Genomic DNA, 72,089 nt, shown 5'->3' with positions numbered 1-72,089 from the left:
ATAATTAATAAACAGCATGCAGTGTCGATCTTTTTTGATCTAGAAAAAGCATATGACACCACTTGGAAACATGGGATTTTAAAAGATTTACATGACTTCGGATTGCGAGGCCGATTGCCTCAATTTATAGCCAACTTTTTAAATGATAGACAATTTCAAGTCCGTGTGGGTTCTACCCTGTCTGATCATTACAGTCAGGATCAGGGTGTACCACAAGGCAGTATTTTGTCTGTTACACTTTTTAGCATCAAGATAAACAGTTTATCAAAGGTTTTAAACGATTCAATTGATGGATCACTTTTTGTGGATGATTTTAACATTTCATGTCGAGGTAAAAACATGCATACTATTGAACGGCAAATGCAGTTGTGTCTGAACAAGATAAATAAATGGTGTTTGGAAAACGGCTTTAAATTTTCTAAGTCAAAAACTAACTGTATACATTTCTGCCGTAAATACAAACCACATAAGGACCCAGAACTGTATCTAAACGGCACACCTATTAAAGTTGGTAAAGAGGCCAAGTTTCTGGGTCTTATATTTGACTCCCACTTGACGTTCTTGCCACATATTAAATCCCTTAAAGTTAAATGTTTGAAGGCACTCGACTTGTTAAAAGTTGTTTCCAATTGAAAATGGGGAGGCGATCAAACCACCCTACTTCACTTATACAGATCACTCATTCGCTCCAAACTTGACTATGGTTCCATTGTATATGGTGGAGCCTGTAAAAGCAGTCTCAAAATGTTAGATTCTATCCATCATCAAGGTCTAAGATTATGTCTTGGATCTTTTCGAACTTCTCCCGTTGACAGTCTCTATGTCGAGGCAGATGAGCCATCTCTCACTCAGCGACGTATAAAATTATCTTTACAATATGCTCCAAAACTATACTCTAACAAATCTAACCCGGCATATAACTGTGTTTTCAATCCTCTCTACGAGGATTTATACAACAAAAAGTGTTCTCTTGTTCCACCTCTCGGACACAGAATTAAACCCTTTCTTTCTTCGGCCGGCATTGAGCTGGAAAACATAGCTCCTTCCCGTCTTCTTTCTTCTCCTCCTTGGCAATTGGTTAGGCCACAAGTTGACCTAACATTAAGTACATTTAAAAAATCAGAAACTAATGAACTACAATACAAACAAGAATATAATCAGTTGAAACATAAATATTGCGGTTATAAATCCTTATTTACAGATGGGTCTAAGGACGGTGGCGCAGTGGCTTGTGCTACTGTCATTGGATCCAGAACAATATCTTCTAGATTACCAGACAATAGTTCTATTTTTACAGCTGAAGCTAACGCCATATTAACAGCCCTTAAATATATTCAAAGACATCCTAAACATAAACAATATATAATCTATTCAGACTCTCTTTCTTGCCTTCAGGCGATTAAAAATCTTTCTTGTAAACATCCACTTTTAATTGAAATTATTGAATTGTATGATACTCTTGCTACTGGCCAATACGACATCGTCTTCTGTTGGTTACCCAGCCATGTTGGAATCTCTGGTAACACATTGGCTGACCTTGCTGCTAAAGCAGCGCTCAACAAATCTGTATCACCACTTCTTATTCCTTACAGTGATTATAAAGCCACCATTAGATCTTACATTCGTGATCTCATGCAGAAGAAGTGGGACACCCAAGTAGGTATCAATAAATTACATGCAATAAAACCATTTGTTGGTTACACCTACTTGGGATGTCGGTCCAGATTTGAAGAGGTCATTATACGACGATGTCGTATTGGCCACACTAGGTATACGCATGAATATCTTTTGAAAGGTGAGGATCCTCCGTTCTGCGTCCCTTGTGATGAAATAATCACGATCAAGCATGTCTTGCTTGACTGTGTTGAATATTCCATCACAAGGGACAATTATTTTAAATCAAGAACTATGAAGGACCTTTTTAGTAATGTAAGTTCTCATTTAATTATTGCATTTTTAAAAGAATTGAATTTATTGACTGACATGTAAATAAATAAGTATTTTATGATTGGAAGTTGAATTAGCAACTGAGATTGTTAGTGGCTGTATCCTCGAAGGGGGTTGAAGTACCGTAAAATTATTGTCCTCCTGAGAGGGTACGTAAGTCCCAAAACGATTTAAGTCAGATTCAATCTTTCACTTTTTTAATCGTAGAATATGTGTCATTTTAATTTGTGGCTAATCTAGCATACAGTCGCCAACAGCTGAGGGGATGGTGTAAATCCAGCCAGGGACCATGCAGGTAGCAGAGGTACTGTAAGTCCCCATGGTCCCTGGTATGGTGATCTACCCTCTGTTGTTGGCGATCTATGGCCTGTTTTTATATTGTATTGTCCAAATAATGCTACTGTTATATTTTTATAAGTTTCCACACTAGTTTTAATATTAACTGTGATAGTCTAGTGGTTTTACTGTCCTTCGTAGACAGGGTGTTCATAATATGCATATATATTCTTTTTTGTCATGTATGTTCTCGTCACGATATGGCTGCAATATTGCCGATGTGACGTTAAATATTAACTCACTCACTCACTCATTCAATTGCCACGACTGATTCTGAAGGATGAATTGCCACAGTGATTGTCATCGTTCCTTCACAATGTTTGCTACATTCTTGCAATTGTTTCAGTTAAATGAAACTAAATTTCATTAATTTCCAGAAATGAAGGCGTTCAGTTGTCCCAGGCATGCCTTCGTTGTATCTGAGTCAGGAAACTCTGGTCTGTCTGAAGCGGTCAGATTCTGTTGCAAACGCATGGTTCGTAAGGTAGAGGTACGTTGTGGCTAACCAAGAAAAAGTCGGTGGCCGATCTTCATGTGCCGACATACAACTACATCTGACTTAGTGACATCATAAAACATGTTCCACCAGGTCATCCACTGGGTGGCCAGTGGCAAGGTGATGTCCATTTCATTGTCTGGCACAAATGTACTTTACGATACACTCACATATTCGGTGAATCGAACCGGAGCCGTTTATGAGTACAGTTCGTTATTCGTGAATGGATATTTACATTTTTTTATCTGAGCATGTTTTACTTGAGCCCTTACTAAATTGAGGTATGCATGAATGGAATATCCTAGCATTGCAGAAGTGCAAGTAAGTTTGCTCGCAATGACTGCATATTGTACTGTGGACTACAATTACTAGTGTTTTACTTACCAAATTGGCCTGTCATGTCAGATCTCTAGTTAGTACTAAAACAAATTAACAGTCAACATGGGGGTTCTATAATATTGTGCATCAATCACTTCCCTATATATTGCATTCGTGAACAACTGTTCGTATTCCTTACCCAGTAGTCATGAGTCATATCATATTCGCTACATACTGTATTCGTTCCAGCCCTTCAAAACAGTGAATCAGGACACAATGATTCAAGCCATCATTATAAGTGTGAGCTACCTAAATCGTGGTACATTTTCTCATGGAATTCTGTAATTCGTTTTATATCAGTGTGTTAATATGCGTTCACAGGTACCAGTTTCTCCAACTAAACACTTGACGCGTGTAATCATCATTGGACAACTGGATGACAACGTAGTGTATGTATTCCAAAACAACTGCTACTGCTACTGCTGCTGCTGCTGCTGCTGCTGCTACTGCTACTACTACTGCTACTGCTGCTGCTGCTGCTGCTGCTACTGCTGCTACTGCTACTACTGCTACTGCTCCTACTACTGCTGCTACTGCTACTGCTGCTACTGCTGCTACTGCTACTACTGCTGCTACTGCTACTACTGCTACTACTGCTACTGCTCCTACTACTGCTACTACTGCTACTGCTGCTACTGCTGCTACTGCTACTGCTACTGCTACTGCTACTACTACTGCTACTGCTGCTGCTACTGCTACTGCTGCTACTGCTGCTACTGCTACTGCTCCTACTACTGCTACTGCTGCTGCTACTACTACTGCTCCTACTACTGCTACTGCCATGTGCCAAACACCACTCAACATGCCTGTCTTTATGTTCTTGTTTCATGAGAGGAGAAGGAATTCCAGTCTTTTTCTCCCATCCAAGATCAATCAAATTTCTTCTAACTGTAGATTTTGATACAACTGTTGATCCCCTTTCTATCATTTCATACCTGATGTTGGAGATGCTTGCCCTTTGCTTTTTAGACGCTAAAATTCCCAGCCGGACGCGATCTGAGAAGTCCAATTTTCTGGGTCTCCCTGCTCCTTTCTGGCTTTCCCTCTTTAAAATTCTTCCTAATCCTATACACAGTAGAAAGAGGAGTTCCTGTTCTCTCTGCCAATGTATTTACATCATCAATTCCTTGATTACACAACTCAAAAATCAACCTTCTTTTATCTTCAGCAGACATTGTTGACAGTGCTGAGGAAAATGACGTCTGCTACAAATTCAGGGGAGGTAACTCTAATTGTACTATACTCAGTAGGCCAAGATGAGTTATCTCCCTTATACCATTACTTAGTTTTAAGTATCAGTGAATCAGTTGAGGTGTTAGGATAGCTCAAAGTAAGAAGAAAAATTCTCAATAATTATGAACCAGACTATACACTGTTCTCGCTGAGATTTACAGTGGTTAGTTGGGGGGTGTTCTTTGTACTATACCATAAGCATAGTTGGTGAAACTTGCTTTGGTAATTAATTTAGTAATTATCATCGGCTGCGCTGGGGTAGATCCCCAATCAACCCACCATAGCTTTTTCCAAAAGTATAATACAATGGAATTGTAGAGGATTAAGGACTAATCTTAATGAACTACAGCTATTAGTCCAAGACTTTGCACCAGCAGCTTTCTGTTTACAGGAAACATACCTGAAACAGACAGATACTTTTAATTTACGTCAGTTTGATGCATACAATTATTTTTTCCCTTCGGGTGACAGGGCCACTGGAGGATCTTCAATCCTCGTTAAACAAGATGTTATCCAAAGTTCTGTAGCTCTTAAAACTAACCTCCAGGCCGTTGCAGTGAGACTTACTCTTCACGTTACTTTTACACTATGCTCTTTGTATATACCGCCTTCCTCAGCACTCCAACAGTCAGATCTGCAAGATCTCTATGATCAACTCCCAAAGCCGTGTATCATAATGGGTGATCTCAATGGCCATAACCCGCTATGGGGTGGTACAAACACTAACTCAAAAGGTCAAATACTGGAAGATTTTATCTCCAATAATGACTTATGTTTATACAATGATGATTCAAGCACTTATCTGCACCCTGCAACCGGCACCTACTCTTCTCTAGATCTGTCTCTTGCAGACTCTTCACTACTTAATGAGTTTGAGTGGTCAGTCCACAATGATCTCTGTGGAAGTGACCATTTCCTTACTATATTAAAATCTATAACTCCATCTGATGTTCCTCCATCATCAAGGCGGAATTTTAAAAAGGCTAACTGGGCTTTATATGAAACACTGTGTGCTGAAAAACTTAAACCTGAACTTTTTATTGACGTTCCTGATGCTATTCACTGTGTTTCTGATGAACTGAATTCCATAGCTGATGAGTGTATACCAAAGTCCTCTGCAGTTCCACACATAAGAAAACCATGGTTCAACGATGAATGCAAGCAAGCTAGAAAGGCAAGGAAAAAGGCAGAACATTATTTCCGTCGCCATTCTATGGTGCCTAATTTAAATAAATTTAGAATTTTAAATGCTAAAGTGCGGCGTACTTTTAAACAGAACAAACGCCAATCTTGGCAAAATTATGTATCCAAAATTAATTCTCGGACACCCATGTCCAAGGTATGGAACATGGTCCAGAAAATCAAAGGTAAAGGTACTAAATCTAGTGTCCATCATCTTAAACATGGAGATCAATTACTTACTGATAAGTCAGATATTGCTAATAAACTGGGTGAAACTCTCGCTAAACATTCTTCCTCTTCGAATTATACACCTAAATTTCAGCAATATCAAAAACAACAAGAAAAGAAAATTATTAATTTCAATTCTGATAACGGGGAAGATTATAATGAAACGTTTTCTATTCATGAACTCCATACTGCTCTTGATCAAGCCCATGATACTGCTACAGGAGCTGATAACATCCATTATCAACTCCTGAAACATTTACCAAAATCCTGTCTGGAAACTCTCCTAAGTATTTTTGATGATATTTGGACATCGGGTAACTTTCCTCCTTCATGGCGTGATGCCATAGTGGTACCAATACCTAAACCTGGACGTGATCATACAGATCCATCCAATTATCGTCCGATTTCATTAACTAGCTGTGTTTGCAAGACCATGGAACGCATGATAAATAATCGACTTGTTTGGTACTTGGAAACAAATAATCTCATAACAGATATACAGTGTGGTTTCCGTAAAAACAGAAGTACTGTCGACCACTTAGTGCGACTGGAATCATTTGTTAAAAACGCACTAATTAATAAACAACATGCTGTGTCTATCTTTTTTGATCTTGAAAAAGCATATGACACCACCTGGAAATATGGCATTTTGAGAGATTTACATGACTTTGGCTTGCGAGGTCGTTTGCCTAAATTTATTGCCAACTTTTTAAATGACAGACAATTCCAGGTCCGTGTGGGTTCTACCCTGTCTGACCATTACAATCAGGATCAGGGTGTTCCACAAGGCAGTATTCTGTCTGTCACTCTTTTTAGCATCAAGATCAACAGTTTATCAAAAGTTTTAAACGATTCAATTGATGGATCGTTATTTGTGGATGATTTTAATATTTCTTGTCGTGGGAAAAATATGCATACCATTGAACGGCAACTACAGTTGTGTTTAAACAAGATTAATAAATGGTGTCTTGAAAACGGCTTTAAATTTTCTAAATCGAAAACTAACTTCATACATTTTTGTCGTAAATATAAACCCCATAAAGACCCTGAACTGTCTCTAGATGGGACGCCCATTAAAGTTGTGAAGGAAGCCAAGTTCTTGGGTCTAATCTTTGATTCACATTTAACTTTTTTACCACATATTAAATAACTTAAAACTAAATGCCTGAAAGCACTTGACTTGTTGAAAGTTGTTTCAAATTCAAAATGGGGAGGGGATCAAGCTACCCTTCTCCATCTCTATCGATCACTAGTTCGTTCTAAACTTGATTATGGCTCAATCGTTTACGGTGGAGCCTGCAAAAGCAATCTTAAACTTCTTGATCCTGTCCATCATCAAGGTCTGAGACTTTGTCTTGGATCTTTTAGAACTTTACCTATTGACAGTCTCTATGTTGAGGCTGATGAACCTTCTCTTGAGCAGCGCCGTATAAAGTTAGCTTTACAATACATTACTAAATTATACTCTAATCATTCTAACCCTGCATATAACTGTGTTTTCAATCCCCTTTATGAGGATTTATACAACAAAAAGTCTTCTCTTGTCCCGCCTCTGGGACATAGAATTAAACCCTTTCTTTCTGCTGCTGGGATTCAGCTGGAAAACATAGCTCCCTCCCGTCTTCTTTCTTCTCCTTCCTGGCAGTTGGTCAGGCCTCAAGTAGACCTAACATTGACCACATTTAAAAAATCAGAGACTAATGAATTACAATATAAGCAAGAATATAATCAATTAAAACATAAATATAGCAATTATAAATCCTTATTTACAGATGGATCCAAGGATGGTGGCGCTGTGGCTTGTGCCACTGTCATTGGATCCAGAACAATATCTTCTAGATTACCAGATAGTAGTTCTATTTTTACAGCTGAAGCTAACGCCATATTAACAGCCCTTAAATATATTCAAAGACACCCTAAACGTAAACAATATATAATCTATTCAGACTCTCTTTCTTGTCTCCAGGCGATTAAAAATTTATCATGTAAACATCCACTTTTAATTGACGTTATTGAATTGTATAATAATCTTGCTACTGGCCAATACGACATCGTCTTCTGTTGGGTACCCAGCCATGTAGGCATTTCAGGGAACACAATGGCCGATCTTGCTGCCAAGGCAACACTAAACAAATCTGTGACACCGCTTCTTATTCCCTACAGTGATTACAAAGCCACCATTAGATCTTATATCCGTGATCTGATGCAAAAGAAGTGGGACACCCAAGTAGGTATAAATAAATTACATGAGATAAAACCTTACATTGGTTATACCCACTTGGGTTGTCAGTCCAGATTTGAAGAGGTCATACTACGACGATGTATTGGCCACACTAGATATACTCATGCACACCTGTTGAAAGGTGAGGATCCTCGATTTTGCATCCCTTGTGATGAGAGAGTCACGGTCAAGCATATTCTGCTTGACTGTGTTGAATTCTCCATCCCAAGGGATAAATATTTTACAGTTAAAACAATGAAGGATCTTTTTACCAACGTTAATTCTCATTTTATTATAGGTTTTTTAAAAGAAACTGATTTTTGGGGTGAATTTTTAATAGTATGTTTCTGTAAATAGATGTATTTTAATGATTGGTAGTTTGAATTAGTAACTTGAATTGTTGGTGGCTGTACCCTCAAAGGGGGTTGAAGTATTGTAAAATTATTGTCCTCCTGAGAGGGTACGTAAGTCCACAAACATTCACAGTAAATTTAAGTCTACCAGGTTTTTAATCGTAGTATTCATGTTATTTTAATTATGGCTAACCTTTCGTACAATCGCCAGCAGCTGAGGGGATGATGTAAATCCAACTAGGGTCCATGTAGGTAGCAAAGGTACTGTAAGTCCCCATGGTCCCTAGTGTGGTGATCTACCTTCACTTGTTGGCGATCTATAGTCTGTTTTTATTATGTATTGTCTAAATAGTGCTATTAGTTTTAACTTTCCATACTAGTTTTAATTAAAATTGTGATATGCTAGTTGTTTTACTGTCCTTCGTTGACAGATTTTTCTATATGCATATATTTAATTTAAATGTTCTCGTCACGATATGGCTGAGATATTGCCGATGTGACGTTAAACATTAACTCACTCACTCACTCACTCCATCCTCTCATGACAGTCCTGTAAGAATGTTGCCTTCTGTAACCCATGCTTGTCTTAAGAGGCAGCTCGCGGGAACAGGTGATCAGACTTGCTGACGTGGTTGACACATGTCATCTGTGCTGACGTGGTTGACACATGTCATCTGTTCCCAGATCGATGCTCATGCTGTTGATCACTCTATTGTGTGATCAAGACTATATCATTGACAGACCGAAAACATATAACCGGAATATTTCTGAGTACTGCATAAACCTAAACGCACCCACTCACTTATAAAATGCCTCTTTACAACTGACAGTGTGTTGCCTGTTCAGACTTGGAGCTGCTTTACCACTGAAAACTTATATTAATAAATGTGGTAGGTAGACATTTAGAATAAATATAAAACCAATTGTTTCGATTTATTCCTTTTGGTGTAGTTACATTACTGACTCTGAGATTTGTCATTTGATTGGTAGCAACATGACCCATGCATGGTCTGACCTGTGAGACTCGTCACATAGAGAAGGGATACTTGCTTTACCAACTGATTCAAACCATGGTGCCCCTTACAAGAACCCACAAGAAGAAAATATAGCTGAAGTACACGATTCAAGTTATGATTTGTGTGACTTGTAAGTTCGATCGAGTCTTTTCTTTTACGAAGGCCAGACGATGTTGATATGATACAATATGTTTTTTGTAGTGCTGAAACCTCTGATATGTAGAATATAAGTATACAATATCCAAGCCATCAAACAGGAAGTTCACATTTTATTTGTTTTCCATTCACTTCATTGTGAGGAAAAAAATATTTTCGACATTATGACGTCATTCATTCCAGCTGGCTGACGTCATTATGCTGCTGACGTTATCCATCACCTGATCAAGCTATACTACTTAATATTTCTCTGTGGTGTTGTCAGCTGGAAGTGTGCAGCCACGTGAATTTGAGGTGATGTCCTCTTCCCATTGTAGTAAACACTGTACATATAGATCCGATAGATCGCATCAAAGTGTAGCAGTCGCGGGAAGGAAAGTAGAGTGTTTTAAACATGAAACGAAGCAAATGTTTTTGATTGTTATCGTACCGCGTATCTCGTATTCCAACATGAGGTAACATTTCATGTCATCCGAATGTGCCTTTGAATGAGTGTTGGAGAGAGATTATAGAGATGTATTTCGCGAGTGCAAGAACGTGTGTTCGAAAGAGATATTGTGTGCGTTTTTAGGCGATGGAGCGTGCTGGTCTGTTTGGTTTAGTGTCTAAGCGAATACTAGTATGTAATACTTGTCTGCTTGCCTTGCTTCAGTGTGATTAGTCACAAATATATATTTTGTAAAGAACTGTGTTTGTTTGTGAGTTCAGTATTACGCCACATTCAGCAATATTCCAGCCATATGGCGACAGTCTGTAATCAAGGCGGACCAGAAAATCAAGTAATCAACAGCATGAGCTCGATCTGCACAATTTTAAACCGATGACATGTGTCAACCATGTCAGCGTGTCTGACCACCCGATCCCGTTAGTCGCCTCTTACGACAAGTATAGTCGGCTTTTATGACAGGCATGTATTGATGAATACCTGTTCTGCCCCGGACCTTCACGGGTTTTTATTGTATATGATGCGACGTTTCGGAAAGGATTCATATATGCTCTTTAAAAAGTAGACGATAATGAACTGTCAATTTGGATAGGAAGTGTAAACGTTAACAAATGTTTGAAGTACAGACATCTTATGAACGCACCACCATTTCCCTCTATTACCACTCCTAAACACAACGCATAATGTGCACGTGCACAATACAGTAACCCCACAGACGTGCACGGGGTCCCATTCATGATTTTGATGTTTTTTCAAGAAGGCTGAGAAATCACTGAGAACATTAATATTGTCACTCATCTTGCATCACACATTTGTTAGTGTTTGTTTCTAGTAGTTTGTTTTAAAATCGTATACATGCAAATTACACGCCATACGCCAATCATCTTTCAAAACAGACTGCATTCCAAATAACTAAAGCCCCATTCACATGCACAAAATGTACTCATGTAAGTAAATTTACTGATGTGTAAATATACTTATGTGTGTAATAGTAAATTTACTTTGCGTTCACATGGAATTTATGTAGAGTGAGTAAACTTGAAAGTGCAAACAATAAATTATCAGTTTGTCTCATTTGTCATCTGAACTTCAACGGAGAAAGATGTTCTCGTATCGCTGGCGCTTTAGAAGACAAACACAGTATCAGATATGTACTGCTCTTGCAATAGGTCTGTCACAAGATAGAGCTCTCTGGAAGAAAGAAAGACAGTCTGTTTGGTGGAACGACATGAATAAATCGAATGACGACAAAGACTGGTACGATAATTTTCGAATGAACAAAGGAGCTGTTGATCTTATCTGCACAAAACTGCAGGATTGCTTAAAAGCCAGTGACGAAGCTGTTCGCCAACCTTTGGATGTATGAAAGAAAGTTGGAATCGCAATATACTGGATGGCTTCAACATCAGAATATAGAACTGTGGGAAATCTGTTTGGCGTTGGCAAGTCTACTGTTTGTAAATGCATTCATGAAGTTTGTCAGACCATATGCGATATTTTGCTGCCGGAATATGTAATATTTCCCCTAAATGAAGATTTGAGGGACGTGATACGAGGATTTGAGCACAAATGGTGTTTTCCAAACTGTGCAGGGGCCATAGATGGATGTGACATTCCTATCATGGCACCGCGGGAAGCTCATGGGGATTATCTGAACCGTAAGGGCTGGTACTCCCTCATTCTTCAGGCCGTCTGTGATGACAAATACATCTTCAGAGACATTAACATTGGATGGCCTGGGCGACTTCATGATGCCAGGGTGTTTTCTAATTCTGAAATCTTTCAAAAAGTTGAGGAGTCGAGACTTTTTCCAAAGTGGTTTAAAAAAGTGTCCCTGTCAGACAAGGATATCGATGTGCAGCTGCCATTCTTGGTGATCCAGCTTACCCACTCAGATCCTGGTTTTTGAAACCGTTTCCTAATCGTGGAGCATTATCCAGCAGTCTGAGGGGTTTTCAATTCTCGCTTGAGTAGTGCCAGAATGACAATAGAAAACTCTTTTGGAAGACTGAAAGGGCGTTGGAGATGCTTGCAGATGCTTTTGGATGTGGGTGTAGAGTTTTCCTGTACTGTAATAGCTGCGTGTGTTGTGCTTCACAACATATGTGAGATTCACAATCAACGCTTTGACGATATCTGGCACGTAGAAGAACCCTTGCAGGGAGATATGGAAGATGATGGGCAAGAAGACGCTGCAGATCAGCCAGGCAAAGTCACTCGTAACAATGTCATGCAGGCATTCACGGAAGCTGTGCTGTAATCCGTAAATAATGAATTGAACTGGACGTTTTCTGTTATAAATGGTTATCCAGTTTGGAGTGTTTATATTTTATTTGAATGTTGGCTGTATAGCCTGAGAGTCTATCTCCTGATTTAGTTTCAGGAGTGTTTATGCAGTGATAATGACATGCCTTACATCACTCAGATTACAATGTATTGCTGTATGAAAGTAAAATAAATCATTGAAATTCAATGTTCTGTTTTTGTGCAGCGAGATCAAGTATATTCATCTTTCACAATGTGATAAAAAAAAATTTGAAACCTGTCAGAGTAGAATTTGTTGTAGGTAAAACTCCACAGACAGTTGGGGCAGATGGGACGCCAATATTGGTATGGGGTGTAGTTGGTACACTAGGATCAAGAGTGACATGAACTCAATTTGCAACTGCCATTGCATCCTAAACGTGTGTAACAATCATTTATAACAGTACTTATGACAACTTTCTGTTAGCAGGTTTATGTAAGTGATAATTTTGGTATTTAGTCGAAACATGTATGCAAACGGTCATGCCTATCTATACACATTGATTATGTTTTTCTTGAAACAAATGTAAGAACAAGGTACAACACATATGAAACATTTATTCATATGACTGTATGATATGAACAAACTCAATTCAAACAAAAATACAAAACTTTTCATGTCTGTTCTTTGTCTGTACTTTGTTCTCTAGCACAGTGACATGAAGAGGCATTATATGAAATATGAAGGATACGTGACCAGTTGAAGGGTACAAACTAAACTATTCAAAATGTCTTTTCAAAAAAGCATTCCACAATAAGTAAGAAACAATAAACATTTCAGAAATTTTCAGACATTCACGTTCAAAGTCTTTGCCTTTGTTTACATGTTGTAAAACGAAGATCCATAAGAATCGTAGGATACATCGCTGTCTGCTCCAGGGTTACATGGTGCTGTATCAGTGTGCTGCCTTGAAGTGCGTTGCTCCATCCATGATGCATTCATGTTACCTCCAGCGCCAGGTCTGTTCTGTCCCACAGACCCAAAAATCATTTGCATCATACTGAACTGATGCTGGCGTTCCTCACGGCGCTGTCTTTCCTCTGACTCCATTTTCAGCTTTTCCATTTCAATGCGTTTTATTTCTACTTCGACTTTCTTCCTTTCTAATTTGACATATTTGTCTTCTACCTTTTCATTCGATTTTGACATTTCGTTAAATGCAGTTGACAAAGCAATTCCAGCTTAGTTTTTCTGGCCTTCTTTGCCTTTGAAGAGCCCTTTTCCTGGATTCCAGATGCCGCAACACCCAAAGTGTTATCTCGTACTCCCTTTCCTTGGTCTTTGCTTCTGGACATTACTCCTTTATCTAGGTTCGACAGTGGGTCCACATCAGGATCCGTCTCTACATCCTCTGAAAGATCGACGCCATGGCTCTCATGGGGACTTCCTCCACGAGTTGTGAAACTCGTATCTTCGAATTCAGTACTTCCGTGCTCCAGGTCATTATCATCAGTGTCACCATCATTATCGCTGCCCTCGTCTTCATTGCCAACATCTTGCACTCTTTTTCTTGATAACGATTCAATAACTTTCACAGGGGAAGACGCAGGACAGTTGCCAAATATTTCTTGCATCTTGTCAAAGAATTTACAGGTAGAGCGACCAGATCCACTTTTGTTCATTTTTGCTTTACAGCTGCGATAAGATCGTTTAAGCGTGTGCATTTTAGTTTTACACTGTTCAGCAGACTTTTCAAAGCCACAATCTTCTAATGCCGCAGACACACTTTTATAGATATTACTGTTATTCTTGTGGGGATCATCCAAGTTTTCTTCCACATGTAGTTCTTGCCATGCACTAAACAAAGCCAGTGTTTCTGCATCAGTCCAGGACTGACCTCTTCGTTTTGCATTGTTTGACTGCTTAGGCATCTTGATCTCATCAGATAAAAAACTAAATGACTTCTCAGACAGAATGAAGGGTCAGGTGCAGACGTCTGAGCTAAATATAGTAATGATGACATCCTGTCTAGAACAGCATCCGGTAAACGGTTATGTCATCAAACCAATTTGCATAGGTGTATATTCTGCTATGCGTTCACATGACACAATTTACTCGCAGTGCAAATTTACATATATGTAAATATACTTTTGCACCTGGTCCTGACCACATGTAAATTTGCTCCTGGTGTACATTTACATACGTGAGTAAATGCGTTCACATGACACTTTTACACACATGTGTAAAGTTTGCTCATGTGTGTATTTATACATACGGGTGCAAACAGGTGCATGTGAACGGGGCTTAAGATTGTAAGGAAGTGCAAATGGTGATGCACTCTCAAAACATTCAAACATATCATATCACTCCCCAAACTGTCATTTCACCCCACTGACATTTGTGTGATAATATAGGCGAAACAAGAGTAAGATCCAATGCTGAGAAAGTAACGTTACCAGTATTTATACGGGTCATTTCTCCAGAGTTTAGCACTATCAAACCTGTGTCATCCAAAAGATTTTCTACAACTTGACCAGCATGATTTGTATGCCTGCTCCCACACAGTGCATTATGACTATTAAAATCACCACATATAAACACTTGTGTAGCTACAGAATTTGTCAGCTTTTTATAATCATCTAAAGATGGCGTACCATTGCTGTATATATTAACAATAGTTAGGAAGTTTTCCTCGTCTGACACAATTTCCTCAAAATTAAGTTTCGGCAAGGTATGGCTATTATATGTTAAATCCGATTTAACAAAAATAGCACAAAAATAGGGATCATATTCAATGCGGTCTTTTCGCATGGAAACATAACAATTAATTGTGAACTGACACTCAGGCCAGAGAAAGGTTTCTTGAATGCATATTACATCCGGTTTGAATTTTAGTTTTCCAAGAACCGCCTTATGTTGGGGACCGTTTGCCACTAAACTCTGTGCATTCCACTGCAGAATAGTTAGTAGCACGATGGCGCTATCCATTATGACTTATCAGTGGAAAAAGAACGGAAGATATGTTGAGATGTATCAATGTGGAGATGAGACATAATACTGTATATTTGGTCATCACGGTTTGTAGCACCAAAGCTGACAGTGATAACCTCTAACAGGAATGCAACAAGATTTTCAGTTGAATATTCCACTCGGGATGTGCTGTGTTCTCCAGATAGACGTGTAGACGGTGAATGATCCAACGCTCTGTCACCATTGATAGGATACTGACAGGAACATTTATTTGCTCTGTTCGAACCCCGAGTGAACCTTCAGTAAAGGTCGACTCATTGCAACTTGCTGAGAAGATGAAACAACTGGCTGTTAAGGACGACGTTTGACAACATTTGCAATTGACACAGGCATAGTAGTGTTGGTCTCTTTGATCATTTGTACGGATTCTTTATAAGAAACTTTGTTCTCAACTTTTACATGTGGAATTTCAACCGTTTCCTTGTATTTACTACAACCATCATCGGCAGCGCTGTGTTTTCCTCCACAATCTGAACATTTTAAGGTGTCTTTAGATGGGCAGGGCATCATAGGCATGATCCCCACTGCAGCGAGCACAAACCTGGATTGTACTTTTACAGTTGGTTGATGTATGGCCGAAATGCTGGTATTTATAACACCCGAGGGCTGGTGGTACATACGTTCTTACCTTGAAGGACTGATAGTAAATGTATACATGCTCAGGGAGTGTAGTACTAGCAAAAGTTAACAGAACTGATAATGTCTGCTCTTTTTCCTTACCTCTGGTCAAACGTTTAGCATCAGTAACTTTGAACGATTTCAGCTGTTCAACTATTTCATCTTCAGAAATATCCAGAGCGATATTGTAAATAACACCTTTTGTTTCTCGCAGACTTTTGGGGACATAAGCCTTGATTTGTTTACCACAAATTCGTGTCAGAGAGAGAGCCATTTTGAAATGCTCAGCCGACCTGCAGTTTAACACATTGTCACCTTTATCCAACCTCTTCAGGCTATGGATATCACCAACATGTTTTGGAATGCCCTTGGCTAGTGCAATGGGACTGGTGGATTTCAAACTGACACTAGGGTCGAACGAGGATAAAATAATTGGTTTCATTAAAATTCAATTTTGTCTGAACATCATCATCATCATGTTTTCGTTTCGGACGTTTAGCCAACATATCATTATACCTCTCAGCGAATTCGGCATGAGTGGAAGTTTCCTCAAAATCATCAGAAGCCGACAGGTCGGCTGTAAATTCCCCATCAGAATCGGAATTCATAGCCCTATCTGCGAAGCAAACGCTATCACTATTCTCGACAAGAGTAAACCGCGAAGTTCTGCACGAACAAAACGTGCCAAACGCACGCACAAACCGAGCGTGCTCAGCCAACTCTAACGCGCAAGTGAAGTTCACGAGCACAAACTTACAACTAAAGGCAATTGCAAAATATAATTACTAAATTAATTACCAAAGCAAGTTTCACCAACTATGCTTATGGTATAGTACAAAGAACACCCCCCAACTAACCACTGTAAATCTCAGCGAGAACAGTGTATAGTCTGGTTCATAATTATTGAGAATTTTTCTTCTTACTTTGAGCTATCCTAACACCTCAACTGATTCACTGATACTTAAAACTAAGTAATGGTATAAGGGAGATAACTCATCTTGGCCTACTGAGTATAGTACAATTAGAGTTACCTCCCCTGAATTTGTAGCAGACGTCATTTTCCTCAGCACTGTCAACAATGTCTGCTGAAGATAAAAGAAGGTTGATTTTTGAGTTGTGTAATCAAGGAATTGATGATGTAAATACATTGGCAGAGAGAACAGGAACTCCTCTTTCTACTGTGTATAGGATTAGGAAGAATTTTAAAGAGGGAAAGCCAGAAAGGAGCAGGGAGACCCAGAAAATTGGACTTCTCAGATCGCGTCCGGCTGGGAATTTTAGCGTCTAAAAAGCAAAGGGCAAGCATCTCCAACATCAGGTATGAAATGATAGAAAGGGGATCAACAGTTGTATCAAAATCTACAGTTAGAAGAAATTTGATTGATCTTGGATGGGAGAAAAAGACTGGAATTCCTTCTCCTCTCATGAAACAAGAACATAAAGACAGGCATGTTGAGTGGTGTTTGGCACATGAAAACTTTGACTGGGAAAATGTGATTTTTACTGATGAAAGCTCATTATAGGTATATCCCAATAATGTGAAAATATGGACAAAGTCTGCGTCAGCACCGTTGTATCGACGACCTAAATACAGCCCAAAGTTTCATGTATGGGGAGGGATATCCTTATTAGGAACGATCCCGCTGTGTGTGTTTGAGGGAAATCTGACAAGTCAACGCTACACTAACATATTAGATAATTTTCTCCTTCCAAGTGCACATGTGTTTTATGGAAATGACTGGATTTTGCAGCAAGATAAGACCCGTGAAGGTCCCGGGGTAGAATAGGCCTTCAGCAACCCATGCTTGCCATAAAAGGCGACTCAGCTTGTCGTAAGAGGCGACTAACGGGATCGGGTGGTCAGGCTCGCTGACTTGGTTGACGCATGTCATCGGTTCCCAATTGCGCAGATCGATGCTCATGTTGTTGATCACTGGATTGTCTGGTCCAGACTCGATTATTTACAGACCGCCGCCATATAGCTGGAATATTGCTGAGTGCGGCGTAAAACTAAACTCACTCACTCACTCACTGCAGCAAGATAATGATCCTAAACACACCGCAAAACATGCCAAGCAGTGGTTTCAGGAGAAAAATGTGACTGCATTACCATTTCCTGCATATAGTCCTGACTTAAATCCCATTGAGAACATTTGGGGGATGATGAAGGAATGTGTGAATCAAAAGGGGTTGACAAAAATTGAGGACATGAAGAGAGAAGTGGTCCGATACTGGGACAGCATAACTCACGAGACACTAACCTCTCTGATAGGAAGTATGTCTACCCATCTTAGACTGTGCCGTGAAGCTCAAGGAGACTTGATAAAATATTAAATTGTTACCTACACAACATGGGAAGGTCAGTTCACTTTCACAATACATTCAATTTTATCTGATTTGTTCTTGTTTAATAATATAAAATGCTTTAGCTATTCTCAATAATTTTGAACCATACTGTATATAGGAACACTGATTCAGAGAGCGAGATAAACACGTCTGTCCTCGTCAGAAGACCAAGCAAGACCTCCTCCCCGGCTTTATGTAGGAAGTTAGATTACCTTTGTTGAAACGAAAACACAAAGCTGCCCATTAGTGAGTGAGTGAGTTAATATTTAACGTCACATCGGCAATATTTCAGCCATATCGTGACGAGAACAATTTAACATGAAGCTGCCCATTAACAACAGTATGTGGATAGCTGAGAGCGAACTTTGCATGGGCATATATGAGCCATGTGTACAACTGAGAATCAGTTTGTGTCATGAATATATGACGTCATTGTGCATCGGTTCCCAGTTGTGCGACCCGTGAAGGTCCCGAGGTAGAATAGGCCTTCTGCAGCCCATGCTTGCCATAAAAAGCGACTAACAGGATCGGGTGGTCAGACTCGCTGACTTGGTTGACACATGTCATGGGTTCCCAATTGCGCAGACCGAGCTCATGTTGTCTGGTCCAGACCCGATTATTTACAGACGGCCGCCATATTCCTGGAATATTGCTGAGTGAGGCGTAAAACTAAACTCACTCACCCACTCAAAAGAGTTTTATTTTAAGGAACATACATATTAAATAAATAAATAAATAAATAAATAAATAAATAAATAAATAAATAAATAAATAAATAAATAAATAAATAAATCCCCAGAAAATGTCATGGCATCAAATTCAAAAGTAAACAATTCGTCAAAGCTACAGTTTATGATACAGGTCAGTTTCCTTCGGTAGTTTACAATCAAATGCCCGCTGATGTGGGAAAAGAGATCTTTCAGATTCCTCACATCAAAATGTGAGACCCTTGCAGTGGGAGTGATCTGATATCCTGGCCTTTCAAAGTGAACGTGCTGGCACGTGTGTTCCCGAACATGTCATGTTTCTTGCAAGGTGTTTGCAATGCGAATAACTTCATAACTGGCTTTCTTCCACCATTAAAACACTTTTTCGCAAAAACATAATTTACAAAGTTACAAGTGAAAGATAGCCATGTCATCATTTACCTCTGAGTATGAAAGTACGCTTTCTTATTATAAATTATGCTTGCCATGCTTTGATAACTCTTTATTTCAGCACCGGTAAAATTAAACATTGTACCAACAATACTTGGAAATGAAATAATCTTAACAAGCACAATCAAACGATGGAAATTAATTCCTAAAATCAAAGTACAACATGAAGAGCCAGAATGAAAACGTTGAATGAATATTGAATTTAAACGTATCAAATTGCATCAATCTTTCTTTAAAAGAAGACATTAAAACGGTCATGGATTGTTGTACATACTCAGTTCTGATTGCAACCAATGTCTGTCTGAGGAATCCGATCTGCAACCAATGTCTGTCTGAGGAATCCGATCTGCAACCAATGTCTGTCTGAGGAATCCGATCTGTAACCAATGTCTGTCTGAGGAATCCGATCTGTCACCAATGTCTGTCTGAGGAATCCGATCTGCAAACAATGTCTGTCTGAGGAATCCGATCTGTGACCTATGTCTGTCTGAGGAATCCGATCCGATCTGTGACCAATGTCTGTCTGAGGAATCCGATCTGTGACCAATGTCTGTCTGAGGAATCCAATCTGTAACCTATGTCTGTCTGAGGGATCCGGTCTGTAGCCAATCTCTATCTGAAGAATCCGTCTGTAATCAATATTTCCCTCAGAAATCAGGTCTGCAACTGATGTGTGTCTGGAGACTTCGGTCTGTGTCTGCGTGTTTAGAATCTGGTCTGTAACTAATTTCTGTCTGAGGAAGTCAGTCTGTAACTAATGTCTGTCTGAAGAATCCGGTCTGTAACCTATGTCTGTTGATGGAATCTGTCCTGTAATTAATGTCAGTCTGTGGAATCTGTTCTGGGTTGATCTCTGTGACGAATCTTCTCTGTTTATTTCTTTGCATCGTTGATAAATTGCTTTATGTTCTTCAAAAGGCCTTGAACATAACAGAAATCATGAGTTTAAATTCAACGCAAAGGACACTAGACTCTTCAACACAGAAAATAGAGACAATACACATTATTTCTCAAACGGTGTACAATTGGCAGAACAATACAAAAACCGATTGTTTCAGGATGTGGCTGCCAATTTCACTTAGACAACACACAGTGACCTGTACATGAGATTGAGATTGGGCTTCAGTAATCAACTGCCCCTGTGACTGAGATTCAGAAATAACTGGACTTCTGCGTATTGATGCTTACCTGTGCCTTTGTTGGGTGTTTTCGGCTTCACATACACGACCCTCGCGACGGCTGGTGCTACCACAAACCCCCCAGATGCCAGGGCAGGATTGACGACAACAGGATTGGGATGTCCTCTGTACGCGGCTGTAACACGCATATGGCGATAACACTGGGCTACAATGTTTCCACTGTTATACAGGTTACCTGTAGATTCAGTATGGGGTTATATTTAAATTTTTACCAGATTTGTAAGAAAATAATTTCATTTCTTAATTGTCCGCCTTCGTGAAAAATCATCAATATTCAAAATTTCAGATTTAAGATATGATTTGTAGAAAGGCCATATGACCAAAGGTACACATGATTTATCTTGCAGTTCTCAAAGTTGCTTTCTTTTGTTTTATACTTTCAAATACTTGTTTAAGAAGTTTTGCAAGACTTAAAGTCAACTTGGCCTTTTTCTCTCAAAATTAAACGACATATTAAACCACTGGAAAGGATATCTATGGCATTACATTCTTAACAATCGTAAGCAATACAGTCGTAATAATACTTGTACAAAGTGTATATATTCCACACTCCGTGTATGATACAGTATTACAAGCTTTATTAAGAACATTTTAAAGTGAGATTTGTTGCCAACTCTAAACGTGGACAGAACTTAGTCTACAATAGACAGAGATTTGGTATCAAGCCAGGGAGAATACTGAAATCCATTATCAAGATTCAGGAATGTCACGGTTACATGCAAGAGAATGACAATGGCAGACTGACAGAAAGACTTTGTTTGCATATGTTGACGCTGCGTGTAATTTAGTAGGTCTATGAATTTTTGAAACGCATATTATTCAAATGGTAAATGGTACTAAAGATATAGACATTTTCAGACTTTATAACTCTTTTCTCTGCCTGTTTGTCCTCTGCACCTGTAAGTATGTGGGCAAAATGCCATCTGCTCATTATAGGAACATTGACATTGGAAGTGTCGGGTGTGTGGATTGGACAGATAGCGTATGCTGAATGGGTTGGATGAGGTTTGCTGGTGTTTAAATTCCTGTGACAGATGCCTGGTGAGGGGAATATGACTCTGAAATCTTATTTTTGGTTAGTATTTTTGCTGCTTTTTTGAGTAAATTTCTTGCTAGTCTGCATTCTGCCTTTTCGGTTCAAGGGACATCGTGACACAGTTCCGGTTTCCCTGTTCACCTATTTACCTGTTAACCTGTTTATCTGTTTTAACAATACCCACCGTGTTGTCGCTGTTCATTGCTGATCCTCTGCATCTGTAAGTATGTGAGTAAAATACCTCTATAGGAGCATTGGCACTGGAATACACGAAACTATGTGTTATACTGAATTGCATTACATTGAAACTGGATTACAAACAGTACTTACAAGAGACAAACATCTCTCTGAGAGACAGACAGACAGACAGGCAGACACAGAGGGAGAGAGACAGAGAGATGGAGAGCCTGAGAGAGAAAGAGGTAGAGACAGGGAGAGGAGAAAGAGACAGCGAGACAGAGAGGGGGGCAGAGAGAGAGCTGAGAGAGAGAGAGATAGAGAGACAGAGAGAGAAGAAGAGATGTAGACGGAGAGATAGAGTCAGAAGAAGAAGAAGAAGAAGAAGAAGAAGAAGCAGAGACAGACAGACACACAGACACACAGACAGACTTACCTCGGCCTGCATGTGTTGCCTTTCTCTTTGTTCGGCTGGAAACAGATTCACCATAACATTTAGATTTGGATCTACTCGTCTGTGACCTCAGCTTACTGGACAGTACTAGGAGCGTACTTATACGTATCTATAGTTATTATCACGAGGTTTAGCAAATTAACTAAGATATAACAACGTTAGGATTGGCAAATGAAATGCAAGCTTGGCAGCAACTGATAACACAACTATCTACAGCTCACTTTGCAGCTGTTCCTCCATAGCGGCTTGCTTCTCCTGCATCAGTCGTCGTTCCTCTTCCTCCCTCTCAGCCTGCTCCTTCACTTCCCGTATCTGTCGCGTGATGCTTACTGTCAGTCACGTGATATATGCTATACATGTTACATTTGTGGTTGAAAAATTACGCACTGTGTCGTCTATTTAATGAAGATATTTTGTAGGTTGCAGTAAGTTCAATTGTGTATCTTTCACCTTGACGTGTAAAGTAGTAACTGCAGATAAATACCTTTTTCTGCATGTCTTGATCGTCTGTGTCATCTCCTGCAATACAATACGTGCATTAAAGAATACTACAGGTTTATATCATGCTCTTGAACTAAATAGATACGGGTACACTGTGATTGTCAAGTTAAGGGTACACTGCAATTGTCATGTTACGGGTACACTGCGATTGTCAAGAGCCGTTGTAGCCTGCGCGACGCTTTCCAAGAAGTACAACTTGACAATCACAGTGTACCTGAATCTAACATCCACCTGACTCTAATGTTCACTCTGGATCTAACATCCTGCCAGTGTCTAACATCTGACTGACTGTACCATCTCACCTGGCTCTGCCCCAGATAACCCAGCAGCACTGGATGCAGATCCGGTCTGGGTCTGGCTGCATTCCGCATCATCACTGGGTTTGTCTAGAAGAAAACATTTGTAAAGATGCATCGTCATGATTCCCTGTATTATCAGACAGCATCATTCCTTCCGTGATACCGCCGAGATACAGTTATCCTTGATTTAGACTTAAATTACTGAAGCATTTGTACTCACAAGGTAATAGAACATATATCCCAATCTGTGTCAACATACAGATGAGGTGAAAGCATACGGGTTGTATGTAAAACAAATGCAATGGTCTTGTCAACTACTCATTTCTATTCTGTACCATTCACTGTTTCTAGCAATCTGGTTATATGACAACAAATACATGGGGATCCTACGATGACGATTACATGTTCATATGTACCAGTATGACTTGCATCATCTGGTTTACGGAGGTCAATGATGCAGTCTTTGAAACTCTGGACGCCGCCTTCTTGTCCTTCACAATCATCTCTCTGTCTGATGTTCAGGTCCAGGAACTGAAGGTTTCCACCGAAGCTTCCATCAGAGTAGATTTTGGAATTTTCTATGGTCTGTTCATTGTCCATACCACCATGAACTTCTCCAACAACGGTAGAGTCCTTGACAGCACCACCTGCAACTCCAACAACATCCTTCGGTTTGTCATCTGCAGCCTCACCGGCTCCGTCAGACCCACGTTTACTGCCTGTGATACAAATATCACTATCAATTACGGCCTGTTTGTTGCGCATTCCACCCTTCACCACGCCTACCACAGTGGAGTTGTCAACATCTCCCCCGGTGACGCCAGAAATGTGTTCAACTCCAGCATCAGAGGTGTCGAAAACTGCAACAGATGGGTCCTCACTGACATTTTCCATGTCACCCTCATTAGTGTGTAAATCCTGTACACCCCTGGTCACGAATTCAGTATTGTCTTCTTCAACCATGATGTCATCTTCTGTAGGGACTCCTTCTCTATGTGCTTCCAGGACTGAATAAGCGTGATCTGTTGGGACAGGTTCCCTGCTTGGTCCGTCCTTGGTCACCCCAAGCTCACCTCTATTAGACAGGCCAGTACCAGGTACTTGGGGATCAGCTGACCTTCTTTCCCTCATCAGATTCCTAAAGGCTCTCGCGTTTTGTGCATTTCCCCTTGCAAACCTTTCAATCTCGGAATTGAATCTCTCACCGCTCCGGCCTTCAAAATACTCAATTATTTCTTGCACCGTATACACTTTCTCTTCCATTCTGAGATGTAATGGTGATTGCAAATTCGCTGTCTTGTGATATTTTCTTATTCTCACGCCTCTTTCCTGACATCCATCTGCATATAAAGGATATTAATCTTAGCATTGTACATTCTCCACATCAAAAATGTTCATGTTTGTGATAGTGAAACAACACGTCTCCTGAAACACAACAGAAAACAGTAAGAGAAACTCTCGCTAAATTTCCAATGCAGGATATCAACTATCCCAAAACACACTCGCGTGATAACCTACACATATGTTAATTTATACGACATGCAACCGTTTCAGTGAACAGAGAGACGGGCAACATACACGTTTTATCGGCACATTTTGTCAAATACGCGTTTTGGGCGAACCGATCTTACTGAGCTGACAAATACCGACAGATTATATCCATATACTCCTTGCCAGTATGCATAAATGGCTGGGTGTTGATTGTGGGGTTAGGGTTTCTGTGAACAACGCTACCTTGTAGCTGTGCGTGGATACTTCTTTATCTGACATACACTGACAGAACACGTCGGAACAGGTAGCCATTACGGGCGAACAAAGGTGCTGTCCTTTATATACCGACGCGTTATGTAGTACATAACCATTAGCAACCGCCTCCATGTTGAATGCTGGTGCTCTGTTTCAGTTTAATGCTATGTTGCAATATTCACACCCGTTTCGAGTGATTGTAGAGTCCATGTGCTCTGTGTCAATGTATGATATGTTGTAACCATTGACAACCGCCCGAGAGTTGTTGAAGCTATTGACAACCGTTTATCGTGACTAGTGAATCCTTTCCACAACAGACAACAGAGACAACGGAGACAACAGAGGCACAGAAACAATACAAAACAAAACGGCTGAACAACAGATGCACAACAGCGACTTTGTTGTGCAATGTTGTTCCCTGTTTTGCCTCTGTGATTTTCTGTTGTATTTCTGTTGCCGCTGTTGTGCTCCTGTTGTGTCTCTTTTGTGCCGTTCTGCGCTTCAACAGAGATAGAACACTGCCAGCAGTGTGTGCCTATCTGAACTCAGTTGTAACACTGGTGGGGCTCGGTTGTGCCATGTTGTGTCTCTAAACCGGATTGTTTCTTCGCTCCTAGTAAGTGCCGGTTTAGACAGCTTCCACCGTAGACATAAGGCAACAATGAACAGATGAAGAGATAGCACTAGACAGGTAAAGACACAATATCACTTCCTTGTGATGGCAGACAAGAGGGCTCACCAGAATAGAAATGTCATATGAAATTTAATGAAAGTAAGGGTTATCTGACAAGCCAGTGACCGAATTATTGATCACTGAAATATTTATTGTCCATATATCATGACTACCTCATATATGCACAAATGTATGAAATGCTGTAATAAAAGGAACTAAAGCTTTTGATTCTCAAGAAACATCGAGAAACGTGTCCTGTCTGGAACAGGCGCTCTAGTGAACTGGAAAAACAAATGACTTTGTTTCAATGTAACTTGTAACTTGTAACTGTAACAGTTATGAAAGAGTGTTTACCCATCAAAGTTCAAAATACACCTCCCTGTTGTTAGCCAGTCACCAGGTAAACGAATATTCGCAACTAAATATCTAAATTCCTGAAACTGGAATGACATACATGGCAACAGATTATGGCTATTGATTGGAATATCGAACACCTAGTGTGTTGCCAACGACGTTTTCCTGCAGTACGTTCCCTTTTTCTTTAGAATAAAACGTGTTATATAAGAGTAAACAGCGAACCTACCTGGAGTCTAGCGGGCTTACTGCTACTATTACACGCGTCGCTTGTGACAGATTCTGTTTGCAGCTATTTATATCATCTTGAATTGCATGTCTTCTTGTGGCATAAAGCCCATGCAATGAGTTTATATTGTAAGTGTATATGCTAAGAAAAGTCATAAAGATTTTGAAACTCATCCAAGTTTCCAGCGAGGGTAACACATACAGAACACTTTGACCTAGATAGACATTGAACAAGCAGTTAAGGATCCTATTGGATCTTGTGACCGACCTCGACGTATTTGTTGTGAGCAGTAGGGGTGAGACAGGGACGGTGCGATTTAGGTGTTGGGGTTGGAGTGAGGTTGGGTTTACGTTTTGGGTGAAATGGCAGAGGGATTGGAGGTGAGGTTTTGGGTGGGGCTGGTATTAGACGGGGTGATGTTGCAGTGGGGTTGCAGTGAGGCTCAGTGGAGTCTATGTTGGGTGAGTTTATGTTTTGTGCTTGGACATGGCACGCTTTATCCATCTAGTGCATGAATACAATCTTATCTAAATAAACACATTCAACTATTGGTTCACCAACTTCTTTATTTTGCAAACTACAGTGAAATCCCGATGAGTCGAATGTCGGCGTCTCAAATGTTAATTATTACTCGAGTTAGCTGTCGGTCCCCAATTCCCTATCAAAGTTGTTGTCATTTAATATACGCTTACACGAATTCGTCTCATAAATACACAAGATGACTTGCAACTGAGAAGGAAATTTGGTCAATGAGATTCTCAAACAATCTTGTATACATAAGCCGAAGTCTTATATTAACTTAAAAAAGTGCAAAGAATTTGAAAGTATTTATTTTAATAAAGACACTAGCTGAAACACCCTCCACCCCACCCCTCACACCCCATCTTCCTCAACCACCACCACCACCATTGTCACCCATCATCATCATCATCACCATCCCATGGGATACCCATCCATCCATCCCATCTAATATAGTCCCCATGGTCCCTAGTATGGTGATCAACCATCAGTTGTAGACGATAACTAGCCCGTTTTTATTTTGTATTGTCCAAAATAGCATTCTATAGATGAATAGTTCCACTTACACTTGTGACTCTGTCGCGCCTCTGTTAGTTTCAGTTGTGCCTCTGTTGTGCCATGTTGTGTCTCAAGATATGAGATACAACATGACACAACAGAGGCACAACTGAAACTAACAGAGGCGCGACAGAGTCACAAGTGTAAGTGGAACTATTCATCTATAGAAAGCATCTACGCCTCGGTAAGCAGTGACAGGATCCACACAAACAGCAGTTCCTGAAGTGTGCGACACAGTATACAAACGTGTCTGATGACTACAAACGTGTCTACCATGCCTCATACCGCCTTGACAGTGCCAGCCTGTGCTTATATGTACACTGATGATAGCTGATCATTGAAGAGGTACACATATGAAGACAATCGTATGGACGTCGCTTTTTCATTATGAGGACCACAACAATAGCCATGAGAGCTAATCAGCGCTTAAGTGTTGGCTTCAATTTGTCCTTTACCCATAACATATCGGGCTAGTGGGTTAACTGCGGGCTTCAATTTTGTGTAAACGAGGAGATATGCCGACAAGAGAACAACCTCCTCCTAATTCAGACGAGCATTACGTTGGTGATAAAAAAAGTCAAAGATCGGTTTTAAGCATCTTCTGTTGGCTATACTATACATGATCAACAAAGCTGTGGAAGCTGTCAAAACTAGCATCTGTCCAATCCGGCAGGTTGTCAACACCGGCATAAAGTCTCAATCCCTTCCGTGGCTTGTGCATTGATCATTGGCTCTACAATCCGACATGTTGTCTAAACCGGATTGTTTCTTCGCTCCTAGTAAGTGCCGGTTTAGACAGCTTCCACCGTAGACATAAGGCAACAATGAACAGATGAAGAGATAGCACTAGACAGGTAAAGACACAATATCACTTCCTTGTGATGGCAGACAAGAGGGCTCACCAGAATAGAAATGTCATATGAAATTTAATGAAAGTAAGGGTTATCTGACAAGCCAGTGACCGAATTATTGATCACTGAAATATTTATTGTCCATATATCATGACTACCTCATATATGCACAAATGTATGAAATGCTGTAATAAAAGGAACTAAAGCTTTTGATTCTCAAGAAACATCGAGAAACGTGTCCTGTCTGGAACAGGCGCTCTAGTGAACTGGAAAAACAAATGACTTTGTTTCATTGTAACTTGTAACTTGTAACTGTAACAGTTATGAAAGAGTGTTTACCCATCAAAGTTCAAAATACACCTCCCTGTTGTTAGCCAGTCACCAGGTAAACGAATATTCGCAACTAAATATCTAAATTCCTGAAACTGGAATGACATACATGGCAACAGATTATGGCTATTGATTGGAATATCGAACACCTAGTGTGTTGCCAACGACGTTTTCCTGCAGTACGTTCCCTTTTTCTTTAGAATAAAACGTGTTATATAAGAGTAAACAGCGAACCTACCTGGAGTCTAGCGGGCTTACTGCTACTATTACACGCGTCGCTTGTGACAGATTCTGTTTGCAGCTATTTATATCATCTTGAATTGCATGTCTTCTTGTGGCATAAAGCCCATGCAATGAGTTTATATTGTAAGTGTATATGCTAAGAAAAGTCATAAAGATTTTGAAACTCATCCAAGTTTCCAGCGAGGGTAACACATACAGAACACTTTGACCTAGATAGACATTGAACAAGCAGTTAAGGATCCTATTGGATCTTGTGACCGACCTCGACGTATTTGTTGTGAGCAGTAGGGGTGAGACAGGGACGGTGCGGTTTAGGTGTTGGGGTTGGAGTGAGGTTGGGTTTACGTTTTGGGTGAAATGGCAGAGGGATTGGAGGTGAGGTTTTGGGTGGGGCTGGTATTAGACGGGGTGATGTTGCAGTGGGGTTGCAGTGAGGCTCAGTGGAGTCTATGTTGGGTGAGTTTATGTTTTGTGCTTGGACATGGCACGCTTTATCCATCTAGTGCATGAATACAATCTTATCTAAATAAACACATTCAACTATTGGTTCACCAACTTCTTTATTTTGCAAACTACAGTGAAATCCCGATGAGTCGAATGTCGGCGTCTCAAATGTTAATTATTACTCGAGTTAGCTGTCGGTCCCCAATTCCCTATCAAAGTTGTTGTCATTTAATATACGCTTACACGAATTCGTCTCATAAATACACAAGATGACTTGCAACTGAGAAGGAAATTTGGTCAATGAGATTCTCAAACAATCTTGTATACATAAGCCGAAGTCTTATATTAACTTAAAAAAGTGCAAAGAATTTGAAAGTATTTATTTTAATAAAGACACTAGCTGAAACACCCTCCACCCCACCCCTCACACCCCACCTTCCTCAACCACCACCACCACCATTGTCACCCATCATCATCATCATCACCATCCCATGGGATACCCATCCATCCATCCCATCTAATATAGTCCCCATGGTCCCTAGTATGGTGATCAACCATCAGTTGTAGACGATAACTAGCCCGTTTTTATTTTGTATTGTCCAAAATAGTATTCTGCTGGTATATACTTACTAGTTTTACGTGCATCTGTGATATTATATCTGTTTTACTGTACAGACATGTACAGACATATATTCACACGTATAGGAAACTCAAGTATTTTTATCCAAATAGGAAACAAACTCGGAACCCCAACTTGATATGAGTTTTGGGCACATAGTGAAGGCTTGGTGTGTTATTAAAATTTTTGTTTTCGTTTAAAAGGCCTGAGTAAAGACACTTCAAAAGAAGAGAACACACACACACACACACAACCCGCACCGTACATAATGCACACGCTTCTCGTGATCTCGAACATGCATGAATCGCCACCACCATTCTGACTGCATAAAAACTGGAAGTGTGTCTGGCAACATCAGTAGACATTGTCACCTGTTTCAACAACATGACTTGCAAGTATACATTTCCTTCACACTATACACAGGCCTGGATTCTGTCGAACACCGTCTCTAAACGTTTTGATCTAAATGTTCTCTGTATGTGATCTACATGGAATCTAACTGTATGTAACCTGTGTGTAACTTGTATGTGATCTACATGGAATCTAACTGTATGTAACCTGTGTGTAACTTGTATGTGATCTACATGGAATCTAACTGTATGTAACCTGTGTGTAACTTGTATGTGATCTACATGGAATCTAACTGTATGTAACCTGTGTGTAACTTGTATGTGATCTACATGGAATCTAACTGTATGTAACCTGTGTGTAACTTGTATGTGATCTACATGGAATCTAACTGTATGTAACCTGTGTGTAACTTGTATGTGATCTACATGGAATCTAACTGTATGTAACCTGTGTGTAACTTGTATGTGATCTACATGGAATCTAACTGTATGTAACCTGTGTGTAACTTGTATGTGATCTACATGGAATCTAACTGTATGTAACCTGTGTGTAACTTGTATGTGATTTGTCTGTTATTTATAAATCATCTGTATGTGCTCTGTCTGTAATCAATGCATCATCTTTATGCAATCTCTGTATGGCCTGTCTGTAACCTATGTATTATTTATATGCAATCTGTATGATCTGTCTGTAATCAATGCATCATCTTTATGCAATCTCTGTATGGCCTGTCTGTAATCTATGTATCATTTGTATGCAATCTGTATGATCTGTCTGTAATACACGTATCATCTGTATGACACCTCAGCATGATCTGTCTGTAATCTATGTTCCATCTGTATGTGATCTGAATGTGATCTGTATGTAATCTGAGAGGAATCTGTTTATGATCTCTTTGTGACCTGAATGTGATCTATGTGTGATTTGCATGCAGTCCGTGTGTGATCTGTATGTGATTTCTCTGTAATAAGTGTTTGATCAATATGTAATTTGTATGAGATCTGTATGTAATCTGTATGTAATCTGTATGTAATGACTGTGTGACCTGTTTGTAATCTATATATGAACTGTATATGGTATGTTTGTAATCTATATATGAACTGTATGTGATATGTTTGTAATCTATATATGATCTGCATGTGATAAGAATGTGATTTGTATGTGAACTGAAAGCGATATGTGTTTGGTTTTCCTCCAAACACAGAACATCTAAAGATGGCAGTAAACGTGATCGGGTGGTCACTTTTGCTGGCTGACACATATTATCGTATCAATGTTGTGTAAATCGATCATCATAATCTTGATCACTGGATTGTTTGATCCATCTACCCGGAATATTGCTGATAGTGGTTTTAAACAAGAAGTCAATCAGTCCACACAAGGCTACATAAATAAATTAACACTGTAACATGAAAGGATACGTTTATTTTATTTCTATTCATCTTTACAACATGTATAAATGTGATGGCACACTACTTTGTACATTATCATAATGAAGAACACGCTTTTACTTTCTCCGGCTAAGCTCGTAACTACATGTATGGTTCTACAGACTAAACTATGCCTCTCATTATTTTACACAAATGTACGTGAGGTTATGGTTGCAGTCATTCATGAACAAATGGTGAACTGTTTTACCTCGCACACAAACACACAGGATCGGGTGCTTCATATTTTGAAATACTGAGCAGACGTCAGGGGGATGACGTCATGGGGCGTGTCATCCGTCATGGTCATGTTCTGAAACAGGAAACAGGTGATATTACAAGAAAAGTTTTTTTTTTTTTTAAAAAATTTAAAAATTAAAAGCAAAACACCCAAAACAATAAGAAACTTTAAACTTTAAACCCCTGTCTTAAGACAACAGTACAGTAAAGGTTACCATCGGGTCATATGTGATACGCGTCTATAGATAGTAATGGTCTGACGTACGCCTTCTTGTACCAGAGTCACCCAAACCGGTCGACGAGGGATGACACTGCTATAGAATTACAACAATGCGTACATGAGACCGTGTTACCCGAGGTAGAAGGTTACAAAGTATTTATCTTACCGCATTGTTGAACATACAAGCAAAGGGTTTATTTTTAAGGTCGATAAGCTCGCTCCGACTTTGAAAACAAAATAGCGTCTGCCTCTCGAGTGGATCTTCTAGATCAACGAAACATACTCTGACATGCTCAAAAAGGCTCTAATTACGTGTGCATGAGATCCAATGAATAAGAAGTTCTTTAAATGGAGTCCGGAAAGTAAATGTGTAGATAGTGGACTAAAAAAAACCCCAGCTAATCGAACGTTTTTCGAACTCCGTGCACTGCCTGTGTCATATCATGACGTCATACGATTGTTAGCGATACGCCTTCTCGGGTACAGTTTGGCGGTTACCGTTGGCAGCGGTTTGACTGGGGGGGATGACAAGGAAACTTGTTAAAGCGTCACTGACGATGACATAAAAGTGTTTTACATGAATGTAAGATAATGTTTGTCATGACCAGGTCAACGGTTTCTGGATTCATGGATTCGTACATGTGACTGTAATGAGTTACCATTTTGATAAAAATTAACTGATTCATAAACAAAAGGTTTCGTTCAAACATCAGGTGCCCACTTGTAGTTTCCTATGTCGTTATATTGCAGGAATAATAGAGGTTTTAAGCCGCTACTCACTCTATCACTTTCCAAAACAATTAAAGATCTACAATAGCTGAGTGAATACGGTTTTATGCCACTCAGGACAATATTTCAACAATATCATACAAAATATTAAACGCTGGAATGAAACATGTCGGATGCTGTTGGCTTCCTTCCTCTGCATTACTTGAAAGTAAACATTTACTGTTATGTCGATCTTGGGAGCACCGGAAATGTTTGGTAAATCCCATCACGTTCGACACAACAGTGTCTGTATGCAACATTCGAAATAACCACCGTTCCGGAGGCCCAGCGCAGGTTGTTATTCTATCGGGCCGGTAGTTACACATACTGTGACCTTCAGTAAATTATTTTTGTATAAGTAAATTATCTCTTACTTGTTTAAGTAAATTATATGTCAGCATAATTTCTGTTTCTGTTAACGTTTGAGAATCATCCATGGTCTAAAATGCTACGAGAGTTTTTCACTTCCTGGTATTCCAGCGCTTGGCGTATAGGAATGTAAACACAAATAAATACTTCTCTCTGCGCCACAGGCTTTGCTGACTGATTTTGTAGAAACGGTGTGAAACTGTGTACAGTGTTAGATTAATGCTTAGTCTCTGAATATATATATTTTATAGAAACAAACTAACACATACAATTGGGTCCTAGGGAGACAAACTACATTGTAGGGAGGGTTAGGCAGTAGGGAAAATTAAGTGGTTCAGGGACTGTGAGACAGACTATGTATAGTGTAGACTATTTAGTCTATATTATTTTGACTTTAACAAAGTAAGCAGAGTTCATTCAGAGTCTGTATTTTTTAAAGTCTGCGGGTGACAACAGGCCCTGACGACCAACTGGCATAATAAGGGACTGCAAACAGTGTTTGCGTGTGATTGTTGCTATCTTACCACGTCGCGACACATCTTGGGGATGTGGAAGATGGACGGGTCTCTGATGCCCTTGTGGATGTCGGAGTAGGAGAAGGTGTACACCTGGGGATCTGCAACATGGAGGGGGGCATGACAGCATACTATCATTGAGTGTAGATAAACTTGTGGCCACTTTATTGACGATAAGTCAAGTATTGTGATAGCATACGAACAGTGAAAGCGGGTAACGATACATCTGGCGAGAGTCGGATAAGGCATTGATGTTGCTACAATCCTGTACCATGCATGGACATACGTACCGAGTTGATGACCCAAAGATCCACAATAATGTGCTGCTTATAACGTTCCTTTAACGGAAGATCCATGGTTAGTGACTTCCAGTGAGTATCCCCTCGACACGATATCCAGGAATATTTACTTCTTGTGAAGACTCGGTATACGTACTTCCATTGAATGTCCTCTCGACAGGGGACCCAGGTTACTTACGTCCGATGAAAGGTCTCTCGACAGGAGACCCGGGTTACTTACGTTCAATGAAAGGTCTCTCGACAGGGGACCCAGGTTACTTACGTCCAATGAAAGGTCTCTCGACAGGAGACCCGGGTTACTTACGTTCAATGAAAGGTCTCTCGACAGGAGACCCGGGATAAGTTACTTACTTCCAATGAAAGGTCTCTCGACAGGAGACCCAGGGTAAGTTACTTACTTCCAATGAACGGTCCCTCGACAAGAGACCCGTGGTAAGTTACTTACTTCCAATGAACGGTCCCTCGACAGGAGACCCGGGGTAAGTTACTTACTTCCAATGAATGTCCCATAGAAGGACTCGGAGACAGGGGAACATGCCTCCTGTGTCCAGATGGCGCACATGGTTCCCTTTGTGTCCACGGTCTGCTGTTTGAAGGTGTATACGTACTCCAGGGCAGGGTACGAGGTTTCGCCGAACCCTAGCCACATGAACGTCCCGTCCTGCCCCTCTGTCGACACAAACAGTGAGTGAGTGAGTGAGTATATTTTTACGCCACACTCAGCAATAGTCCAGCTATATGTCACTGATCTGTAAATAACCGAGTCTGGACCAGACAACCCAGTGATCAACAACGTATGCATCGATCTGCGGAATTGGGAACGGATGACATGTGTCAACCAAGTAAGCAAGCCTGACCACCCGATCCCGTTAGTCGCCACCTACGAGAAGCATAGTCGCCTTTTATGGCAAGCACGGGGATTTTCACGGGTGGTCGGCACAAACAAACGTAGAAAATAAGTGAGTGAATAACTTTTCACCGACATATCGCACCAGGGAACACATGGAATGGGCTTCACACAGTGTAATCACACACAGACAACACTAATATCATACTGTCTTGAGACTGACGGTGCGTTTTCTAACGACCGTGATAAACAATGTTTGTATCCTTCTAATACACTAATATGCAATGAAAACTGCATATTACAAACTATGTGAAAATAGTGGATCGAGAAATCCGATAAACGATCATCACTGCCATTCATGTAGAAAAAACTCCCGAGGGAAATTGGCGTGAATCTTGACATTGACACGTGGCAAAAAAGTGACAAAGCAATATTATGAAGTACCTATAAGACAGTCATAACATCGAATTGACACATGACCCGAAACTCAGGTTATGAAATCTTGCTCGTTATTCGTGATCAAAACGTCATCACGCGGACCTATAGTACAGCGTAGGGCCAGGTGAAATAATCGGTAATCTGAAATATCGTAGATGGAAAATATATTGAAGATTATCGATATGAAAACTATGTTAACTGTAATACATGAATTCTTGTGACAGAGACAATATTTACAGACCGAAACAAAAGTCTTCTTATTCTATTTAGACATTGGCCTACGTTTCAGCCGATCCGAAGTTTCTCGTGTGGAAGTGTAAATTGACACCACAAACAACTCTGGTTAAACTAAATTCCAATTCCTTGTTTCACAAGAAAAATGTATTTGTAATGTAATTTAAATGTAATTTTAAACTTTAATAACACTGTCTTTCTACACTTTATGTCGAGGTTCAGGCAACATGCCTTAACTATGGAATCACAGGCTCTCCCTGTTTGATGAGGTCGTAAAATGATTCACAGTGCATCTGGCTCACTGGTTAAACCTGTCACGTGTTTTTGCGCTTTTATTTGCAGTTCTGAAATATCATGTCCATCACAGACCGCCAAACCTATCCAGCTTCAGAGCCTCGTTATGAGATTTCCATGGTTTTCAGGTTTCCGTTGGTCAGCACTCCCTGTAAGACACAGCGCGCTGTACAACGCGGTTGCTAGGATTATTGATGCAGTATATAGGTGCGTAGACTTATGTAAGCATACTGATTCATATTTATGCATCCAGTTAAATTACATAGTCTAAAACTTCTGGACTGGTTATCACACTAAGTTGCAAAATAGGACGGAACCCAGTATACGGGAAACGAGACTGTTTTGTAATCAATGTTTTGACATGTTTTCTACCTTAGAAGGTAGAGGGAATTACTAACTTTGATGTCGAATTTAATTATGTAATACAAATAGCAAATCACCACGATGATTGATTGACAAGTGGCGCCCCTTGTGACACCGTCAGTGGAAGTTAGAAACACATTGTTTACCTTTATAATTCAGTATGCGTATTTTTCATAAAAAATATTTCAGTTTTGATATGAAACAAAGCAGGAAATCTTCAAGGCAGCTTGTAAGGATTAACACAATGGTTAACTTCTAAAAGTAACCCAGACATAAAAAAGTTGATTCATGAATGAAAAGAAAACATTTTTTTATGACAAGATGTTTTTTTCAATAAAATGATATTTATATAGTAAATCCATACTAGATTAATATTTAAGAATAAAACAAATATTTTACCGAAAGGTATTAACATATAATCTCCAAATAAAACAGCATACTCAAATTAAATATGACGAGGGGAGATAACTCTTGCCAAGGTTTACCTGAGGATAAATGTTTGTGTGACCAAAATATCAGGAAGTGTGATTGGCAGCCAGATAAAAGGACCTAACTGACTAATATGAATACGCGCTTCTACTGACACAGCCCGTCGCATACAGTGTGCGCACAAACAAAAATATCCAAACTATTTTGATTAAGATACAAATGTTGGACTTTATTCTGTTCATGACGCTATTTTGTTAATCCATGTAAAAGCATGCCATCACTCACCAGTGACGTGAAATGTGTTTATTTCTGACATACAGTTTTTGCATTCTGGATGTGATATTTATCTATAATTGATCGATATTTAGTTCACGATTACCGATCCCTGTCATCTGTATCTCTAGCCTCTCGTGAAAAGACGAATGGCAAAGACGTGACAGGGATTAAGACTGTAAATTTACCCGGTGAGCAGAGTTCCATGAAAGGTTCTAGGAGGGGTTTGACCTTGCAACCTCCGTCTTCGAGGACGTAGAGAGTTTTCTGAAACACAATGCAGTCCATCAACCCATCCGACAGCTCTACAACAGCGTCAGTGTCTCAATACAGCGACTCATGCACTGATGATTACGTGTAACCAAAGTAATAGCTTCTGATAGGTTACATAGAAAGTGAGTTATATGTCAGATCTTGAAAATAACCCGCAAATAAACCCTTTATGCCATTATCGTTTATGTTCAGTGGCAAGGGCTCGAGGAAATAACACGCCACTTAACACGACGAAAACAACCCCAATCTGAAAGCATTTCGCTATTTATATGAAAACGAATGTCCAGCTTCTGGTGGAAAGTACTCTGCAATGTGACGAAGTGCGCGTGTAAGAAACTACCCCAGTGTAACGAACCCTCTCAATGTAACGAACTACCGCAGTGTAACGAACTACCGCAGTGTAACGAACTACCCCAATGTAATACTTTACACCAATGTAATGAACTACCCCTGTGTAGCGAACTACCCTAATATAATGAACTACCCCTGTGTAGCGAACTGCCCTAATGTAATGAACTACCCCTGTGTAGCGAACAACCCTAATATAATTAACTACCCCTGTGTAGCGAACTACCCTAATATAATGAACTACCCCTGTGTAACGAACTACTCTAATATAATGAACTACCCCTGTGTAGCGAACTACCCTAATATAATTAACTACCCCTGTGTAGCGAACTACCCTAATGTAACACTTGGTGTTATTGCTGTTGCTGACCGCCCCCACAGCGGTGTTACTCACATGTCTGAAGTCTTGTATCGCTGTCAGCAAACGTTTCCTGGTTCCTACCGACGTGTTGGCAACAGCAACCACAATGGGCACGTCAGCATTGTAGTGGAGGTTGATCTTGGCCTGAAGTCACAGGTCATGTGTAGTTTCATACACAGACAGAAGGACAGAGTTTGTTTCCAGCAAATAGTTGTAGGCCCAAAATACACTCAAAAGGAAGTTCCAGTACTAGTGTAGTCAGGGGCACAATGATCACTTACACTCATCCTTTTAAAATAAACTAGATACAAGGAAATACATTTTACAGTGTCTCATTACTATTCTTGAGACGATCTGCTAAAATATATATAAAATATGAGGCTTTTTCACAAATCTTGTAATAAACCTGCATCTAGCTAGCTGTGTATGGGACTCCTAAATGACCAACGCATGGAAATCATCTTCACTAATGTTATACGTATAGATTCACATGATGTACAGAATGTTTGATACTAGTCAGCGTTGTAAGAAGCTGTCATAGAAGCGTTAAACGATGAGTAACATTCAGCATTCAAAGGTGATTTGAAATACTGACATGAGTTACATTTGGAGGAATTACTCAGGGACGAGTACCAGGACTGTTTCAAATCATCGGATAATTTTGTTTAATGCAGTTTCACATATAAATCTTTGGATCTTAAATAAGCCGAAGTGAGGTAAAGTTGGGTTTAACTTGGTACTTAAGAATAGTTGCTCATATGGAGATTTGCATTCGTGTGTACGACGGTAGATAATCAAATCTAGACTAACTGTGTATTGGATGTCAAGTGTTTGAAAAGCTTCCATTCTAGTTTGAAGGAATCTCTAGCACAGTCATAACCCAAACTTCACATATATGGGTAGTGTGCTTAACAAGATATTTTTCAAGATTTCACTGGGTATAATAGTTTTAACAAAACTGCCGAAAATGAAAGACGATCTGTCACTTGGTACCCCTTGGATGGTGGTATGACATCAGAATATATCATACAAAATATGTCCAGAATATATCATATAAAATATGTTCAGAATATATCATATAAAATATGCTCAGAATATATCATATAAAATATTTCAAAATATATCATATAAAATATGTTCAGAATATATCATATAAAATATGTCCAGTATAGTATTGGATGACTTCTCGTTATAATCAACAATCACAGATTTGGATTGGTTAATTTGTATTTAGGCGGAGGCTGGTTTTGAAGGACACCCCTATTTCAACCTTCCTAAACATTGTGTCCAGATATTCAAGCTGTTTTGTCACAATATATTGGCTCACTGTGATACCATGCCGCAGTTAAACACCAATACCCTATCAGACACATTATGCTGATTCCGAGTCCTTGGTGTACCCAGCACCATGCAGGACAAACAAATCCGATATTTAGACAACTAGGAGAAGCCCATTCATACATAAATGCACGCTGCGTGTCGATCAACTCAGTGCAAGGATATGTTTTCAAATGTGACCTCGATTTGTGTGTTTCCGTTATGTGTGGAGTGATACAGTCAGGTCGGTACAGCAGACGGATATTTATATCTGTACAGGAGACAGGTTGTCAGGCTTATACCACTAGGCTATACCATGTGGTCACACAGCGGGGACACCAACATACACCACACTAGTATCACAGGTTCATCATGAGAAACTCCCACAGTTGAATCACAACGGTAACGTTACACAACAGTATAGGAGGTCGTTTTACACCGATGTTACGTTAACCGTCTCGCGTAAAGTCATTAGTCGTGTACAACAGTGTAAAAAGCTGTTATAACGAATAGAAAGGGATCCCTAATGTTCGTTAACGTTGTTAACAGTTATTCGGTATAGCCGTAGTTTCTGACTAATATCCCACCTGCCCTGATTGGGTGACGTGATCATGATGATGCAATCATGACAGAATCAATCAACACAGTATTTGATGTTAATGTATACTGGCCTGTTCATCGAGACGTGATAAATAAGCAATATATTATCATTGGGAAAAATAGCTACAGTTTGAGCAGATATGAACTGAAATCGATGCTTAGTGGCAGTTGGAAACCATAAAGATTATCTAGTAGCCCAGAACAATATACGGACATGTAAGATACCATTGCTTGTTTTGATAGCCCGAAAAGTAAACAGACTTGTCCAGGGTGTCGGGCCATGGGATTTTTTAGCCCTTGAGTTGCTTACTCAGATTTCGATACATTACACACAAAGTGTCCTGGAATACACTGCAGAGCGAGTGAGTGAGTAAAATATTTCACATAGGCAATATTTCAGCCATACCGTGACGGAGCAATGCAATTTATATCAATATTATAATCAGTAAATTTAGAAAAGCTCTCATCGAAGGGCAGTTAAAATAATGGAGTATTACAGCTCCTGCAGATCAGTAGCAACTGAAGGCTGATCACCACACATGGAACCATCAGGAATTAAAGTACCTTTGCTACCGGAGCTTAGCTGAATTTATATCAGCTCTTCAGCAGCTGGCAATTGCAGCCAATATTAAAGTGTAAAAATACTGTATTCAAAAAATGGACTTTTAAAAATTTAACTCGGTATTGCCGGTCTTACGTAACCAACGGGGACAATAGCTTTAAATGCAAACTTCAGATCCCTTCTTAGGATACAACCATTAACAGTCTAATTTACAAATGTAAACTTCCAATTATTAAAATACATCTGTCAAAAAAGTATCAGTCAATCAAGTCAATTTCATTAAGCGTGGTTTTAAAAATGTAATTACAAAATTTAAAGCTTTGTAATCAGAGTATGGAAAAGGAAGTAGTGTCACAGATGTCTTGAGTGCTGCCATAGCAACAAGATTGGGCAATGTGTTACTAGAAAAGCCAACGTGGCTGCATAACCAAGAAAAGACGATGTCGTATTAGCCAGTAGCAAGATCATAATATATTTCAATAATTTCGAAAACATGACTGTTTGTAAGAGAGAGTTTTAAGAGCCTGAAGGCACGACAGAAAAAAATATAGGTTATGTATTTATTTAGGATCTTTTAAATATATTTTTACGCTGTTTATATGGAAGCTATTGTTCTGGATCCAACGACAGTAGCAGCAGCAACTGCGCCACATTCCTTGAACTCATCTGTAAGTAGGGATTTATGTGCATCATACTTACTTTTAAACTGGTTATATTCTCGTACATATTTCATATTTCTAGTTTCTGATTTGTTAAACGTTGTCAGCGTGAGGTCAACTGTTGATGTAACTAATTGCCCAGGAGGAGAAGAAAGAAAGTGTATATTTTCCAGCTCAGTGCCACCTGCAGAAAGAGGAGGTTTGACTCTTTTCATCCTTGTGCTGAACAAGATAAGATTCCAATATATGCAAACAGAAAACACTGCAGACACAGTTGGAGGGTTGGACTCGTTTGAATATAGTTCAGTAAGGTAAGATAATGCCATACGGCGGGAATATAAAGCAGTTCGGGATATCCGTTAGTTAGACATAATCGTGTTCGTCACAATGCAGGTTCATTGAATACGTCTGCAGCAATATTCAACAGGGCTCATAGCAAGTGGGCCTGCATACCAGCATTCATGGCAAGTGGGCCTGCACACCAGCAAGGGTTTATTATCTGTCTGGGGAGATTTGGTGTTCTGTGGCAATATGGCACACTTGACATACCGCTATTGTGTAAATCCCACCTTAAAGCTTATAGCCGACTGCCGCGTCCCGCTTTACAACCCCCATGAAAGCGGTCTCCCGGTGACACGTTTGAGTGCTCTCAGTCAGCTGACACGGGGGGGGGGGGGGGGGGGAATCATAACAGGAGGTGCGTATTATGATGAATCAGGGATAATCTATAACTTTTTTAGTTTTCCTGGGTCAATCGACATCGCGTTTATCTACACCATTAAAAAGTAGGGGGATTGTTAAATTCAAATGATGAAGTCAAGGAGGAAACTGAAGAGTAAGTAAGGAGCACTGTGAAAAATGATTCCATTCCTTTGGAAATGTTTCATCAGTATGGATATATATTACTTTCTTGAATGCGTTGTTTTGTGCTCAAAAATGGGATATCCCCTACTTCCGTAATGATATATATTTTACTCTGTGTCTGGTCATATCGGTAGGTCGTTTATCCGACTCTCAGTTTTATGTCACGGACCTCGATAATGCGGACTTCGACATGGAACGGTTGAGAAAGAGGAGCAGACATCACGTGTATGTCGATGTGCACTCTTATGTCCTGAACCATCATGAACCTCCTTCATGTGGACAGTTTTTGGAGCAGGGTCGTTTTAATTGTAGGCGGCGCTAGGATGTTTCCAAACTCAGTTTTCACTTGAAACCATCAGTTGTTGTAAACGCTCAACACCCAGTGCAGCGAAACCTCGAGCGTTGCATAATGTTTGTTTGTGTTTTTTTGTTTGATATTTCTCGAGCTTAATAAAAGCGGTTTACAACTCACGCGTTGCCTTTGTGGCATATAATACAGAGAGAACACTGTAGTCACATGATGTCGCCTACACGTGGTGAGGTCATCTTGACAACAGAGATACAGAATCCATTCTATACATTATGCCTGGTCTGGTTTGGACAACTCTACTACTTTTCAAAATGTTCACGCAACCTTATTTTAAGTGACACTAGTTGATTAAATGCAACTAAAGTTTGACTTCACGTAATGTACTTACCTTAATCAGTTCCGGTCTCTCGTGGGTGGCACCGGCCATTTGTCCCCCGAGCCTCACTCCCCACCCCTCCCACTGTCTGGGGGCACAGCACCTCCCGTCCAGGAGGTTCACAGTGGATACAAACACAAAGGCCACCAACAGCAACATTTCCACTTCTTTTGCACAGACGCGTTGAAAGAGTATGGGATTGAACTTTCTCGTATAAGCGCTAACCTTACTCACGTGATCTCGTCGCGGTCTACATTTTGACAGGGACTGACGGAGAGTAGACTGGGTTTACTGGTTGTCACGGTGTTATGCAACGTGACATCTATCTCTCTAAATTCAACAGTGGAACCCAACCTCAATAGCCCGTTTTTCTAACACCCCAGTTTTCAGGTTAATCGGGGTATCTTGACACACCTTATTTACTAATGATGAGATCACCACCAGCGTCCCAGTCCCATCAATCACCTAGTTCTGCAGTTTGCCCTTGGCCCCATCAGTAACCTGAAGTGGTGTTCCTTTCATTCTTCATAAGCCGCCTTTTAGTAATATACGAGAAAGCTCATGGCGGGAAACACCAGAAATGTGCATCACGTGGCTTTGTCCAATTTCATGAATCGAACCCGCGTCTTCGGTGTGAAGAGCGAACGCTTTATCCACTATGCTATGTCATCTCCTTCATTGTATGGGGTGCTTGGGACCCGTGAATATCCGGGTAGGATTGCTTTTCATCAAACCATGCTATTCGTAAGAGCCGGGGATGGTGGTTTAGCCTTGTGGTTAAAGCGATCGCGCTTCACGCTGTAGATCAGGGTTTGATTCTCCACATGGGCACAATGTGTGAAGCCCGTTTCTAGTATCCCCCGTCGTGATATTGCTGGAATATATCTAAGATTTCGAACATTAGTATCATTCACCTAAGAGCCAACTAATGAGATCGGGAGGTGAGACTCAATGGTTTGATTGATACATGTCATCGTATGCTAGTAATGTAGGCCGATGTTTGTGGTGTTCATCAATGGGTTGTCGGGTTCTGACGCGATTATTGACAAAGAGGCGTCATACAGCTGGAATACTGCAGAGTCCGGCATAAAACAACAGCCAGTGAGTGACCCAATGCACGCCATCCAGTATGAACGATCATTGTGTTCTATGTGTCTGTTCTTTGGCGTGGATGTGAACAATGTGAACACAGGTTTTGGAACTTGTGGATGAACACCGCCATGACCTTGAAGAGGAGAAGCGGTTCTACTCTCTACATGTATGTACCCAAAATGGGTGTTCAATGCGGGTGGCTTGTTCCTGTGAAGACTTCATCTTGATGCTACTTCGGTAGGACAATTACACAAATACATTGTGTTGCGACGAGAACATTTGACACTGAGACGGACCATATAGCTATATGTATGTTATAAAAGCTGTCGACGATTGACAGTAAAACAACTACAATATCGCAATTAGAATTAAAACTAGCGTGGAAAGTTAAAACAGATATCGCTATTTGGACCACGCAGCATATTTAAGACAGGCTATACAACACCTGCACGTAGATCGCCATACTACGGACATACAGTACCTTTTCTACCTACATGGACCATAGCTAGATTTACATTATCCCTTCAGCTGCTGGCGATTGTAAGAAATGTTAGCCACAATTAAAATACAAGAATACTACGTCTAAAATTCTTGGTAAGTTTAAATTTACTTCAAAAGTTTTGGGACTCTGAGAAGGACGTAAAGATTACAAAATTTGCCCTGACAAAATGTGTGAGAAATATAAGACAGACAAGTCTAAAATATCCAATATTATGTATTGACAAAGATTCCAATGGAGGTATCTAGTACAATGCAGCCGTCTCAAGCCTAAAGTAATGGGTCACAAATATTATATCAAATCACCAAAGTCTTCATTTTCGAGATTGGCCTTGTGTTTACCAACAGTCAAAACTCATCAAAGGGAGGTAACTCTAAAGCGCTACCTTAAATGCGTGCCGCTAAAACACCAAGACACTAAAATATTGTGACCCGATAATAACTATCACTTAATCAATAATAATACAAAATACAGCGAAAAAAATTCTTATTGATCTTGAGGAAGAGTGACTGTTGCCCACCTTCATATGAAACCACTACAAGACATTTGGTGCCAAGGAAATATGATTCTTGAAGATTTACTGAAGATGAACTACTGTCTCAACTCCAGCATCTACCCCAAACATCCCAAAGTCAATGACTCATCGAAGTCGTGAAACGAAGTGGGCGTATCTGACAGAAGGCATTTCATTATAATATTTCATTTGTTATTATTTTGCACTTGTATATTTTCCAATTTACGTTTCCATGCGTTTTAAGCAGTTGTAGTTGTATATTTTCCAATTTACTTTTCCAAAAGCAAATAAACTTGTATTCAAAAGATGTTGGTAAATATATATCTGATAGTATAAAAACATATAATATACTGAACACCAAAGGAGAGGCAAGTTTCGAAATTCCGAAATCTCTACCGAATCTGTCTTCTATTTAAAAACTCTTTTGACAAAAACAAAGTTTCTTTTGCTGTTACGTACACGTACCCTAGGAAGGGTCATAGGTCTAATGTCATAAATCCTTTCCTTTGTAGACATAGGCGATAAGAAATAAACTATACAGTTAATACATAGATGTTTAAATTATGCAAATGCGTGACTACCGTTATGTGACGTCGTGTTTAGACTTCGTTTAGTACTAATTGTAATGCAGTGCGTGATTTCGTCCTTTTATTATTTCACGGAAGAAATGTGTCTGGAAGCAAACATGGCTAATTAATAATTTTTTTATTATCAAACTGAGCTCGGTTATGTCGTCATTTTTCGTCTGCCTTACATTCGTGAACAGAGCTTCACTTTGTGCGAGTTCACTGAAGTATTGAATGAGCGCCAACTGTATGAATGTGTGAACCTACAAGAGTACAGACTTGAGAAAAACGACAAAGGTTTAAACACCCGTCGCTGTCTAATCTAAAAGCAATGGTTTCTTTGACTGACAGAAGGTGTGTACAAGTGTTCAATTGGATATATACTGAGTGAAAAAAAATAAGGGATCGCATGAAAGCGCAAGTGTTCCCTTATATTTTCAAGATTTATTCACATACTATGAGATACAATGCTTGTGAAGAAACATGGAAAATAAAGGAACACTTGTGCTTTCATGTAATCCCTTATTTTTCCCTCAGTATATAGCGGATGACGTAAGGAGATAAGAAGGAACAACAACGACGACGGATAAAAAGTGTCGGTCGCCGGTATCTGCACGCGTTTCAAATATGACATCTGTTTTTGAGTGCTGTTCCTAGCTTGTGCGTCTCCAAGTGTTCAACCTGAAATATATTAGATGAATTAGAAAGACAGTTAGACACGTCAACATAGCTGCTTTCAATTGAAAATCCAGACAGACAATCAGGCCCAGGATCTAACCTGTCCAAAGAAGATATATTAATATCAACTTCAAATGGCGCCCTTGGAATGCATAGTAGATCTAATCAATTTACATTCTGTCATGTGAGACCTGGCTTTAACCTCTTTTTACCGTATTCTATTAGATCTGTTACACAGCCTATGAACTGTGGATGAGACTGAATGTTTACCTCTTACTGTAGACAATACTTCCACACAGCCTTCACCTCAGCAGTACAAGTATACATGTCCGTGCACCCTCCACTAACATGATGCAACATTCTCACAGGTAAACAGCTGGGATCATCTGCATCAATACCAGAAATGAAATAACATTTTCTTTGTGATGTTTCCTTCGTGCTCAGCAAAAGATCGCAGATTACGACATTAGAAATGGGTCAATGGTCTTTTTATCGATCGAAATAATTTCGTTACCCAACAGACTAGCTAGGACTTACAGTACAGTAGCAATAAGTGTACAGAGATTAAAAAGTTTAGCGCCAGCCTATTTTCAAACTAAGATGTGAAGCTGTGGAAATGAACTAGTTGGGAAGACCAATTCATACTTACAGAAGGTTCATCTGGTAACTGATTTAGAAATGTCATAATCTTTTATATTCACAATTAAAGGAAATGGTGTTACATATATTCCTGTTGTGTTTATACAGCGCTATGAAATTTAGGTTTCACTAGTTAAAAGTGACAATCATGTGACCATGTAACAGTCATTGCTGATTTTCACTTTTCAAGAGAAGCTAACCTTTCTGAGGAAAACAAATTGTATGTTTTCCAAAAGCGCATGCATCCTGTTGGAAGTAAAAGATAATTTCCATTATGGTTTTATTTTTAAACTAAAAATACTAAATCAAATTATGATAGCTCGTCTTTTTTCTGAATAAAATTGGATGTGCCACCCTATATATTTTTATTCACAGTATATTACGATAATCCTGGTCAGTTTTCTATAGTGGTCCGATACTTGAACAGGGGACACCTTTCAAATGCCCACATTAGCGTTTAAAGTGTTACGACAAATCTTAATGTTTGCTAGATTGGATAGGCATACAATGCTTGGTGCCCAAATATGAATGGGTCTTTATAATAAACAACGTCCAGGTCATCCAGCTATGTGGGCTGGTAAATGACCCCTATACGTGGTGGCTGGTTGATGGTTGACGATGGCTCGAGAATCTCGCTCATCACGTTAATGTCCGTGACGAATGCCCCACGGTTACATGACGTGGTCATATTGGATTCATGTCATAAACACAGAACAGGACTAAGTATTCCTGACAACTGATGTAAAATATTCGTTTGGAGTATATATGGAAAGTGGCCATGTTATACAAAGTTCTTGACCCTCATTGTATCATTGTCCGGTGCGTTCCCTTATGTTCCCGTAATTGCTCATTTGTCTTCTTGACGTAGGTAGGAAAATTTGGCTTCACTGCGGAAAGACGACAGGTTTACGCTGTGAGCAACATGTTTAATACTATATGATTCCTGATTCAATACTGATCAACAGAGCAAAACGTCTGCTAAGTATCCAGCATTTCTTAATTCATTCCTCAAACACAGATCCCAGGACCAATAATACGTGTGTCTAGAAATGCCGTAGATCAAGAATATCATCTTATTATTATTTTTAAAACCATTCAAACTAAAGCACCTTTATCTGATACTTACAGATACCAAAACGAGTGAATGTTGAACATAGAAAATAGTCCAACGAGATATTTGGAAACATAATTATTGAAGAGTTTTTGCTCTATTTATTAATAGTTATTTATTCATATCGATGATTTTTTCTTATCTGTTTATGAACATATATGTATTGATATCCACGAGTTTTGCCATCCATTTCCTACATACAGAGAGGGAAAGCAGCGTATTCAAAGAACCGAACATAAACCCGCTGCGCGCAACACTACGCTCGTACAAGGCACACCAATAATACAAGGTTACTGGTTCACATTGTCCCGTACTTTGGAGAGTATTGTAGAAGTTTATGCAGCAGTTTAAATATCAGTAATTTCAGTGTTGATAATTTTCATATCGCTAGGACTTAGTCAACAAATACCGATGTTGACTTACAGTAAGAAGCCTTGCTTTAAACATAATATCAGTCAAGGCTTCTTTTGATGTAATGCGGGAAGAGATAGGGCAAGTACGTATCCCTTTGAAATGTATAAATCTGTCCCAGATCATTCCGTAGGGTGCTGGATTATAATATGTTGGATTGACGTTTGTGTCTTGAAAATTATAATTCTAACGCGAAATAACAAGGACACAGGAATATGTGGTTGATGCATGTTCACAATCCCATGTGTGTTCCAATGGGGCAAATAGTGTTTAATATGTAGGTGTTATAACATCATGATGAGGTGTGGTTTAACGTGGTACTTACGTCCTATGCTTCGCTCACATGACGACATGGATGCGTGTGGATCCCTGCACTAGCCCAGACGTAAGCTAGTTTTACAGTGCTACCTCACTGAAATTGAGATACCATGCCGCATTTAAAAATGACTACCATTTGCGGTCACATTATAATGACTCGACCAGTTCTTATTCCAATTAAGACCGACCGACCGACCGACCGACCGACCGACCGACAGACAGACAGACAGACCGACCGACCGACAGAAAGGGACCAACAAGTAGCATATTTACGTCTTTTGGGATGACGCGGTCGGGGATCGCGCTGGTGACCTTCCGCTCTCCAGGGTTACGATCCAACCACGTAGGCGGTTGTAACATCATGGATATATATAAATGAACGGGGTGCTGTGGACTTATTCGACCCCTGGTCCACACGAAGCGAGAGCAATTAGCGTTACCCAACACCCACCACAAGGAGGTGGCTTTTCAAGAGTGCCAGTGGGGTGAAGAGGGAGAGAGTCATATACATACACAAGAGAAAGAATAAGTCATTGATGTCGACTGGCAGTGAATGTCTTGGGGCTGTATTAAAGAATGGTCGTTTACCAAATGAGGAAAGTCGGAAATTTAGTACAGTGAGTAGGAGCTGATTCTGAGATCGATGCCGTGTGTGAGGTAGGGTGGAGCTTAGTTGTGGAGGCACTTGTAGACGGTGCAGAGAAACGTTCACTGTGATACGTTGTTCAGTGTGATATGATTTTGATTGTAAATAAATGATGAAGGCGACAGTATTCTGCATTTTCTGCAGCCTTTTCTATTGAAGCCTGTTAGAACCCATTCGATGCAACTGTCTAGTCTTGGGTAAATTAGATATCTGGCTAGAACCCCTGCACTTTTTTCATGATGAACTTCCGGAAGTCCCTAATCCTGAGCAAATGGACATAGCAGGTTTTCCACAGCCTGTCCATATGTACATGCATAGAGAGATCTGACTCTGACGCCAGGACCCTTCACCACAGGAGAAACGGCAACCCATGAAGAACCTACTGTATGTCTGGATGTGTCAGTTCTGTCAACATATTTAACATTATGGTCACACTCTTTGTTCAATTAATTATGGGAAACGTGTACAAAATATCATTGACGCCTGGTGTATGCTGTGTTGTTCATAGATGATCCACCTGTATCTGTGATTTGCTGGTTGTTTGTGTAACTCTAGGGTGACTTGAGACATATGTACTTGCACATTGTGAATATTTGGCTCTCTCTCATGCAGCCAGTAAATTAGTAAATTATTTTATAACAAGTCATAAAAGCTACCAACGATAAATTTTATCATATACAGTAGCCAATGTATGACAGTTAATACAACACACGATCACGCTGCCGAAGTGATATTCTACAACTCATAAAATAACTGTACAGTTACAGTTAAAACAATGGGAAAAAGCAAGATTTTACGAACATCTCGTTCATAAGTATGGCCACTGTATGCTGGGTGTTGCTCATGCTTTCCTTCTAATTGGCAGATAATTGGCCTTTGTTTTGTCGCCCATTCTAATCTTCGTTCTTTTTCACATTTTACTTACGCTTCTTTTCTTTTCTGTATACTAAAACTGATGGGCTAGACCGTATAGCCTTATCAGGTTTGGGTTTGGCAGTCAGTCTCCCAAATTCAAGTACAAGACGAAGTACATTCGAATGATCACTGACGTTTCTTGATACTGTATGAAATACAATTAATTTACCTATCCTAATATGCTCACTATCTATCTTCGCTTTCGCTTTCATTGATTTACCTATGCATTTCACTGTCACAACAATTATATGTAAAAACAATTATCAGGTTGGTGTAAACAGTACAAAAGGCATTAGGAACAAGGAAACGTAATATTTAATATAATTTTGAAATTGGTATACTACACATGTTCGAGATACTGGTTTGGAGCATCCATAAAAGAGATTTGATTTCAACATTGCCAATTACACATTGATTTAAGGGGTCAAAGGTAGTTTATCTATAATTCAGTTCATGAGAAATGTGCCTATTGCTAAACAAAAGCTGTGTTATGTAAAGCTATTTAGTGACTTTGTAGTGTCTTACCCACTGTAAGGTATAAAGTTTTGAAAATTCCAATGCAGTATGGGTTAATTTGTTGTTACATCATCTCGGCAGAGACTGGCACAGTACAGCCATCGAATAGTCTTTCTTCTTCAACCGCTATATAAAAACTCCTATCTCCATTATTGCTTGTGACGTAACCCGTAACCCATAGATACGTAACCTTCCACACACATAGTTATGACGTCACGACATGAGAGGTAGCTTACCTCAAGAAGTACAAGTCAAGACCAAAGACGCTTAATAACTACCGCCACATCAGGTAGACTGATGGAACAAGGTGAAGAGCAGGTTTGGATTTGCTTTACATAATAATTCCAACGATATGATCTCTCATAATCCTATGATCACGATATATATATATATATATATATATATATATATATATATATATATATATATATATATATATATATATATATATATATATATATATGTGGCATGATGGATGGACAGCATAATTGATTCCACAAAGATTTCTCGTGCGCCTCTGACCTGGATCCAATCTCATCTTGACAACTGATGCCAAAATGTTATCATAGAAGACAAGCAGACTTCCTGTGTCAGTCGTACATGTTGAGTACCACGTGGATCACCATACGGACATTGTAACTGATACCACAGGGATCAAGGTACGTTACATGCTGCAGTTCACCATACGGACAGTGTAAGTGATACCAAAAGGGATCATGCTTCAGTGCACCATACGGACAGTGTAAGTGATACCACAGGGATCATGCTTCAGTGCACCATACGGATAGTGTAAGTGATAACACAGGGATCATGCTTCAGTGCACCATACGGACAGTGTAGGTGATACCACAGGGATCATGCTTCAGTGCACCATACGGACAGTGTAAGTGATACCACAGGGATCATGCTTCAGTGCACCATACAGACAGTGTAAGTGATACCAAAGGGATCATGCTTCAGTGCACCACACGGACAGTGTAAGTGATACCACAGGGATCATGCTTCAGTGCACCATACGGACAGTGTAAGTGATACCAAAGGGATCATGCTTCAGTGCACCATACGGATAGTGTAAGTGATACCAAAGGGATCATGCTCCAGTGCACCATACGGACAGTGTAAGTGATACCAAAGGGATCATGCTTCAGTGCACCATACGGACAGTGTAAGTGATAACACAGGGATCATGCTTCAGTGCACCATACGGACCGTGTAAGTGATACCACAGGGATCATGCTGCAGTGCACCATACGGACAGTGTAAGTGATACCACAGGGATCATGCTTCAGTGCACCATACGGACAGTGTAAGTGATACCAAAGGGATCATGCTTCAGTGCACCATACGGATAGTGTAAGTGATACCAAAGGGATCATGCTTCAGTGCACCATACGGATAGTGTAAGTGATACCAAAGGGATCATGCTTCAGTGCACCATACGGATAGTGTAAGTGATACCAAAGTGATCATGCTTCAGTGCACCACACGGACAGTGTAAGTGATACCACAGGGATCGTGCTTCAGTGCACCATACGGACAGTGTAAGTGATACCACAGGGATCGTGCTTCAGTGCACCATACGGACAGTGTAAGTGATACCACAGGGATCACGGTACGTTACATGCTGCAGTGCACCATACGGACAGTGTAAGTGATACCACAGGGATCATGCTTCAGTGCACCATACGGACAGTGTAAGTGATACCAAAGGGATCATGCTTCAGTGCACCATACGGATAGTGTAAGTGATACCAAAGGGATCATGCTTCAGTGCACCACACGGATAGTGTAAGTGATACCAAAGGGATCATGCTTCAGTGCACCATACGGACAGTGTAAGTGATACCACAGGGATCGTGCTTCAGTGCACCATACGGACAGTGTAAGTGATACCACAAGGATCATGCTTCAGTGCACCATACGGACAGTGTAACTGATACCCCGAGAACCAGTACTCCCAAGATACGCCGTAACAGTAAACATATGTATGGGGTATATATTGTCGAGTACCCTGAGTGAGTGAGTTAAGATTGATAGTCACAGAGGCATTATTTCTGCAATAACGTGGCGAGAACAATTATTTATACAATTAATTATTGTATTATTGAACAATAAAATTAGAAAATTGCTTCCTGTTGATGAATAACAGGAAAACTAGCAGTGTATCCCATACATTAAAGTAAACTAGCATATTATCTTAAAACGCTATTTTGCAGGACAACAATGCAAACAGAAACAGGCTCTAGATTGCCAACAGCTGAAGATAGATCACCATACTGGGGACCATGAGGACACTTGCAGGGACCCAAGCTGGATTTACACCATCCCTTCAGCTGTTGTCGATTTGGGTGATTTACTATTTTTAGACAATGTATCCATTAGGATGACATATATACTACAATTAAGAAAAGGAGTAGGTTTAAACTGACTTTGAATGTGTTGTCCTCTCAGGAGGACAAAAACTTTACAATACTTCAATCCCTTTTGAAGGTACAGCCACAAACAATCGCAGTTACTAATCCAAACTACCAATGATAAACTATTTATCTATTTACAATCCATTCATCAAAATGTATCTAGTAATTCCTTTTCAATAATTAAATAATTAAATAATAATTACCATTTAAAAATTCCCTCGCTGATTTGTCAGTTGAATATTAAACATGTGTGATGGAAACATCAATATTGTCAAGCAGGATGATTGGCCGTGGTTCTTTCATGACAAGGGACACACAACGGAGGATCCTCATCTTTCATCAGGTTGTTATGGGTATTGCGTATAAGACCGACGCGATGTCGCCGCATGTTGGCCTCTTCAGATCTCGACTGACAACCCAAGTACGTGGTACCAATATATGACTTTATTGCATGTAATCGGGTTGTCTACTGAGGCCTTTTGGCACTTTTGAACTTCTGAATAAAATATTTTTTTGTGTTTCCATGGAAATAATTCCGAATAAAACATCGTTGCATTTCCATGGCAACAACTTTGACTTTGACTGGTGTTAGTCCTCCTTTCTGGTGCAGAGCTTTAAAATCATATCAATACTTCCCACCCACTTTGCAATATGGACGCCAAAACATTTGACAACATCATAACTAGTACATATACATGAAGTGTAGTTTGCCCTTGCCGGAGATATTGATGACTGTCTTCTTGATTACTATAGCATATTTAACAGAGGATTCTTATCTTACCAGCAGATCAATGGTACAAAGTTTTTTTTCCTGAAACCACATTGAATATTTGTAATAAGGTTATTGGTTTCAAGAGACCATGTTGACCTATTGTTCACCATTCGTCCAACAACTCAGAGGTACTTAGACGGATCCCGGCCAGGCTATAGAACGGGGAACACAATGGCATTGCGCCAAGAAGTTCTATATTTGATCGCGGTGGGCGAGCTGTCTAAGGCACCAGGCTATTAATCCAGCTGAAGGTGCCGGGATCGAACCCACCTGTGACCGGGTGTGAAAAAAGCCTTGGAGTCAACTTTGTGTGCAGACTCTTTCAGTGTTGTCACAACCCCTAGTGTGCACTTTATCAACCCACGAATCTGTTGGTAGTTGACCAGATGGTGGCCACACGGGTAAGTGCAAACACCTAGCTGCGGGTACAGCAACGTGCAGGAAACATGATACTGAGTACTGTGAGCATCTGTCCCAGTCCATCCAGCTGTGAATGGGTACCTTGTAAGGGTGAGAAAGCCACATTAACTCGGTGCGCCTGGTAGGCTGTAAGAGTTTATCATCCCTAGGGAGTTGAGGTTGAGTGACTGAGTTTAATTTTACGCCGCATTAAGCAATATTCCATTTATGTGGCGGCGGTTTGTAAATAATCGAGACTGGAGCAGACAATCCAGTGATCAACAGCATGAGCACCGAGCTGCGCAACTGGGAACCGATGACATGTGTTAACCAAGTCAGCGAGCCTGGCCACCCTATCCCGTTAGTCGCTATTTATGGCAAGCATGGGTTACTGAAGGCCTGTTCTACCCCGGGACCTTCACGGGTCGAGTTCAGGTTGAAAATACTATGTGCCGTTGTGATGGACATCCAATGATCAGCTGAGCTAAGTGGATATCGGCTCTATACAAATATCTAGTCGTATCTAGTCGTATCGTATCTAGTCGTATCAAAATGTCTAAAAAGATTTATTAGTGTATAGTATCAGCCCCTTTCGCTCTATCGTGAGCTTGCTCAAGGGCAGTAAGGAGCGCATGTAACGTAAATAATTGTAATCCTCGCCATTATCCGATTTCATATTCAATTTTCTTGTTATATTATGGAAACTGAGGGTCAATATTTGACGAAGAAGAATGTTTCGCAATGTTTAGTCGCATTGCCAGAATCAGTAAATTTTCACATGGCAAACAGGATTGTGTCAGTAGGCAGCGGGTATCCAGGAATGCAACACCAGAGATAAAGGGATCTTATACTCCAGAAAATATGACACGAACATCTTTATTTAAGTTACAAATTGATGTCATAATGGTTCGGCACTTAGGAAATTGGGGAATACCTTATTCAGAGGTTAAGATCATCAGGCTGACCCTGTGATAATATAGTTGTTTTAATATACATTACAGATAGATAAGTGTATTTGCTAGTTTTCATTTCTATATGTACATCTTTATCAGTCATGATAGGGCTGAAATACTGCCGATGTAAGTATTGAACTCACTTACTCACTCATATTGAGAGTGACGACATTCGAACACGACCCTCCGTATACGACCAACCGCCATTTTGTTCAAAGCTCAGCAACGTCAGAATTCTAGTCAGTATTTTATTGGTGTTTGTTGTAATTTAAATTACAACATTTAAATTACAACAAACAACAACAAAAAGAGACCATTCCTGGTTCACATTCAGGACTATACGGAAGCGACTGATTGAGCTCAACGTCCGTCTACCGAAGTCCTGCAATACGCCCAGTCTTGCCTTGTGCAGGCAGCATCAACTGCACAGGATTGAGGAGAGACGACTGTGATGAAATTTGTACTTCGGTAGACGGACGTTGAGCTCAATCAGTCGCTTCCGTATAGTCCTGAATGTGAACCAGGAGTGGTCCGAGCAGTCAAACTTGCAGTCGATTCCGCAGATGGGTCAGCCGAATGTGGTTGTCTTCCTGAAGCGTGGACCGTCGGTCCAAGGCAGATCCCTCGTGTTCTCTTTTTAGCTGAAAACGTCTCCATAGAGATGAGATTGTGTTTCCAAGGATACCAACATGTCTGGCCACTTCATTCCAGTCTCCAACATACCCATGTGGAAGAGACGCTGGTTTTCTGTAAGCCATGGCATGACGTACGTGCAGTTCAGATCGAAACTGACGTGTTTTCCATATGATGAGGAACTATAAAATAGTCAACGGTTTTCAGTGCCAGGTCTGTGAACTGCAGAGGTACAAATGCATGTAAAAATGTGAGCAAGTTCCCTGACACTAGGCGCAAGAGCCACGCGCGATTAGTGGCAACAAATTCCATCCAGAGTGATTTGCTATTAGTTTATTTAGTGGTATTTAAAAAACCTTTCAAAATAACTATAACTTTATGCAATTGTATGTTTTGCACAGTTACTTTTGTCAGTCAGTATATTTTGAATGTAGTGACTTGTACGAGAACGCAGGAATTCAAATTTCTAATGGACTTTACGAGCTTAGATTGCCCATGATCGCCAACTTCACACGTTAAAAAACATACTTTCGGTACACCGACATATGATGACATAGCACATTCAGTGGAAAATACCTTTATTCTAAACAATATGGAAGCGATACATTTGAAGCAGAAATACCAAATAAATGAGACGTCAGTGCCAAACGTAACCAGAAGGTAAAATTATCTGTGAAGTTTGTGCGAAATGAGTGACATAAAGGACGGATGTTTACTCAGAGGATAACAGAGGCCGTAATTATCTGAACTCATTGGACGATGGCAGAAAGTCGGTCTTACCCGTTTCATGTAAACATTGCTATTGAGATGACAAAACTTAATGATGATAAACGTAGTATTATAACACTGGAGGCGGCTCGGTGTAGCATATGCTTGAAAACGGTATATGAACGTATACCAAAACGTCGGCATTGTCAAACTAAAGAAGTTTGTTATCATCTCTATACTAGCAACTTCTAGAATGTCACTCAAACAAATCAACATTCATTACCTCTGTCCAGCCATTTCTTCCACGACAATTAATGTCACAACCTTTCTCCATTAAACATTCAACAATGAGACAGTTACCTTCCTGACTGGATAGGTCAAGAGTGGTATCGTTGTTGTCATCACGCGTTTTGATATCAGCCCTCGAGTTCTTTGACATGAGAAATTTGAAAACATACCTACTGAATGAGCTGAAATGTGATATCTACAGTCAAGGATCAGACGACTGGACATCAGTCACGCTCGCAGTGTTCGATGGGAAGAAGGGTGTATTGGATTTTTTTTCTGAAACACAAAGGTTTACCAGCTTTTCCATGCAGTATTGCCGTCATGACAGGATTTAAGCCCATGCTGTTATCAAGACCATCAATGATGTGTTTCAGCGCCACCAGCGATCTATGGCAACTGGCAAGATGTAGAAGGCATTTTTGCAGCCGCATATCACTTCAATTTTCACCACAGAAGCACACGTCGACAAGCCGAGACAGTCAGCAGCAAGTCATTTGTAATCGTATACGAGACGCCTGACTTCATGCCAGATGCCCCATTTTACCCCTGTGTTCGACAACTACATTGACGGGTCCCATGGCCGAAATAACGTCCGATTCTGGTATCTACAAAACTTTTGACGTGTTAGACAGATCATGCTTTTTGTTTCAGTACAAGTAATATGACGTGGACAACACACAAGTATCAGGCCCCAGAAAACACAGATGCTAGAACATAATGAAAACATACATGTACAAACAAAAACAAACAAAAGAAAACCACAACAAAAAGCAAAAACAAAACAAACGAAAACCATGCGTTTTCGGACCGACAGCATTCATAATTACACATGAGGAAAACATCTCTAAGAAACCCCATATACACAACACACACCTAGACCAAATATCGACGTTAAGTCTTGTCCTTTCTCATAATAGTCAGATACATTTTATAACATGCTGTACGACATTTAAAACAGGTGCTTGATTATAAAGACCTCCCATTGCATACATGTTTTGACTTATAGAGGGCCATAACAAATAACTGAATACTGTGTTTTATACACCGGTATCAGAATACATACACCCTTCATCGATCGAAAATGAATGTCATATAACAAAGGGATGTCATACAATAAATGGATGACTACCTTTCTCTAGCCAAAAAAGTAAATAAACTGTATTTCGTTCAAGGAGTTCTTCCGCAAGGGAACTGTATCTGTAAACGCCTTTACATGACTTGTAGAGCCGTCACGAGTCTAATTAAGCAAATAAAGTAGCTACCGCTAGTTTCAATCAATGTAGATGAATCGCCATCACTGAAATCAGGGCAATTCACCACAACCCAAGCATAATTGTGGATAGGACGTCAGCGATAGTGACCATGCATCACTACAGATGTCTTTGAAACAGGATCACCGCGGAAAGTTTCTAAAATCTACCTAAGACGAATTCTGGCTATTTTTCTGCCATCCATTTTACTAACCAAATGTAACGACTTATAAACGGAAGATGTCCAAGGAGGATGTTGCATGTTCAACGTATTACCTTTCAAATATTGGACACAACACCTCATCGTACGTTCGCACACTTGATATGAATTCTGTGTGATGATGGTTTTAGGACATTTCCAATCAATATCGCAACAGACTTTGGGGAAGGAAATATATTGCTTCAATTTCACATTTTCACAAAGCAGTGCCATGGCGATTATGGCCCCAACACTCATTTGTCAGGATAGTATAAGTGAAAGTGTAAATGCAAGAATCCATGTTCGAGACATGTGATGTACCACTTGTGCAGCCGTTTGAAGAACTATATCAGTCACCAAAATGTTCAGTTCTCGTTGTACTTGAAGTGAAGTGACTCTACCTCAATACTTGTCAGCTTTAGCTTTTCCATTTGGTCAATCTTACACTTAGTTTTAGTATGTCCTGAAGCAATCTCCTTCCCGTCCACTCGTACCTGGCAACAAAGTATCAGGGGTATTGTAATAATTATGTATTTCTGCAACACGATTGATAACGTAAGTCACTTTCACTGCATATTGCCATTGGTCTGGTAAGACTTATATACACGGGGTAAAGGTATCGCAACATCAATGACTTTAACTCCATATTGCCATTGGTCTGGTAAGACTTATATACACGGGGTAAAGGTATCGCAACATCAATGACTTTAACTCCATATTGCCATTGGTCTGGTAAGACTTATATACACGGGGTAAAGGTATCGCAACATCAATGACTTTAACTCCATATTGCCATTGGTCTGGTAAGACTTATATACACGGGGTAAAGGTATCGCAACATCAATGACTTTAACTCCATATTGCCATATAAATTAATGGTTTGATCGCTGGGGCTACCACACAACGGTTTCTAAGCCATGTTTTGTCTGACAAGACGGTCCAGAATTTGCTACAATCAGACGGATATAGATCCAAGTGACTTATCAGACCTCTTCAGAGCACAAAGTAACAAAGTAGCACAACTAACTTGGCTACGGTAGGGCAGGTGCAATATATATATTAACTTTGTGTCCGTCTGTTAACACTTTTCTGATCCCTTGGGCATTGCTCGTCAGATTCTTTCAAAACGAGTCAGCTATTCTCTATGTGTGCTCCTGTATAAAACGTACTGTATTTCGAGGTGCGTTTTACCTCAATGTAATCATTGAGATTTGTGAAATTAAGGTTTGAATATTAATTAACTTTGTGAAGGTCACTGACAAGATTATTATTATGATGAAAATCCGTTGTGTTGCTTTCTTCATGAGTATACAACTATATTGGATTTTGCTGCAGTCCAATCCAATTGTCTGACAACTGAGAACTTTTAGATAAAAAAAACCAAAAGAGACAGATACCTCCCTGACACAACATGTCTGACTGCAGGTTTGCTGCATCAAGCAGACACAAACCAAACAACAAACACAACACCTCGCTGAAAGGCTACTAACACAATGAAAATGAACTCTTTTTCGATCTTGGACTTAAAATGTTTGTGAACGCAAACGTGATCTCTTCACCGTATTCCTGGAGTAACGCCGATGTAAATCCCAACACAACTCAACTCAACTCAACTCAACTCCGCTCCGAAAGGCCAAGTTCACAATATCATCTCTGCCTGCTACAAGCACGTGAGTGTAGTACGTCTCTATAACCGCAATTCGATATTGACGATGTTTATTGTATATTAACCCCGATACCACCAAAACATAGGTGTTGCATAACATACACTGAAGACGGGACACAACTGTACCCTACCATCGTGTTTAGAAAACTTTAGCCTTTCTCACCCACTTCATCTAAAAGGCCAGCGGATCAGTCCATATGCTAAGAAGTTCGCTCGTCACACAGGAGGCCCATTCAATTCCCTACATAAACAGAAGCCCATTTCTGGTGTCCCCAGTTGGAATATTGCTGGGATACTGCTGAAAACGGCACAAAACCATACTCACTCACTCATCTCATGTGCAATGACAGATAATAAGTTTTTATTTGTATTTACCTCGTATTCTTCCTCTCGAAACATCAGTTCCATTTCAAAACTCCTCCCGACCTTGAAAGGGAATGTCTTGGCAATCACAGCCTTTCCTTTGTTAATAGTTATTTTCTCCTTAGGACGAATGTCAATTCTCATGTGATATGAACAGCAATAATAATTCCATAAACCAGCAGCAATCCTGAAACATAAAAAGAATTTGGTTCATAGTACTATCAGTAATTGTAGTCGTTACTTCGGCAGTAGTGGTAATAATATTAATACCAGTAATAATAGTCAATAACAGTGGCAGTGCTAGGAGTAGCATTAGAGGTAACAGTAGCAATAACAGTAGTAGCAGTAGTAACAGCAGCAGCAACAGTAGTAGTAGTGGTAGTAGTAGTACTGGTAGTAGTAGTAGTAGAAATAGTGGTAGTAGTAGTAGTAGCAGCAGCAGCAGTGGTGGTGGTGGTGGTGGTGGTAGTAGTAGTAAAAGTAGTAGTAGTAGTGGTAGTAGTAGTAGAAGTAGTAGTAGTAGCAGCAGCAGCAGCAGTAGTAGTAGTACTAGTGGTCCTGAATGTCACGTTTCGTGCTCTTTTCTCATGGTTATTTGGGAGTGAGTGAGTTTAATCTAACTCTGCACTCAGTAATATTCCAGCTATATGGCGGCTGTCTGTAAATAATCGAGCCTGGACCAGACAATCCAGTGATCAACAACATGAGCATCGATCTGCGCAGTTGGGAACTGATGACGTGTGTCAGCCATGTGCCTGACCACCCGATCACGTTTGGTTATTTGTGGTGTATGTGAGCCTTAATCTGGGAAAAAAAATCCCCCAAACACACCTCCTTAAAGTGAGAACATAGCTCGCAGACACACCGAGTTATGCACTTGAAAAGTATCCATTGGGTTCTCAAATTTGCTGTATAAAGTCTTGTTAAGTTGAATTTAACACAGTTGAAGTTCCTTCTGTCAAGGTGGAGCTAAGGAAAAGGTGTTTGTGAGTGCATTTATGGTTTCAACAGAATTAAATAAGTAGATTTGTCACTTCATGATGAATATTAGAAAATATGTTCTTTTAGAATTTTCTTGCAGAAAATGTGGGTATCATTTTTGGTCCTATATTAAGAATTTAGTTGTGTTGACATGAGATATTATGGTTGTGCAGCTACTAAACTATTCTGTGTTTATGGACATCCAGTGAGCTTGTGTACACATTCCACTGCCGTTTGCCGTCTGTGACTATGGTTGTGCAGCTACTATCATTGGGAACTATTCTGTGTTTATGGACATCCAGTGAGCTTGTGTACACATTCCACTGCCGTTTGCCGTCTGTGACTATGGTTGTGCAGCTACTATCATTGGGAACTATTCTGTGTTTATGGACATCCAGTGAGCTTGTGTACACATTCCACTGCCGTTTGCCGTCTGTGACTATGGTTGTGCAGCTACTATCATTGGGAACTATTCTGTGTTTATGGACATCCAGTGAGCTTGTGTACACATTCCACTGCCGTTTGCCGTCTGTGACTATGGTTGTGCAGCTACTATCATTGGGAACTATTCTGTGTTTATGGACATCCAGTGAGCTTGTGTATACATTCCACTGCCGTTTGCCGTCTGTGACTATGGTTGTGCAGCTACTATCATTGGGAACTATTCTGTGTTTATGGACATCCAGTGAGCTTGTGTACACATTCCACTGCCGTTTGCCGTCTGTGACTATGGTTGTGCAGCTACTATCATTGGGAACTATTCTGTGTTTATGGACATCCAGTGAGCTTGTGTACACATTCCACTGCCGTTTGCCGTCTGTGACTATGGTTGTGCAGCTACTATCATTGGGAACTATTCTGTGTTTATGGACATCCAGTGAGCTTGTGTATACATTCCACTGCCGTTTGCCGTCTGTGACTATGGTTGTGCAGCTACTATCATTGGGAACTATTCTGTGTTTATGGACATCCAGTGAGCTTGTGTATACATTCCACTGCCGTTTGCCGTCTGTGACTATGGTTGTATGTATATTTTGAACCCTGAAGGCTTCGATACAGTGATTTAGTCTCTTGTGAAATATGTCACGTTTCTTCACGCCATTCCATGCACACTGAGGTTACAATTATTCTCTTGTTGGACAATATCACGGTTTAAGGCAACTGATTATGCAGTGAGTAACAATCTAATAAATGTTAAATGTCGACTTGTGATTTGTGACACTGAATACATACCACATTCTGTTCATCGGTTTAGCAATGATGATTACACTTGTCAAATATTCGACTGGAGAAGGAATGGACACCTGTGAACACAGTGTTAACACAATGATATTCACTAATGTTGAGGGTAATCCTACTCATATAATACGCTCGTTGTCATGTCCTTGTACCTCATCATGTAACTTTCATTGATGTCTCGTTTGCATTTTATTACCCGAACATATCGGGGTTCATATAATCCCGTCCAAAAGAAACTTGATAAAGTACGAACTGTCTGCAGAATTGCAGTCCTATATCGCCAAGACCTTTTTGCAATATGAAGATAAATGTATCGGCAAGCACATCACAAAATTAAATGAAGATTTATTGAACACTGAACAATGCATTGTCATGCCATTTACAGAAAGGGTGAAATTTGAAATTTACATAACAAAAAGATAAAGACTGTACACTGTCATAGACGTTCATAGTGGCCACAACACATTGTCAATAACGGCTGTCTTCCACGAGCCTGGATGCAGGCAGACACGCGTCTGCGCATTGATGACGTCAGCCGTCTGAAAACGTCGATTCTGTCGACGTGTTTTTTGAGGTGGTTTTCGTTGTCTCATACATCGATCAAGGTGGTCCAAGACGTGCTCGATCGGTGACATGTCAGGGGACTGTGGGGGTATGGTAGAAAGTTAACGTTGTTGCCATTCAGAAAGTCATGTCCAACTCAAGAAATATGGGGCCTGGCGTTGCCGCAGGAACGGGAGAATTACTGCCCCCAAAACGTGGTCGATGTAGCGTTGACCTGTCAGTGTCTCATCAAACACAAGCCACTTTCTCATGGCGACGTGACGTCATGAACAATGCTATGACGTCACATTTCTTCTGTGACGTTGCGGTCTACATGCGATGAGGATTTCAAAAAGTAGATTTGGGTTCACTTTGCTCAATTTGACGACTTCGGTAATAAACATAATACTATGTTCGTGCTCATATCACGCTATGTTTACGAGGGTATTCGTGTCTAAATACCGCTCTCGCTCGGGAAATACCAACATTAAGGCACTCTCGTCATAAACATAATACATATAAACATGCATATTACATGGGCTCTCATATAATATGTTCTATATCTAATCTTGCATATAAACTGGCACCTGATCATTCACTAAAATGCTTGAAAACGATATACGAATCAACACGGAAATGTCGCAAGTGTTAAGGGAAAGAAATTGATCATCCGTAAAGCTGTGCCATCTCTATACAAGCGACATCTAGACTTCCACTCAAACAAATACTGATGATTATACTAATCAAATGTACTTGCGATAATGGTACTGGATAGGCTAGTGTGAGGCCATTTCATCCCCTGATCTCTCTCTGTTATGCACAACTTACCTTTACATACATAGATAGGTCTGCGCAATAGAATCTGGTAGCTTCAGGCACATCAGAGTTTCCTGACTCAGATACCACGAAGTGCTTCCAGGGACAAGTGAACGCCTTCACTTCTGGAAATTGTTGAAAGAGCAATTTAGAATTATTAAGGCAGACGAAGTTGGAAGAGAGTCACGGACAATGTGCAACAATGCTAATATCACTGGGGTATTTGCTGAACAAGTCGAATGCCACAAAACCTTCAGATACAGTGACATTGACAAGTGGAGATTTCAGATAACGTGTTTTCTTCAATTTATCATTAAACGTCACTCTTTGAATAGAAGTAGAAAGTCTTCAAAGTGTTCGTTTTCATAGACATATCTTGTTTTGACCTGAATATTTTACATAGCTCATACTGTATAGTAGATCTATTAGTCCAGCCAAAACCACAGCGAAATTCATTGACCAAGCTGATTGAGAACGGGTGCAATGTATTCCACTTGACACATTGTTAGACAAAGCTTAACTACATTAAGCTATATTACAATATATCTATCACTGTTTCCTTAATTAAAGGAAATGTAAATGGTCAGACCAACGACCAAATGCCATACCTTTTTGGAGAAAGCGGGAGCATGCACTTTTTTTTGTAGGGATAGTTTCATGTAGGTTAATTATGTCTGAAACAACATCCTCTCTACACCTTTTGAGAACATGATTTAGCAGTGTAGCTTCAGTTATTATTTGCACACTAGATTTAGTCCTCAATGACCTCTTTAGCATCTGTTACCCAGCCACGTTTGCATTCCTGGGAATACAGTGTCCGACCTTGCTGCCAAGACAGCACTCAACAAATCTGTGATACCACTTCTTATTCCTTATTCTGACTACAAAGGTAGCATTAGAACTTACATCCGTGATCTGATGCAGAAGAAGTGGGACACCCAAGTAAGCATAAATATACTACATGAAATAAAACCAGATTTGTCAGTCCAGGTTTGAGAAGGTCATCATCCGACGATGCCGTAGTGGCCGTGTGGATATACGTATGCATGCCTGTTAAAAGGTGAAGATCCCCCGTTCTGTATTTTAATGATTGATAGTACAAATTAGCAACTGGTATTGCTAGTGGCTGTATCCTCAAATGGTGTTAAAGTATCGAACAATTGCTATCCTCCTGAGAGGGTGCATAAGTCCAAAAGCTTTCATAGCATAAATTTTGCTTATCTGATTTTAAACGTAGTATATTTGTAGTTTTAGATTATAACCTCAAAATTATTGACAATTTCGACTTGTTCAAGTCAAAAGATAAAACAAATTTCTTCTAGCAGTATTTGCCTTAATGTGCTCTAGTACCACTTCCGTACATATGTACATACTTGACTCTGTAGCGCCTTGAGTATGTCTGTCGAGGTGGATTGGGCGCACGTATATAAATATGCATTATTGTTATATTATTATTAAAAGTAACTCTCGCTTCAGTCCTCATTGACCTGTAAGGTCTTCCAGCTTCAGTCCTCATTGACCTGTAAGGTCTTCCAGCTTCAGTCCTCATTGACCTGTAAGGTTTTCCAGCTTCAGTGCTCATTGACCTGTAAGGTCTTCCAACTTCAGTCCTCACTGACCTGTAAGGTCTTGCAACTTCAGTCCTCATTGACCTGTAAGGTCTTGCACCTTCAGTCCTCATTGACTTGTAAGGTCTTCCAGCTTCAGTGCTCATTGACTTGTAAGGTTTTCCAGCTTCAGTGCTCATTGACCTGTAAGGTCTTGCAACTTCAGTCCTCAGGGGCTTTCGCTTCAGTACTCGGTGTACTCATTCCTCACTGACTTGTAAGACTTGTAAGAGGTTCTAGCTTCAGTGCACTAGTATCAGTCTCCTTGTTCTGGGGCTTTACTGACATGTGAGGGGCCTGTTAGGATCTCTATTCAGCTATGAGCTGCACTGGTATCAACCCGCATTGACTAGTGAGACGCTGTAGCTTCAGTCCCCGTGGACCTGAGATGGTCATCAAACCTTGTTGACTATTGACGTGCTCTACCTGTGAGAGGCTCACGTTTCAGTCGCCCTAGACCTGTGTGGCACACACGTATAAGTCCTTATTGGCCTGTAATAGGCGCTAGCTTCTGAAAGGAGATCAAGCTTCCATGTTCATCTACCTGTCAGGGGCGCTAGTAGCAATCCCTATTGACCTGTGAGGAGCATTAGAATCACATAAGACACTTGTGCGACTCTGTCTAGTTGGACATTAAAGCTCAGATGAAAAAAAACACACACTTATGTGGTGACTTCTACATTAGGAATTTTGGACAGAACTGTGTTTAGAGAAAAATAATCTCAGAACAGTTGAAAAATGCCGTAATTTGGAGGTTACAAATTATATAGCTTGCTAAACCAGGTGTAATATAAACTTCTCAGCCGACTGAATACGACTTCCTTCAGATTGTTTTGAGGCGCAAGTGTTACCATCAAGCTAAGATAGACGCCTGATCATCTTGTGTGCTAATCCGTAGCAAAGAAATGAATGGGGCACGTGACTTTGCTTTTGATGCCAAGAAATCTGATGGTGATTACCATAGCAAAATGAATGGGCAGGTATTTTGGGATTGGCTCGAACATCAGTACTTACTGCAGCTGGACCTGCGTTTCTCTAGTACCATCACACCTACACCTGAGTAATCTCATGGCTCATTTGCAGGATTTTCTCTCTTCCTGTAACGTGCCTGACAGTAAATCAGAAACAAAGCCCCAATTCGTGGAAAAACTCCAGCAGCACAGAACTGAGGGGGTCTAGCTTCAGTCCTTACTGACATGTTATGTGCACTAGTATCAATCCTCACTGACTTGTGAGGGGGTCTAGCTTCTGTCCTTTCTGACATGTAATTTGCACTTGTATCAATCCTTGCAGATCTGTGAGGGGGGTCTAGCTTCAGACCTTACTGACATGTAATGTGCACCAGTATCAATCCTCACTGACCTGTGAGGGAGTCTAGCTTTCGTCCTTACTGACATGTGATGTGCACAAGCAAGTATCAGTCCTCGCTGTCCTGTGAGGGGGTCTAGCTTCAGTCCTCATTGACATGGGATGTGCACCAGTATCAATCCTCATTGGCCTGCGAGGTTCATTAGTATTAATTATCTTTGACCTGTGAGGGTTTCTAGCTTCAGTCCTCGCTGGGGTGTGCACTATTATCAATCCTCAGTGACATGTTAGGATCACCTCTATCCATTCTCACTGACCTGTGAGTAGCACTAATATCAGTTCATACTGACCTGTGAGGGACAAATGCTTTAGTCTTCGTTTTGACATCCTGTGATCACTTACATGTCTTTCTGGCTACAACTGGTATAAGTCGTAATGTAAACAGGTGCAATGGACAAAACTTGAAACAATGATTTCTGACGACAGTAGGCGTCATCACGCAAATCTAAATATATCACACAAGTAATATATCTGATGGGGGTACAAGTTTATCCTCAGCCACTGTAAAGCTTTATGGCATAAGTAAAGCTTTAGTCAGCCCTAACCTAATATTCCACGCTAGTATTGCTACGAGTGTGTATTTTTCACATTTAGTGTTTTGAATAATATTTTAATGGGTCACATTTCGTTTTAATGGATGGTCAACACTATTAGGATTCTGGTTTTCAGGAGATTATCTGCTCTTAGTTTTCTCTGTGTTTACTTCTGGGAGACTTATTCGAGGGCATTCTACAGTGTTGACGATTGTCGTATATGCCCGAACTTATGGGGAAATGACAGAATATATTAAAATGGCTGGTTGCCATGTTGCGGCAGACACATCATTGGAGGTCCATCGTCGTCATCATCTGCATTCGTCAACGCCTTATCTACATCATCCGCTGTAGGACCAAACACTGTGTTTACATTCTGCATAGTTGATTCTCTCTCACACTAAGACTTTGGTGAGCTTGCTACTATTTATTTTGTGACCCATTGCCTTAGATTTTGTCTCACTTATATTGTATTTGAAATCTGCATTGCAAAATTGGCTTGTGACTCTGTATACCTTGCCCTCATTGCATAATAATACTTTATTTGAAAGTTTACTTGTCCTTTTTTCTGTTTTCTGGCTCACAAGGGGATTACTTACGTTGTTTGTCACGGTAAATTATTAACCGTAACAGTATGTATATCACTTTTGATCTCCATATCATTTTACTGGTCAGAAGACGACTCTCAAAGGCAGAAAGAAAGAAACATAGAAAAGTTATAAACTTATTAAAAAGGTCCCGGTAGCCACAAGAGTGAAGTATTTTGCGCATTCCACCTAAGGGGACTGCGTCATGTGATATCTCTCCTGTATGTCTGTAGATGTCTAACTATAGCAACCCAGACCACCATAATCAGTGTGAAAAGGTTCAATGTATATACATGGAAGTCTGAATTTAAGGATTTGTAAAAGAATCAGTGAGTTCATATTTATCATCACATCGGCAATATATCAGCCATACCATTACGGGAACAATCAATTAGCATGAATGAATGTAAAACTTAAAAACTATGTTGACAATGAATAACAGCAATAGAATATCACATTGAAGGAAAAACTAGCAGGCATTCATAAAATGTGCATTAAAAAGATCTTTTGGTGAAGAAACCGTGAAATATCGATCCCTTGTATAGGAAACCCAATACAGTCAAGACATGTATAAGAAAGACAGGAAGATCATGATATTCTAAAGATGTAACGACATACCTTTGTGCCGGAAACAGAAGCATGTAGTCTCAGATGGAGCCTGACACTGGAGAAACTCCCCGCATCCCTCTTTGTTACAGTGTAGCCTCAGACTGTGCTGGACATCAGATGATGAAGGAAACTGTGAACACAGGAAGATGCTGGCCAGCTGTTGCAGCAGCATGGCTGGAGAAACTTCGGATGAATGACAAACTGACTGATTTCCAGATATACCTGCACCACCTTATATTGATATCCTTTCAAAACTCATTGTAAACAAGAGAAAGCTACTCTGCCAAACAAAGGCCTACGCACTGTTATTTTAATAAGCGACCTTTGACTAGGGACTGTCTAGCTGCCAACTCAGACATACCTTTATCACGCTACATTGATACAGTCACAGAATTCATTGTACAATAGCTCATAAAAGCTTAAATGAAACGAAACTATTCCCAGAGTCTTGGAATGTACTGACTTTGACGTACGGCTTAGCAAGCAGAATGACTTGAATCATTTTTTGTGCATACATAAAACTGAAAACACCACCTGCCTTTGATTGCAGGCCCATTGAAACAAAATGATACTGTCTTACAATAATGTTTACGACCACCATTGTCATGTATATTTGAGAGACTGTGGTCCTATAACTGCCTTGTTGTATAGGGTTTGTATAGAAGCAAATTAGCAACAGGAATATTTGAACATTTACGGGTATTGTGCTTCAGTTTATGGAATATGTAACTCAACAATTACTGTTACATGTGTTTCCTAGAGTTGCTAACTTTGGGGTTGGTACTTGTGATGCGTCTGATCATTATCCTGTTTACTATTCTCTGAATATCCAGCCACCCAACATTACTGGTGTGCTTGAGTCACCTGTAGCAACAAATCCTCCAACTAGCACTTGCACAGAGAGTAATTCAACAACATTATGGATTTAATATGTGTGGAATGAAGAGCTCTGTAATATGTTTATCTCTAAGTTACAAAACTTGTATGGAAATCTACGTAGTAAATTATATCACTATATAGATACTAATATTGAAGATTCATTAAATGTTTTCTCTGAACTGTATCAAAGAGCAGCAGAACACAATAAGAAGGTATTTTCAGGTTTCCATGATATTAGTTCCAAACCTCAACCGCCATGGTGGGACGAAGAACTTGAACAATTAAAACATTTGAAATATAAAGCTTTGAGAGGCCAAAGAGATAATCCTGGATATAGTGATTTATAAAAACCTACATAAAGCATTCAAGAAGACTTTCAACTGCAAACGAATAGCATACTTTGATGTACAAAAAGAAAAACTTATCTCAGCAAGAAACAACCCAATTCTGGGAAACACTAAAGCAATCAGGTTCAACATCAACATCTGACAAAACATTTGATATACGCTGTGAAAACTGGTTCAATCACTTTTCAGGGCTACTTACTGAGTGACCTGGTAATGTGCATGTCAGAGATATCAATTCTGAGGTCGTCATGGATGAAGAGCTAATAACATTAAACTGTGACACTACCGAAAATGAAGTCTTATTTCACATTTATAAACTGGCAGAAAACAAGTCCCCTGGACCAGGTGGTATTGCAATTGACTTCATTAAAGCTTCTAAGACATTTATCACTAATTACTTAACAGTGGTGTTTAACAAGATTTTCCAGGACAGTATTTTTCCTGTGCACTGCGTTATTTGTCCTTTTTATAGATGTGGTGGAAAAAGTAACCCCATTATAGAGGTATTTCTCTTATTGATTCCGTGTGTAAAATATTCACTTCCATTCTCAACAGTAGATTTCAGGTTTGGTGTGAGAAGAAGAATATTATTCATGAAGCACAGGCAGGATTTAGGAGCAATTATTCTACTACTGACCACATTTTCTCACTTCAAGCTATGGTTTAGAAATATTCAGTTAAGACAAAAGGAAGGTTCTACTGTCTGTTTATTGATTTCTCAATCACACAGTTCTGCTGTCAAGTCTAAAAAGAGTTGGTGTTGGTGGTAAATTCTATAACATCTTGGTATAAATGTATGGTAGGTTGTCAGCTTGTGTTAGAACATCTGAAGGTCTGTCAACCTATTTTGATTGTAGTATAGGTTCTAGGCAGGGTTGCATCCTCAGTCCCCAACTGTTTATTATCTTCAGTAACCAGCTTATGGAGAGTGTGGAGCAATTTGGCGGCCGTAACGTAAATAACCTATATGCTCTAATGTTTGCGGATGATGTTTCCTCAGACTCAGGTTCTGCATTCCAGCTACAGAAGAAGATTAATGGCCTTTGGAATTTTTGTCAAGCCACTGGTATGAAAGTCGATATTGATAAGACTAAGTTACTGTGTTCTGTAATCTGATTGGTTGAAAAACCTGATCAAATGGTATTAGATTCCCCGAAACTGCAAGGCTGTTCACTACGTATTGACACGTAAACAATTGTTTTGTTGTGTCATCAACAGTGGTGACGTCATTCAAATCACATTGTGAAGTAAAGTTAGAATGACGTCACAAACGAGCAACTCCAGATGATACCATGGGAACCAGTTGAAACAGCCAGCTGATGACACTTCACTAGCGTACCCCTACTCGATGCAAACGAGTGCAGTAAAACCCCTTTGGTTTACTTATTTTGTTTACAATGTCGAGAAACATCATGTGTTGGCCAATTTCTGGGTGTTATTGAGTATTTGAAGCACGGGAATGCATTTGGAACCGACAGTTAGACAGTATGAAAAGTGGTTTCTTTTTGGGGCAAAGGCTGGAATCTGTTTCATACTACAGGTATTTGGGTATCGTGTTTACTCCTTGGTTAGTTTGGACAAAAGCTCACACTACTCTTGCGTCTGAAGCCAATAAAACCGTTATGGCTATCTTTAGATTCCGAAAACGTGTAGGTTTTCTGTCATGTGCAGATCTTTTCAGAATATTTGATCCTATGGTAAAACCCATCTCTGCTACGGTTCAGAAATTTGGGGTTTTACCCACTGTAAAATCATTGAACAAATACAGATAAAAACATGTAAATATTTCCTAAAAGTTGGTAAAAATGCTTGCAACAATATGGCACTTGGTGAATGTCGCAGATTCCCTCTTCAGCTTACGTATATGTCAAGGGCAGTTAAATATTGGTGTAGACTTTTAACTCTTCCAAGCTGCAGGTTGCCCCACCAGTGTTATTTAATGCTAAAGTCATTGGATGAATCTGGACGAACGACTTGGGCGTCTCATATCAAGAATATTTTATATAGATTTGGGTTTGGCTTTGTCTGGATTGCACAGGATATTGGAAATATTGATGTCTTCATTTCTGTTTTTAAACAAAGACTGTCTGATAATCTTTCACAAGACTGGTTCTCATCCCTACATAATACAAACAAGTGTTCTAATTACATACTCTTCAAGTCCATCTTGAATGTTGAAACCTATCTCCCTGTAGGTATTGCCACGTATCTAAGACACTGTTTCACTAAATTTAGATGCGGCAAATATAAACTTTGCTCTGAGACTGGTAGATATAGCAATGTCGCTTATTATTCAAGATTCTGTCCTTTTTGCTACCAAATGAATCTGTATGTAATTGAAAATGAAATACATGTTTTACTTTATCGTAAAGCATACCTAGACATAAGAAAAAAGTTTCTGGATACATATTTGAAACACCCTATCTCACAACACAGTTTTATAAACATTATGACTTCAAAAAACATAGATGTTATAAATAATTTATGCCTATTTTTATATAACGTTGGGAAAATAAGAGATTCTAATGTGTTTAGGTAAAGGCATGTAAGTTCTAATTATACCTATGTTTGTATTTTGGGCCACTGGCCTATTACTGAATGTCTGTCTGTCTGTCTGTCTGTCTGTCTGCCTGTCTGTAACTCAATTATTCCTGCTTCATAAAGCGAGGGA

At 39.9% G+C, this 72,089-nt stretch overlaps 2 protein-coding genes across 2 annotated transcripts; both read right to left on the bottom strand.

Annotated features, from left to right (window-relative positions):
* Positions 1–19,424: 19,424 nt before the first annotated feature.
* LOC137260050 (uncharacterized) lies at positions 19,425–26,288 on the bottom strand. Its single transcript, XM_067797740.1, has 9 exons — positions 26,056–26,288; positions 23,470–24,393; positions 23,057–23,140; positions 22,738–22,772; positions 22,475–22,565; positions 22,236–22,270; positions 21,807–21,840; positions 20,576–20,701; positions 19,425–20,307 (listed from the first exon to the last, which is right to left on the bottom strand). Exons 2-9 carry the CDS (start codon positions 24,314–24,316, stop codon positions 20,261–20,263), a joined length of 1,299 nt encoding a protein of 432 aa, XP_067653841.1. The 5' UTR covers positions 24,317–24,393; positions 26,056–26,288; the 3' UTR covers positions 19,425–20,260.
* A 5,092-nt stretch (positions 26,289–31,380) lies between these two features.
* On the bottom strand, positions 31,381–42,919 carry LOC137260190 (uncharacterized). Its single transcript, XM_067797888.1, has 6 exons — positions 42,369–42,919; positions 37,702–37,812; positions 36,875–36,953; positions 34,301–34,477; positions 33,519–33,610; positions 31,381–31,710 (listed from the first exon to the last, which is right to left on the bottom strand). Exons 1-6 carry the CDS (start codon positions 42,513–42,515, stop codon positions 31,639–31,641), a joined length of 678 nt encoding a protein of 225 aa, XP_067653989.1. The 5' UTR covers positions 42,516–42,919; the 3' UTR covers positions 31,381–31,638.
* Positions 42,920–72,089: the final 29,170 nt, after the last annotated feature.

The sequence above is a fragment of the Haliotis asinina genome, chromosome 13 (genome assembly GCF_037392515.1).
Source record: "Haliotis asinina isolate JCU_RB_2024 chromosome 13, JCU_Hal_asi_v2, whole genome shotgun sequence".
NCBI classification, from domain to species: domain Eukaryota; kingdom Metazoa; phylum Mollusca; class Gastropoda; order Lepetellida; family Haliotidae; genus Haliotis; species Haliotis asinina.
Note: the sequence above shows the minus strand (reverse complement) of the source record. Positions and strands in the feature narration are given on the sequence as shown.

Bases quoted from the DNA above. Each gene is read 5' to 3' on its own strand.
- LOC137260050 (XM_067797740.1), bottom strand. From the start codon at position 24,316: ATGGAAGAGAAAGTGTATACGGTGCAAGAAATAATTGAGTATTTTGAA. The intron at 23,141-23,469 runs GTACATATGAAC...GTTTTCTTCTAG, and splicing joins AGATGATGCAAGTCATACTG to ACAAACCCAGTGATGATGCG. The intron at 22,773-23,056 runs GTGAGATGGTAC...ATTGTATTGCAG, and splicing joins GTTATCTGGGGCAGAGCCAG to GAGATGACACAGACGATCAA.
- LOC137260190 (XM_067797888.1), bottom strand. From the start codon at position 42,515: ATGTTGCTGTTGGTGGCCTTTGTGTTTGTATCCACTGTGAACCTCCTG. The intron at 37,813-42,368 runs GTAAGTACATTA...CTGTGACTTCAG, and splicing joins AGAGACCGGAACTGATTAAG to GCCAAGATCAACCTCCACTA. The intron at 31,711-33,518 runs GTAAGATAGCAA...TTCCTGTTTCAG, and splicing joins CCAAGATGTGTCGCGACGTG to AACATGACCATGACGGATGA.